The sequence below is a fragment of the Miscanthus floridulus genome, chromosome 15 (genome assembly GCF_019320115.1).
Source record: "Miscanthus floridulus cultivar M001 chromosome 15, ASM1932011v1, whole genome shotgun sequence".
NCBI lineage: Eukaryota > Viridiplantae > Streptophyta > Magnoliopsida > Poales > Poaceae > Miscanthus > Miscanthus floridulus.
Window position 1 is genome coordinate 40,199,205 of NC_089594.1, and position 71,125 is coordinate 40,270,329.

General features: G+C 47.7%; 3 protein-coding genes and 1 pseudogene across 7 annotated transcripts; 2 read left to right on the forward strand and 2 right to left on the reverse strand.

Moving 5' to 3' along the window:
* Positions 1-22,361: 22,361 nt before the first annotated feature.
* Positions 22,362-23,968, reverse strand: LOC136507390 (phospholipase D alpha 1-like; annotated as a pseudogene).
* Positions 23,969-25,234: 1,266 nt separating this feature from the next.
* On the forward strand, positions 25,235-26,862 carry LOC136509151 (uncharacterized). 2 transcript variants are annotated; one of them, XM_066503973.1, is made up of 2 exons: positions 25,235-26,120; positions 26,221-26,862. In XM_066503973.1, exon 1 carries the CDS (start codon positions 25,491-25,493, stop codon positions 26,034-26,036), a length of 546 nt encoding a protein of 181 aa, XP_066360070.1. In that variant the 5' UTR covers positions 25,235-25,490; the 3' UTR covers positions 26,037-26,120; positions 26,221-26,862. The 2 variants fall into 2 exon arrangements, with proteins under 2 accessions (XP_066360070.1, XP_066360072.1); XM_066503975.1 differs by having other exon boundaries at positions 25,235-26,098.
* A 274-nt stretch (positions 26,863-27,136) lies between these two features.
* LOC136508192 (uncharacterized) lies at positions 27,137-35,920 on the reverse strand. Of its 4 annotated transcripts, XM_066502817.1 has the most exons (13): positions 35,620-35,918; positions 32,361-32,465; positions 31,206-31,292; positions 30,893-30,946; positions 30,670-30,815; positions 30,404-30,557; positions 30,191-30,328; positions 29,888-29,959; positions 29,735-29,808; positions 29,504-29,645; positions 28,605-28,683; positions 27,695-27,800; positions 27,137-27,478 (listed from the first exon to the last, which is right to left on the reverse strand). In XM_066502817.1, the coding sequence occupies exons 1-12, from the start codon at positions 35,788-35,790 to the stop codon at positions 27,703-27,705; spliced, it is 1,320 nt and encodes a 439-aa protein (XP_066358914.1). In that variant the 5' UTR covers positions 35,791-35,918; the 3' UTR covers positions 27,137-27,478; positions 27,695-27,702. The 4 variants fall into 4 exon arrangements, with proteins under 4 accessions (XP_066358914.1, XP_066358917.1, XP_066358915.1 ...); XM_066502820.1 differs by having other exon boundaries at positions 27,137-27,800; positions 35,620-35,907; XM_066502819.1 differs by lacking the exon at positions 27,137-27,478 and having other exon boundaries at positions 27,763-27,900; positions 35,620-35,920.
* Positions 35,921-63,271: 27,351 nt separating this feature from the next.
* LOC136507939 (protein SUPPRESSOR OF GENE SILENCING 3 homolog) lies at positions 63,272-69,911 on the forward strand. Its single transcript, XM_066502530.1, is given in 8 exon segments — positions 63,272-63,414; positions 64,995-65,440; positions 65,442-65,636; positions 65,638-65,796; positions 66,239-66,536; positions 68,582-68,826; positions 69,057-69,214; positions 69,421-69,911. Coding segments are annotated over 8 exon segments (1,767 nt in total). The 5' UTR covers positions 63,272-63,368; the 3' UTR covers positions 69,641-69,911.
* Positions 69,912-71,125: the final 1,214 nt, after the last annotated feature.

A 71,125-nucleotide genomic window follows, 5' to 3' on the forward strand; every position in this document is an offset into this window, starting at 1 on the left:
CTCTACTTTATTTGTGTGCATCTAGGCCTGATATTATGCTTAGTGTGTGCATGTGTGCCAGATTTCAAGCTAATCCGAAAGAGTGTCACTTAGTGGCCATTAAGAGAATCTTGAGATATTTAGTACACACTCCTAAACTTGGCTTGTGGTACCCTAAGGGCTCTAAGTTCGATCTACTTGGGTATTCGGATTCTGATTACGCTGGTTGCAAAGTAGATCAAAAAAGCACCTCGAGGACATGTCAATTCCTTGGATGGTCCCTAGTGTCTTGGAGTTCTAAGAAGCAAAATTGTGTAGCCTTTTCCACCACCGAGGCTAGTGCATGTTGTGCTCAACTACTTTGGATGAGGCAAACCCTTTAAGATTTTGGATGTCGCTTCACCAAAATCCCACTCTTGTGTGACAATGAAAGTGCCATAAAGCTCGAAAATAATCCCGTAAGCCACTCAAGAACTAAGCACATAGACATCCGACATCATTTCTTGAGAGACCACGAAACCAAAGGAGATATCGAAATTTGCCATGTGAGCATCGAAAAGCAACTAGCCAATATCTTCACTAAGCCTCTCGATGAGTCAAGGTTTTGTGCTTTGCGTAGTGAGCTAAATATACGTGATTCTCATAACGTGGTTTGAACTATAGCACACCTTGATTGATGAACTAGCATGGATAGGAGAAATGAATTGCAAAGGTTTAAATATTGTACTTCAAAATGATTTATCAAAAGCTATAAGTACATTATGATCATTGTTTGTATTGTTTACCAGCTACGAATCATAATGTGCCTGAGATATGTGTCCATATCCTATATATATAGAGTTATTTAGTTAGTAGCTATTTCTCATTGTTCTGGGATGTGCGGCTGTGCCGCGCCTGCCAGGCGGCAATGTCGCGCTACGGCAGTGCCACGTGTGACAAGCGGTAGTGTCGTGCTTTGAATTCCAATCGGAATTCACCCCACAATGGCAGTTACTGATGGGCCCATCTCATTTACTCCTTTCCCCATCTGGCCCATGGTAACTCTTTCTCTCTCCCTCATTCTCGCCTAGACGCCGTCGCTCGCACGTGCTCTCTCTTCCTCGCGTCACTGCATCGTCATCCAGCCGCGTCGCTACTCTTCGGTAGTGCCACGCCGGCCGTCGGATTTCTCCCTCATCGCCGATGGCCGCTGAAGCTCTTGGGCAGAACCCTTTCGCCTCTTTCCTCCTTAATCCATGAGAACCAAGGTGAAACCTTAAATCCTTACCGATCTATGCAATGTGGCAATTCTAGTTGTTTTAGATGTTTGATTGGAAGGTGGATAGTAGGATGGATGGTGTTTTGGGGATTGATTGATGTAGAAACTGTGATTCAACTTTAGAGCCAAAGAAATTGCTACGGTAGTGGCGCACCCTCTGCCCGGCAGTGACGCACATGGGTGTTGTTTTAGGCAGTTTTCATTGCTTTGGTTCATTGGTTGACTCACTCTTTCTATTTCAATCAGCTCCCAAGATCAAGAATTCATATTTACTAAGCCTTCTTCTAATCATACCCAATTGAATCATTGACATAGATAGTTTGGTACTTGTCGAGATTGTATGATGGGCTAGGAGTTAGGTTATAGAATAAGTAAAGTAGACATGAAGATGCAGAGTGCAGTCCTAGTGAAACAGCTGGTGCAGCAGTGCCGCATGACTGGGGACAGTGCCATACCAGCTGCTTCCCTTGCTTGCACTTTGACTCTTCTTGATTACTTAACTTGTTTTATAGGTTAACCTCTACTCCCTATTTATATAGTTTCTGATCTTGCACTATGTTTTTGCATAGATGGCCTCCGGAGGTGAAGATGACCGGAGGGGGAAGAGGAAGCTAATAGAACCTCATGACAAGCCCATGCCTCATCGTGGTCATGGCAGGATAGCAGCTGGCAGCAGTAGTGTAGCAGCAAGAGGGGATGTCAGAGACAGGGGAAGGAGGGATCAGTTGATCTAGGAGGAGGAGAACTTGGAGAGGGTTGGCCACACCATTCCTCCTGGTGCTTGCCCAGACACTCCTCCTCACCTTGAGGAGTTTGACAGAGCCTATATCATCGAGTATCCTGAGGAAGTGATTGTGAGGCGTCCAGTTGACACACATGCTCATCCCGTGCTCAATTATGCGGGAAAGCAGAAGATGGTAGAAGAAGCATGTGAGAACAATCCCTATGAGCAGCCAAAGGATTTGGGGTGGACTATAGATTTTAGAATGAGTTTCATTCCAACTTTTTTGCCTCTGTGATCTTCAACTCCAAGAAGTCCAAGATTGTCAAGATGCAGTATGTTGACTGGGAGGAAATAAAGGAGAAGAATGAGCCTAAATTCAACAAAGTCAAGGCTTGTGAGAACTTTAGCCTCTCTGATCTCATGAGTTTCAGGTATAATTGGAATGAGGAAGTGCTAGCCTAGTTCCATGCTACCTTCTTCTATGCTGAAAGCATCTAGGCCCCTAGTTGGATTTCGGTGATTAATGTCAATACAAGATTACTATGACTAACGTGTGTTTTGCAGAGGCATTTAAGTTAGGTCATGGTAATGGAGATCGATTGGGCAATCGAGGTTGTCATGCCCCTACAATGGAAATCATTTCGGTTTTCAAAGGATGGATGACAAGGTTAAGGATAACTAGTTCTAAGTGTCGATTGGAGTTGGAGAGACACTTAGAGTAGTTTAGGACTTTGTTTTTTCCTTTGGCCGTACTATGAAGGGGGGTATGAATGGGTAGCTTGACCTAGTTGAGTCTAGTGAGTTAGGTGTGGTGCACACTTGTTAAAACTAGCTCTAGGTAGCTCCTATGAATGCCTAAGATCCTTTGGAGCAAACTTCATTCACATATGTTCGGAAGTTGGAAGTGAATGGAGGGTCAAATACTGACCGGACGCTGGCCGCAGGGTTCGGTCAGTTCATTTGACCAAGAAGATCAAGTCTGGTGTGACCGGACGCTGGGAGGTCATGTGACCGGACGCTGAGGGCCAGCGTCCGATCAACTCCAGTAAGGGTCCAGACTTGGAAAAGTGTGACCGGACACGTCCGGTCAGTGTGACTGGACCCTGTGTATCCAGCGTCCGGTCGTTTCCAGTAAGCATCCAAGAGCGACCGGACGCATCCGGTCGGTACTGACCGGACCCTGACAGCGTCCGGTCATCACTTGAATGCTGGTTCGCGGGTTGAACTAACCGGAGCGTCCGGTCATCACGACCGGAGCATCCGGTCATCCCGCAGAAGCTCATAACGGTTAGTTTTTCAGGCTGGCTTATAAATAGAAGCTCCACTCGTGAGTGGAGTATCCTTTGCTCATTCCAACAGCTGAGAAACACGTTTGTGAGTGCCAAGAAGAGCAAGATCCTAGTGAGGTGTTTGTGATTTGAGAATCCAAGAGAGTAGCCTCACTAGCAAATCAAGAGTAGCAAAGTGTGCATCCATCTTCTCATTAGGCTTCGCGTGGTCAAGTGAGAGTTCATGCTTGTTACTCTTGGTGATCGCCATCACCTAGACGGCTTGGTGGTGATTGGGAGTTTGGTGTTCACCCGGCGGAGCTTGTGGGTGACCCAACTCAAGTTGTGAGCGGCTTTGGGTGATTCGCCGCGACAGAGTGTCGAAGAATCAACCCGTAGAGAGCACTTGATCCTTGCGCGGATCAAGGGGGAGCTACACCCTTGCGCGGGTGCTCCAACGAGGACTAGTGGGGAGTGGCGACTCTCCGATACCTCGGCAAAACATCGCCGCGTTCCTTTCTCTCTCTACTTACTTTGAGCACTTACTTTGAGTATTTACTTTGAGCAATTCAATACTTATTTTACATCCATAGAATTGCTTGCTAGAGTAAGTTTGGAACATAGTTTGAGAGGTTGTTGTGCATTAGTTTGATATAAACACTTTTCTAGGCACAAGGGGTTAATTGGGCTATCCGTAGGATTTGATTATTGCAAGAGAATTTAGAATTAGCCCAATTCACCCCCCCTCTTGGGCATCTTGATCCTTTCAATTGGTATCAGAGCCTCATGCTCACGTTTTTAAGCTTAATCGCTTAGAGCAAGATGTCTCACAGGGATGGACCTCCTCCTATCTTTGAGGGAGATGATTTTCCATATTGGAAAATCCGCATGGAGGCATACTTAGAAGCTCTAGATGTTGGAATTCTTAGAGCCGCCTCTCAAGGGTTCCCCGCACCTAGGAATGCCGCACAACTTCAAGGCGATGAAGTGAATTATGAGAAATGGAATGCAAAGGCTCGCAACACCATTTTTAGAGGCCTTTGCAAAGAGGTGTTCAATCGTGTAAGGAACCACAAAGACGCCCATGCTCTATGGTCGGACGTTTGTGCGCTCCATGAGGGAACCAAGAGTGAGCGTGAGGAACGCTATCATCTTGTGATTAAAAAGCTAAATTCTTTTGAGATGTTTCCCAAAGAAAGTGCTAATGAGATGTATTCTCGATTAAATGTTCTTGTAGAGGAAGTCAATGGGCTTGGACTTACTCAAATGTCACCATCCGATGTTGTGAGAAAAATCTTGAGTGTCCTCCCCATTGATAAATATGGGCACATTGTGACCATGCTACATCAAGGTGATCTTTCCACCGCTACACCGACACAAATCTTGGGAAAGATCAATGCTCATGAGATGTACATGCACATCACACCACAAGATGGCTCATCCTCTACAAAGAAGAAAGAAGGACCTAGCATTCAAAGCTAGCCAAGACAAGGGCAAAGCAAGACTTGAGTATGAGAGCTCAAGTGATGAAGATGATGAAGAAAGCCTTGCCCTCATGGTGAAGAAGACCACAAAGATGCTAAAAAGGCTAAACAAGAGTGGCATCAAGTTCGACGGCAAGAAGAAGAAGTTCTTCACAAGCTCAAGAAGAAAGCCAATCTCCGAGATGGATTGCTACAATTGTGGTGAACTTGGCCACTTAGCTCATCAATGCACAAAGCCCAAGAAAGACAAGTTCAAGAACAAGGGCAAGAAAGATGATTCAAGTGATGAAGATGAAAAGAAAAAGAACAAGCCATACAAGAAGAGAGATGGCAAAAAGAGGGACTTCTACAAGAAGAAGAAGAGTGGCAAGGCCTACATTGTCGGTGATTGGCTCACGGACATTGATTCATCAAGTGGATCATCCGATGATGATAGTGACGATGAAAAGGTGGCCGCCATTGCTATTGATCTTGCATCTTCACCGCCACCATCGCCACCATCCTCTACACACCTATGCCTTATGGCCAAAGGTGAACGCAAGGTAACTAAGAGTGATGATAGTAGTGATGATGAACATGCTAGTGATGATGATAGTGATAGCGATGATGATGACTCACCTACCTATGATGATCTTGTCAAAATTCTAAGAAAATATACTAAGATCATTAGAAAGAGTAGAGCTACAAATGAAAAACTTGATGCTAAAAATGACTCACTCTTAGCTAAATGTGACACATTAGAAAAGGCTAATGATGAGCTCAAAGAAACAAATGGTTCTATATCATCCAAACTCAAGGAGCTCAAATCTTCTAAGAAAGAACTTAAAGATAAAAATGATAAACTTGAGTGGGTGCACAATGAGCTTATCACTAGTCACAATAAGCTAAAAGATGAATATGCAACTCTAAAGATCAATTATGATGCCCTTATTATTGCACAAGAATTCTTACCAAATGAGCCACATGATGCTACTAACCATGTTGTTAAGATTGATATAGCTACCTCATGTGATGATTTAATTGATGAAAGCATTGAGCATGGATCTAGTAGCAAGGGCAAGCAAGTGGTTGAGTGCAATGACTATGATGAGTATGTCAAGCTCAAGAGTAACAATGAGAAGCTCATGAAAGATCTTGAAGAAATGAAAAGTCACAACACCATTGTGCTAGAAACTCTTGATTATGACAAAGAGGTGATCCTTGAGAATGAGAAGCTAAAAGAAGAAATCAAGAAACTCAAGGAGGAGAAGAACAATGATATTCTCAAGGAAGAGAACAAGAAGCTCAAGATGGAGAAAGAGCATCTCAAAGTGGGATTGAGCAAGTTTGCTAGAGGCAAGCATCTCCAAAGTGAGCTACTCATGAATACCGTCATGAAGATGGATAGAAGTGGCATTGGATATATGGCAAGTGTAGAGAAGAAGAAGGCTCAAGCTCAACACCAACAATCAAAGCCAAAGCCAAAGCCAAAGAGATGTTTTGAGTGTGGACAAGAAGGTCACTTTGCTCATGAGTGTCAAACTCCACCACCACAACCCTTGCCCAAGCATGCTAGACCCTTTGCTTTCAATGCTCACTACATGCTTAGAAAAGATTCGAGTGGAAAGATGAAAGTCATGTTCTTAGGTCCCCCCAACAAGAGTAGGCCTAAGAAAGTTTGGGTGGCTAAGTCACTTGTTGAGAAGGTGAAGGGCCCTCAACAAGCTTGGATCCCTAAAGCTTGAATCTCTTGTGTGTAGGTGAACTACAAGACCGGTAGAAGTCATTGGGTTATTGATAGTGGTTGCACTCAACATATGACCGGTGATCCTCGTATGTTCACCTCACTAGATGAAGAGGTAGATGGACAAGAGAAAATAACATTTGGAGATAATTCAAAGGGCAAGGTTAAAGGATTGGGCAAAGTGGCAATATCAAATGATCATTCCATCTCCAATGTGCTCTATGTTGCTTCATTGAGCTTCAACTTGCTATCCGTTGGGCAATTGTGTGATCTTGGCTTTCAATGCTTATTCACCGAGAAGGAGGTGGTTGTATCCAAGGTAGATGACAAGCAAGTGATATTCAATGGATTTAGATACAACAACTTATATCTAGTAGACTTCACCTCCGAAGATGCAAACTTGAAGACTTGCCTATTCACCAAAACAACACTTGGGTGGCTATGGCATAGAAGACTTGCTCATGTTGGGATGAGCTCACTCAAGAAGCTTATGAAGAATGATTTGGTGAGAGGATTGAAGGATGTGAAGTTTGAGAAGGACAAGCTTTGTAGTGCATGTCAAGCCGGCAAGCAAGTTGCAAACACTCATCCAACCAAAGCTTTCATGTCAACCACAAGAGTGCTAGAACTCCTACACATGGATTTATTTGGACCAACAACATACAAGAGTTTGGGAGGAAATCTCTATTGTCTTGTGATTGTGGATGACTATTCAAGATATACATGGGTGTTCTTCCTTCATGACAAATCCGAAGTTGCATCTTGCTTCAAGAAGTTTGCCAAGAGAGCTCAAAATGAATTTGAAGTGAAGCTCAAGAAGATAAGAAGTGACAATGGCAAAGAGTTTGACAACACAAATATAGAAGCTTATTGTGATGAAGTTGGAATCAAACATGAAGTCTCCGCAACCTATACTCCTCAACAAAATGGTGTAGTTGAGAGGAAGAACCGGACTTTAATCACTCTTGCAAGGACAATGCTAGATGAGTACAACACCCCCGAAGCTCTATGGGCGGAAGCAATCAACACCGCATGTTATGCATCCAATCGCCTATTTCTTCAAAAGTTCCTTGTCAAGACTCCATATGAGTTGCTCAATGGGAAGAAGCCGGACGTCTCCTTCTTTAGGGTGTTTGGTTGCAAGTGCTACATCTACAAGAAGCGGCAACACCTAGGGAAGTTTCAAAGGCGTTGTGATATAGGTTTTCTTGTTGGTTACTCATTGAAGTCCAAAGCATATAGAGTATTTAATCATGCCACCGGCTTGGTTGAAGAAACATATGATGTGGAATTTGATGAATCTAACGGCTCTCAAGGAGCACATGAGAATCTTGATAATGTAGGTGATGAATCATTGAGGGAGGCTATGAAGAATATTCTGGTGGGAGACATCAAGCCAAAAGATGATGAAGATGATGTACAAGTCATTAATCAACCCTCTTCATCAAATGTACCACAAGATGGTGAAAAAGTTGGGAGAATAGAAAATGAAGATACTCATATCTCCCATGAGCAAATGGTGGTACAAGCACAAGATGTTGATGCTCCACAACCTCCTCCTCAAGTGGTCAATAGAAGAAATACACCTCTCCTACAAGATCATCCACAAGATCTCATCATAGGGAGTCCAACAAAGGGGGTGATGACTCGATCTCAAAAACTTACTTCATTTATTGCTCATCACTCTTTTGTCTCTTGCTATGAGCCTACCAAGGTAGAAGATGCTCTTAAAGATCCGGATTAGATCAATGCCATGCATGAAGAGTTGAACAACTTCACTCGCAATGAAGTCTGGAATCTTGAAGAGCGACCAAAAGATGCAAGAGTCATTGGAACAAAGTGGGTGTTCCGCAACAAACAAGATGATCAAGGTGTTGTTGTGAGGAACAAGGCAAGACTAGTGGCAAAGGGGTTCTCTCAAGTGGATGGTTTAGATTTTGGAGAAACCTTTGCACCGGTTGCAAGATTAGAAGCCATCCGTATCCTTCTTGCATATGCATCACATCATGAAATGAAACTATATCAAATGGATGTGAAAAGTGCATTCTTAAATGGCTTTATTAATGAACTAGTCTATGTTGATCAACCTCCCGGGTTTGAAGACCCTAGATATCCTAATCATGTTTATAGGTTGTCCAAGGCACTATATGGGCTTAAGCAAGCCCCAAGAGCTTGGTATGAGCGCCTTCGGGACTTCCTTATTGAGAAGGGCTTCACCATTGGGAAGGTTGATACCACACTATTCACCAAGAAGCTTGATGGGCATATCTTCATTTGTCAAGTATATGTTGATGATATCATCTTTGGATCATCAAATGAAGACTCATGCAAAGAATTTGGTGAATTGATGTCTAAGGAGTGCGAGATGTCAATGATTGGTGAGCTTACATTCTTTCTCGGTTTTCAAGTCAAGCAAATGAAAGAAGGCATATTCATCTCTCAAGAGAAATACACAAAAGATCTTCTCAAGAGATTCAAGATGGATGAATGTAAGCCAATCAAGACCCCAATGCCTACCAATGGACATCTCGACCTAGATGAGGGAGGTAACTCGGTTGATCAAACTCTCTACCGTTCCATGATTGGTAGCTTGTTATATTTAACCGCATCTAGGCCCGACATCATGTTTAGTGTGTGTATGTGTGCTAGATTTCAAGCTAGTCCTAAGGAAACACATTTAATTGCCGTAAAAAGAATCCTTAGGTATCTTAAGCACACACCAAGCATAGGCCTTTGGTATCCCAAAGGAGCTTTATTTGAATTAATTGGCTATTCCGATTCGGACTACGCCGGATGCAAAGTTGATAGAAAGAGCACATCCGGAGGGTGCCATTTGCTTGGTAGATCACTTGTGTCTTGGTCCTCCAAGAAACAAAATAGTGTGGCTTTGTCCACCGCCGAAGCGGAATACATTGCTGCGGGTGCTTGTTGTGCACAAATATTATACATGAAACAAACTTTACTAGACTATGGAGTAGCTCTAGAGAAAGTACCTCTTTTGTGCGACAATGAAAGTACGGTAAAACTTGCAAATAATCCGGTTCAACATTCTCGCACCAAGCATATAGATATCCGCCATCACTTTCTAAGAGATCATGTAGCCAAAAATGATATATCACTAGAGGGTGTAAGATCCGAAGATCAATTAGCGGATATCTTTACTAAACCGTTAGATGAAGCCACATTTTGTAGATTGCGGAATGAGCTCAATGTACTTGATTTTAGTAACTTCACTAAAAATTGAGCTTGTGTTGTCCCTTGCATTCATTGTAATATACAACATGTTTAATTTGTGGCAATGCATATAGGGCTTGTCTAACATGGTTAAGATAACCGCCAAAAAGCGTGTGAAGAAGCTTAACCTTGGATCAAACTTGACAAGCAACTAGATTTACTTACAAGTATTACATATGCATGAATGTTGTTTTGTCGTTTTGTTCCATTTGCCCTCTTGTTGCCTATTTTCTTAAAAAGAATTATAGCCTAAGGCAAAATATTTTGAAAAATATGAGGGTTTGAGAGAGGTCACTCACATCAGTCCCAATTGGTGTTTATTTGGATCTTATTCAAGTTGGGACTTGATTGGGAACAGGTAGCGCGAAGGGATGTTGAAGGATTGCTATAAAAGGAGCACCAGACGCTGCACCGGACGCTGCTGTCTAGGGTCCGGTCAGTTCACAGGAGGTGAACTGCTGTTGAAGGAGTGACCGGACGCTGCGTCTGTGCGTCCGGTCAGAAAGGACTCAGCGTCCGGTCGATCGGAGGGTGACAAAGTTAAACTGACCGGACCCTGCCTGCGTCCGGTCATGGACCACCGGACGCGTCCGGTCGCGATTTCAGAGGATTCGGACCTCTCTGGAATCGACCGGACGCTGGGTGGTAGCGTCTGGTCGCTACCACCGGAGCGTCCGGTCAGTGGATCTCGCGCGTCAAGGACTCCTTTCCCTGTTTCCTTTTCTATCACGTTCTTGGGGGTTACTTAACCGCGTCCTCTGTCACCCGCCGTGACCTAGCCCAAGCCACCGCCGTGCCCTAGCCCGAGCAGCCACGCCGCCGTAGCCTCGCCGAGTCACCGTCGTCCCTCGCCAAGCCGCGCTCGGTCCCCTCGCCAAGCCGCGCCGCCGTCCCGCGGGCCTCCGCGCCTGCTCAGTGCCGCGCCTCTACAGCGCCCCAGGGCCCGCTGCCGAGCTGCGCGCCCCGGCCTCGCGCGTCACCGAGCCCCGCGCCTGCTCGCCTCCACGCCGTGCTCCAGGCTTCTTGCGCCCTAGCTCATCGCTCCATCGTTGCCTCTTGCGCCGATCTGTTGATCATCAATTTGTGAGCCCTAGCCCTACTATCTCCTTTGTTTAGTACGAAATCTTTTTCTCAATCTTGATCCTTTCAATCTATACAATGGTAACCTAGATCAAATTCTAAATACATTGATTCACCATTGCATTCAGGGCGTTTGACCTAACCCTAACCGGTTCCGTGATCCCCCACGTGACGTCTTATCTATTCTCGGATCGCTGATCGTCAGGTAGAAAGCCACTCGATTCAATTTCGCATCTACATTGCTTTCTCTATTAGGGTTTCGTATCTATTAGCAATATGGTTTTTATTTGTATATCCATCTATTCTATCGTGCAGCGAGTCGGTTCCGTTGTGGTTCAATTGGCAGTTGGCAGTCAACTCGGAGCCAAGCTCGTGAGTAAGGATCGAGGCCAAGCCTCGAAAGCAGCAGTTTGACAGTTGATCTTCATCAGCGATAGTTCACCATCTTGTCAGTTCAGATGGCTCGCACCACGAATGTTGGTGGTGGTCCAGGTGATGATGATCGGAGGCCCCCGCCTCGTTAGCCAGCCGGATCCAAGGGCAAATCAACCAAGCAAGTAACATCCAAGAAGCGGAAGTATCCCGACGCAGAGACAGCCAGAGCAGCAGCTATTGTAGAGGCCGCAGAGCGTGCCAAGAGAGGTGGCACCCGTAGGGGAATTGTCATTGCAGATCAGCCAGTTTCACCCACAGTTAGAGCTGCGATTGAGGAGGTTGAGCGTCGTCATGGTAGTCCAGCTGGGACTGCCACGTTTGTAGGACGACGGGTTGCCATTGAGGAGGGTCCGTCAGCACAGCAGCAGCCTCCTCCAGCAGAGCCTCAACTAGCCTAGGAGACTCAGGAGAGTCAGGAGACCGAGCCGGCACCTCAGCTACGCCGCTCGAGTCGTACCAGTGCTGCAGTTCCACCGAGGCCAGCTACACGGCGCAGGGGTTCACGCCCTCCGCCCAGACCACAGGGTCCGCCTCCAGTGGTTCACCTCGACTTGAGGGCCGCTACAGCCAGGCAGGTTCAGCAGCTGCGGTTTGTTGAGTTTGAGGTTTGGTTCCCTCCGAGGAGGGATGAGAGAGCAGCTGAGGGGTTCTACACGCCACTGCAGGAGGATTTCTACAATGCATATCTAAACAGTGGGGCAGTGTTCAGATCACAAAGGGTATGTCCGATAGAGTCCATTGTGGCAGCAGCCGGAGAGGGCATTCGGCAATACTTGTCATATTTGCCAGGACTGTCAGATCTGATTGGACGGACAGGGATATATGTACCTTCTTGGGTTCGTCAATTTTATGCCTCGCTCTACATCGATCCTCATCACAGATTCATTCACTTTGCCTTCAACGGCAAAGACTATAGAGTGACGAGTAGCAGGGCCAGAGAGATACTGAGACTACAGGAGCAGCCTGTAAGGATGCATGAGGTTTGCTATGGACATCAGGAGCCTCCCAGGCATCCTCATGGAGGGTTGGTGCCCCCTACAGACTTAGTGCGCCATTGCTTCAAGGAGCCGTTTGGTGAGGGGTCGAGCAGGAACCCCAGTGACTTGACTCCTACAGCGAGGATACTAGAGGCCATCATCAGGAGGACATTGCTTCCCAGGTTGGGATACAGGGAGGGCCTGACTCGCTTATAGCTCTGGCTTCTCAATGCCATCATGCAGATGACAGTGTTTGACATCTGGGACCTCCTTCTTTCAGAGATGGAGGATACTATAGCTGAGGGATTCAAGGGTCGCAGGCAGCTTCCCTATGCTCACTGGATCACATTTCTCATCCATAGAGTTGTGATTGATAAGCCCCCTGGCATGATGGATGAGTATACAGGTGCCACTACGGAGTTCCCAGCTTACAACCTGTCATAGAGGATCAGACATGCCACTCCTCCGGCACCCAGACAGCCTAGCCGTCGTCCCGACATGCCAGAGTCCGCAGCTCAGCAGGACGAGATCATCAGAGGGATTGCAGCCACTGAGGAGGCGGAGCTAGAGGCACAGCAGGAGGTGAGTGAGTATAGTGACAGCTTCGACGACGACTACCAGCCTATACCTCAGATGCCTCCATGCAGACACGATGCAGAGGCCGGTAGCTCCAGTTCTGCTCCACCTGCTCCACAGACAGACCCCGCTCTCATTGCTATTCTTGAGCGGATGCAGCAGGATCAGACACGACAGGCACAGGAGACAGCTACAAACTTCACACAGTTTCAGGCTCGTCAGGACGAGTTTCAGCGGTAGCAGCAGCTCCTTCAGCACCAGTAGTTACTTATGCAGCAGCAGCTCATGGGATTCATGCAGCATGTAGTGACAGCCATTGGGATCCCACTGCCACAGACTTCGCCTCAGCTTGCACAGCCTCCTACCACTTCGACGACTCCAGCAGTACAGCCCATCGGGCTTCAGAGTCAGGGACAGCCTCCAGCTCAGTTTACTTCACCTCCTGTACAGGTGTCCCAGTGGTTAGCTTCACCTGGTGTAGCCTCGCAGTTCACTCCTTATCACATGGGTTTCTCACCAGAGCAGACTTCCTCGCTATTCGTGCCTAAGTCGTCAGTCTTTAGGAGTCTTGGAGCATCATTCAGCGAGTTGACCGGCATGCCTACTCCGCCTCACATGCATACTGCCGGTCCGTCTACAGCAGCTCCAGCTATCATGACTACTCAGAGGCTCCCCTCGTCTGTCGCCTCGTCAGATCCTACGACAGACATTCTTGCAGCTTCACAGGCAGCACCAGCTCAGACCCAGACCGCTTTAGCGACTCTTCCTGCTTCAGAGGGTCAGTCAGTTCAGAGCTCAGGGTCAGATGATGATGGCGCCCAATTCCACCTTGCTCCACATACTTCAGCGCCCAACTCGTCCGCTGCAGCCCCGCCGACCGACCCTTAGGTTTTGGTGTTTGACGCCAAAGGGGGAGAGGGTTTGAGTATGTAGACTTAGGGGGAGCGAGTTTTAGGGGGAGCTAGTTATCTAGTATTAGCTTATTATATACATTTGGAGTTTCATTTGTGTGATACACTATTTCTTATGCATTCGTGTGTTTTCTTTCATGCATACTATTATATATTCATGTGATAGTGCTATCTACATGATTATGATATTTGACATGTGTGATTTCTACTTTGCTTTATCTATATATCATATCACTTGTGGAATGCTCATTTGCTTTTGCTTCCGCGTTTTTACTTCGAAGCAAATGAGCTTTGTTATTTGTACTCATGCTTAATTCATATCCTTTGAGTACATTGTGTTGGCTTGGGTCATATAAGCTTGACTAACTCTTTTGTTCTTATTGACAAAAGCTTATATGAACCAAGCCCGTCAAAAACCTCACTCCATAACATACTCGAGGTGGTATTGTCATCAATCACCAAAAAGGGGGAGATTGAAAGCATCTAGGCCCCTAGTTGGATTTCGGTGATTAATGTCAATACAAGATTACTATGACTAACGTGTGTTTTGCAGAGGCATTTAAGTTAGGTCATGGTAATGGAGATCGATTGGGCAATCGAGGTTGTCATGCCCCTACAATGGAAATCGTTTCGGTTTTCAAAGGATGGATGACAAGGTTAAGGATAACTAGTTCTACGTGTCGATTGGAGTTGGAGAGACACTTAGAGTAGTTTAGGACTTTGTTTTTTCCTTTGGCCGTACTATGAAGGGGGGTATGAACGGGTAGCTTGACCTAGTTGAGTCTAGTGAGTTAGGTGTGGTGCACACTTGTTAAAACTAGCTCTAGGTAGCTCCTATGAATGCCTAAGATCCTTTGGAGCAAACTTCATTCACATATGTTCGGAAGTTGGAAGTGAATGGAGGGTCAAATACTGACCGGACACTGGCTCCGGTGCGACCGGACGCTGGCCGCAGGGTCCGGTCAGTTCATTTGACCAAGAAGATCAAGTCTGGTGTGATCGGACGCTGGGAGGTCATGTGACCGGACGCTGAGGGCCAGCATCCGGTCAACTCCAGTAAGGGTCCAGACTTGGAAAAGTGTGACCGGACGCGTCCGGTCAGTGTGACCGGACCCTATGTATCCAGCGTCCGGTCGTTTCCAGTAAGCATCCAAGAGCGACCGGACGCGTCCGGTCGGTACTGACCGGACCCTGACAGCGTCCGGTCATCACTTGAATGCTGGTTCGCGGGTTGAACTGACCGGAGCGTCCGGTCATCACGACCGGAGCGTCCGGTCATCCCGCAGAAGCTCATAACGGTTAGTTTTTCAGGCTGGCTTATAAATAGAAGCTCCACTCGTGAGTGGAGTATCCTTTGCTCATTCCAACAGCTGAGAAACACGTTTGTGAGTGCCAAGAAGAGCAAGATCCTAGTGAGGTGTTTGTGATTTGAGAATCCAAGAGAGTAGCCTCACTAGCAAATCAAGAGTAGCAAAGTGTGCATCCATCTTCTCATTAGGCTTCGCGTGGTCAAGTGAGAGTTCGTGCTTGTTACTCTTGGTGATCGCCATCACCTAGATGGCTTGGTGGTGATTGGGAGTTTGGTGTTCACCCAGCGGAGCTTGTGGGTGACCCAACTCAAGTTGTGAGCGGCTTTGGGTGATTCGCCGCGACGGAGTGTCGAAGAATCAACCCGTAGAGAGCACTTGATCCTTGCGCGGATCAAGGGGGAGCTACACCCTTGCGCGGGTGCTCCAACGAGGACTAGTGGGGAGTGGCGACTCTCCGATACCTCGGCAAAACATCGCCGCGTTCCTTTCTCTCTCTACTTACTTTGAGCACTTACTTTGAGTATTTACTTTGAGCAATTCAATACTTGTTTTACATCCATAGAATTGCTTGCTAGAGTAAGTTTGGAACATAGTTTGAGAGGTTGTTGTGCATTAGTTTGATATAAACACTTTTCTAGGCACAAGGGGTTAATTGGGCTATCCGTAGGATTTGATTATTGCAAGAGAATTTAGAATTAGCCCAATTCACCCCCCCTCTTGGGCATGTTGATCCTTTCATATGCCATCTATACCGATGAGATACACTGGATGACTGAGGAACGGCACTACCGTGTTGACTTTGTGACTTTTAGCTAGATCCTTGGCTTTGGTGAGGAGGAGCGAGGCTTCACTTATATCCATGATGAGCCTAGGGTAGAGATCAGAGACATTGCCTACATGTGGATTGACAGGAGAAGCGCAGATGGCAAAGTTAGTGGCTTGCAAAGCTACTACTACATTCTGAACAATCTAATCAGGCACACAATCAATCCCAAGGATGGAACAGCTTTAGATCTTAATGGCTATGTGAGGAATGTGCTTGCTAAGTTTGCTCCTGGAGGTGACAGGTTCAATGTCCCTTGCTTCATGTGGCATGAGCTGAGGAATGCCATGGATGATAGGAGAAAGGGGCTGCCCTATGCCCCCTATCTCATGTTCATGATTGAGAGGGTCACCAGTTACAAGTTTGACAAAGATGGTCTCCACATCGTCTACAAGATTGAGAAGACCCAGACCTCAGGTGCTAGCAAGGCAGTGAGACGCTCTCCATCAGTTGAGGACATGCTTGAGTCCTCTCGCTCTAGGCCTCGCAAGGACAAGAATATGGAGAAGTTTGGAAAATGGATCAAAGCCATTTTCACTACTTGCACCTATGCAGCGAGGACTGCATATGAGGACCGGTTGGAGAACCATGAGGCCAACCGAGAGGCTAGAGAGCATGCAGGGCTGCCACCCCTTCCTCTAGCTCAATCACCGCCGAGGTTTGATAACCTCCCTAGCCTCTCCGACACGAATTCAGAGGATGAGGAGGAGGAGGAGCAGTCGAGGCTTGACCCTCACATGATGTTGAGCACTACCTTACAGTCCATGAGAAGGAGCACCAGGCGTAAGCACCACACTTCGACCACCCATCGCCAAGGGAGGGTGGTGGTGTCCTCCTCCAATGACGATAATGATGATGGTGGTGAGGAGGCTGCTGCAGGTGCTGGTGGAGCTGCTGGTGGCGATGATGTTGATTGGGAGAACATCCAAGAAGATAAAGAGTGAGTTCGTTGGTCTTTCTTCTTTTTTCTCTTTTTGGTGCGTTATGCCAAAGGGGGAGAAAATTAGAGGGGTCAACAACTTTTTCGACGCCATGGAGAGTTTGCTATAGCTGGAATTTTATGTTCTATCCGTTGAGAGTAGTTTTCATTAGGTGAGAGTTTGAGAGTCGCTCAAAACTCTAGTTTGTGTAATATTACTACCTATGTACTCTATATGTGTGGGATATGGATATGTATTAATATGTGCTGTAGCTTGACATATCTGTGCTAGAATGTACTTCTTTATATGTGTCACATGCTGTGTGGTGCCTATTCTTACCTGTGCTGTTGCAGCAAGCGCGGCAGTGCCGCACCCAGGCCCGGCAGTGCCTCTCTACGACAGTGGTACGGCTAAGGAGCGGCAGTGCCGCACCCAGCTGTCATAGCAAACTTGTTGTGCATAAACTGTCATTTGCATCATGTTTATATATTTGACACAGTGTGTTGCACCCCACAGGAGCATGGATGTTGGGGAAGCCACATCATTTTCACTAAAATGTGAATCTTAGCCTCTTATGCCAATTTGAGAATTCAAATTCTTCATTCACATATTTAGGGGGGAGGCTCTAAACCCGTGGCTCAAAAATCTCAGTATTTATTTCTTATCTTTTATAAGCTCTAATTGGGTTGTCATCAATCACCAAAAAGGGAGAGATTGAAAGTGCAATCAAGCCCTAATTATGAGTTTTGGTGATAATGACCATGTAATTAGAGGACTAATGAGATTTATCGAGATAACAAGCAGGGAATCTATAATCGAGGATGTTATATGAAACGTAGGAGCCCCCAATTACAAATGTTGATGGCTTCAAATTCAAAGGAGGTTTAAATTCTTTTATATTTTGAATTTGAGTATAAGAAAAGACGTACTATAAAGGGGGACACAATGCTTAAACTAACATGTGCTACCAAGTGGTCAATCCTACACATAAATCCTCAGTTTCATGGGCAAGATAGCCAGCACTTCACTCTTACCCTTGCTGTCTTGCCTGGTATGGCAGTGCCGCACCTAGAGAGAGACACTGCCGCAAAGCGGCACTGCCGCGACTTAAGTAACCGTTGGGGGCTAGGGGTATTTATACCTTTCTCCTTCCTCCCCAACTTCTCTCTCTCCTTCCTCAACCATTCAGCTCGTGCAGACACAGAAAAGTTCTTCTCTCTCTCCTCCATTGGTGACCTTAAGCTCCCAAGCTTCTCCATTGATTTCCCCATCAATCCTTGAGAGAAAAATGTGTCAAACTCGATTAGAGAGCAGATCTACTGATTCCCAACCTCTAAAGAGCACTTGGTTCATGTTTTAGCCGGCGGTTGTGTTTGTTACTCTTGGAGCTTGGCTCCTAGCCGGATAGAGTGTCGCCCGTGGAGCTTGCCAACTTGTGTGGCAGCCCCAGGAGGTTTGTAACCAACTCTTGCAGCTAGTAAACTCACCCCTCATCTCAAGAGTTAAGTCTCTTGACTTGAGAACGAGAAAGGGTTGGAAAGATCTAAGCCTTAGTGGCTAACCTCAACAACGTGGACTTAGCCAAGCCTTAGTGGCGAGCTGAACCACGAGATAAATCATTGTGTCACCTTGTGCTTGCTTTACATTCTTGTAATTCATATTGTTGTTGAGGTAATTTCTAGGATTTGAGGTCGATCTACTTGTGTGTGGTCTTCCTACCACTTCTTGCTGTCGATCTGTGTTCAATATACCTGGAGGGACCTTAGTAACCTCTTGGATCCAAGTTTCCTTTTACAGATTTTGAATTACATCACGAAGTTATCTGCAGGTGCGGCAGTGCCACTGTTCTGGCTCGATAGTGCCGCGGGCATAGAGCGGCAGTGCCGCGGGTTGAATTTGACAAAAGTTCAAGTTTTGTTTTAACAAGCCTATTCACCCCCTCCCCCTCTAGGCTAACCAGAGATCCTACGAGTCTTCAAAACAAACTTTAGTGGCTACATCCACTAATCATTCTGAAAATCATTACATTATATGAGGCATCGCGTGAATGCGTGTGGCTACGCAGAATGATTAACCACATACAAGAATCATGTGGTATAGGTTCTATTGAAGCACCTACCATTATCTATGAAGATAATGCCCCTTGTATTGTACAGATGAAAACAGGATACATTAAGAGCAATATCACAAAAACATATTGCCCCTAAGTTATTTTATCCTCATGAGTTACAACAAAATGGGGAAATTAACATTTTGCGAATGAAGTCTAATGATAATTATGCTGATTTATTCACTAAATCTTTACCGGCAACCACATTCCAAAAATATATTCATGGAATTGGTATCCGTCGTCTCAGAGATTTGCAAGGTTCAGGGGGAGCCTCTTACTGAGTTAATCATGTTCACACATCATATTGCATTTCCTAATCTTACATGAATTATTAATTAATTTTCTCATGGGAGGTTTAACAATACAAGAATCTATGTATGTTTTTCCATTTTTCCCCACAGGATATTCAAGGAAATATCAAGGATCAATTTTCAATTTTCTTCAATATTCAGCCGATTCCTAAAAGACTAATGGACGTCATGACAAGGATATTCACGTAAAGATTCAAGGAGCAAATTAATCAAGGGGGAGTGTTAGAAATAGTCATTAGTGATCAATTAGCAGTTAATAATGTCATTAGATATGTGTTAAATGTAATCAGACATGTGCTAATTAAGATTAGCACCAACCGTTCAGGACCTTTCGGGGATAGCCCGAAAGGGCCAGTTTCCTGTACGAAGAGACATGTAACACACCCCTTTGGGGGTATAAATATGTAATCACTGTACAGTTTACTAATCAATCAAATCATTCTTTCCATTACACAAATCGCTTTCACTTTCCTTTCAATATTGTTTGTACCGGACTGGTGGGCAGTCCAGTCGCAGCGCGCGCGAAACGAACCGTGCGTGGCCAGGGGATTGGACTGAGCACCGGGATATGCATGGAGCGACGTAGCATGTAGGACCGGATAAGCCGGTAACTGCTGACCAAACTAACCGACGGTCGACGGTAAAAAGCGCCAGATGGCATAAAGTCGTTGGCGGAGGCCACGCAGATGCTCTGGCCGAAGAGCATTTTATTCAAGGTTGAAGATCATCTAATTAGGGTAGTACTCCAGTGCTGAGTCGGCTATCTGATGCCACAAGCTAGGTCTTTTTGGGTAAACGCTACTTAAGTAGCAGCAAAAGATTTGGATTCATTAGCCTTAGAGCATGTTTGGAAGACAAGTTTTCACGTCAAAACCCTTGTAAAATACAGGGTTGGAAATTTTTCACCCTACTCTTAAAAAAGCTGTTTGGGTGACCGGTGAAGGTATTAAATTTACCCTTGTTTTTTTGTCAAACCAACCGGAAAAAAATAATCTGCTGCGGAGGCGACACAAAAAAAAAAACGACAGATATCGGGCTCGCCCATGGCGATGGCGGCATCTCTACTCTCTCTCCCCCTCTATTCTCCCTCTCGACCACCAAATCCAGAGAGATGGAGACGGATTGGACACACTGTATGCTGCCCCTGGTCTCCGCCCTCTCCCTATCTTCATGCTCCCATGCTCCGCGATGGTGGATTCGAGACGGAACTGGCGGCACGGACCGATTGGAGAAGCAACAGCGGCGTGGTTGAAGGGCCATATGGATCCGAGGCAGAAGAATCGTCATTTTCGGTTGGCACGCTCGTCAACGGCGGATGAAGATATCTGGCCGGCAGTGCAGAGGTGCAGATGCGTACTGCCTGTCTGCCTTGTGCTCCATCTCCAAATCTGATTGCTTCATTTGATTTGGTTGGATAATTAGTCCTATTCCTGTGTACTATGGTTTTGTTTCAGTTGCAATTATTTGGCATACAAATTGGTGGTGGTTGACTGTGTATAATGTTTGCCATTTGGTAACCAAGTAGCCCGTTAATGCTTTGATATGGAATTTTGGCCTCAAATTTGAGTGTTGAGCTGAAATTTATTCAGCAGGTTGCTCCAATTCAGTGCCATGTTTTCAAATTTCACCATCTGTGCAATGCTCATGCTTATTGTGATGCAATGGTAATCAATTCGTTAGCTCAAAGCAAATAGTCAGTATACTGCTTACCCAAACAACAGCTTTCCTTAGGAAAATAATACCCAATATTCCAGAGGTTTTCTTGTGCACAAGAAAATACAGGTGTAATGCAGTTACATGTGAAAAGACTTGCAAGACTTCCAAACAGGGCCTTAGTGGTGCACAAACACAACCAGCCTAATATAAGAAGATAAAAAGGGCAAATAAAATGCATGTCACCCTCAATCGAGGATCTATGAATATTGAACATACAGGCAACCCAAACTAGACGGCTGCGCCCGACACCCTGTACCATTTTGCTTCACAAAAAGGAAGACGACACTCGACATGACGAGCATCACTGTCGTTATCATGCGGCACCACACGGAGGGCTACTTGGGAGCGTGCCGCAGACGGCCGCGCTGCGAAGCATCTCAGCGAATCCACTGCTCATCTGGGCCTACCAATCAGACTCAGCAGCCAAAGGGAAAAGAATATACTACTGGCTACTGCTACAGCATCTTGGATGGAGCCTGGAGGCGAGAGAATCTCCTCTGCGGGGCTTGGAATATCTCCTCCGTGCGAACGTGCCACATCCATTCCACCTAACGCCCGCCTTTTGCATTTTGAACTCCAACTAGTCGGCGGCGGCGGCGTGATAATTTTGGGCCACCAGCCATTCATCGATTTTAGTAATTTAATTAGCTTTATCGAATTCATTTTAGTAATTTAACTAGCTGATGGATGCCGTTCAAGGACGATGTTTGTTTGGTCCGATTCTCTTCGGTTGTACCTGCTGTAATAAATAAATTTGATGTCCTTCGGCCTGTTCGCTGGTTAGTTTTTGGGCTGGTTTGGTCTAGCTGGTGCTGGTTTATTGTGAGAGAAAAACACTGTTGGCTGGCTGGTTTGGGCTGGCTGAAACCAACAAGCGAACAGGACGCTTGTCTCAAATGTTCCAACTTGCAAATGGATGGATTTCCATCCATATATATCCACTTCCATACCTCTTGGCTCTGGCCCACTCAAACTTGGGTCCATGTCCAAAAAAAAAACTCTAAAACATTATCCATTGAGCATGAGCGATGCATTATTACGTGATTTGCTGGTAATAAACATATATAATGACAAAGTTAGAGCAAATTAGATAGAGGTGTGTTTACTTTGTGGGTGTATAGATACGTATCCTAGGGTGCATATATGGGCATATGGCAGAATTTTTAATCAAACTCATTGTATTTTTTGTGTGCCCTCTAAACGCAACATGCCTTCCCCCTGAACACATAATTAAGCAAGTGCATTCGAGATGAGGGGAGTGCACCATCATGTTAATTTTAAAATGAGTAAAATGCACCGGAGGTCCATTAACTTTCGGTGAAGTGTCATCTAGATCCATCAACTTTGAAACTGCATTTTTTGGTCCATTAACTTTCGTTTTGTGTCATCTAGGTCCATCAGCTTTGACTCTTGCATTTTTTGTCCTGCTCGAATCATGATAGGGGCGCATCGCCACGCGGCTGCCCGACGCGGCCGTCGACGACCTTCTCATCCCGAGCTACTCGTACCTCGTGGGGACGCTCTACGACATGGCGCGTGGCAGGTCCAGCAGCGGACGGTGGTGGCACAGACTCGCCGGCCACGCATTGAGCAGAGCCCCTGAGTTCTGGTCCTTGCCGCTAACGAGCCCGGCCCTGGTGGCGTCGTCTGGGGTGTCGGGGGACCCGAACGCGGCGCCGCCGTCGATGGAGCGGAATAGCTGCACGTTCCACGTCTCGGGGTCGTCCGAGAACGTGACAGGCGACGGCGGGATGAGCTCGTCGGCGAGGTCCCGGAGCTGGATGAGCAGGTCCTTGCCGCCCTGCTTGCGCCATCGCTACTCGAAGTTGTAGAGCACGTCCCATGCCACAGGGCCCTCGAGGCGGCAGTGGATGTCGTGCCACGGCTCCCTCGGCCCGCCCTTGGCGATGGCGGCCGTTGCGAAGTTTGGCTGGTGGAAGTCGTCGTGGTGCACGCCGTCCAGCGTCCGGAATAGCGAGTGGGACGGCGTGTCGTAGCGGCCGTCGCAGAGGTCCAGCCCGCCCACGAAGCTGAGGATCCTCTGCTGCCGCTGCGACGACCGCGACACCGGCATGTCGTGGTCGACGACGACGATCTTCTGGTGGTGCGTGAACATGGTGGATATCTGCAGGTCCTGCACGATGCTCCCTGAGTCGTCGGGGTTCCGCGGGCACAGCACGCATTGCACGTCGGTGCCCTGGAAGTAGTTCATCGTCTCCTCGTCGTGGGTGGCCATGAGCCCGTCCTTCTTGAGCACCCCTACGGAGGTGCGATCGTCCCAGACGAGCATGAGCACGCGGACACCCTCGCCAGCCTTCTTCTTGAGCAGCTCGCCGAGCGTGACGCCGCCGACGGGCCTGGGCGGGCGGGCGCCGTCCCTGAGCAGCGTGATCTCCGTGTACACCGACCACCCGGTGATGTAGATGAGGTGCTTGGCGCCGCTGATGGCATCGAAGATGTCCTCCCAACACTGGTGCGCCTCGTAGCACCTGCCGCCGTCGAGCGGGATCCGCGGGACGAAGCCGTCGGGGACGTGCGCGTCCTTGTACTGCGTGACCCTGCACCCCTGCCGCTGCGAGAAGAAGGTGTAGGGCACGCCGGGGTACTTGCCGCTGCGCACGCCCCTGCCCCAGCTCCGGTCCTTGGAGATGTCAAAGTACTGGAGCTTGACGTGGACCTTCCCGCCGCTCTCGAGCGGCTTGCGGTCCTTGCCGTCGCCGCCGCCGCAGAGCAGAGGCGCAGCCAGCGGTCCACCTCGTGGCCGTCGAAGATGTCGCGGACGGGGAGGTAGGCGACGCCGACGGTGGAGGCGCCGATGGGGTTCTTGGCCCGGATGGTGAAGACGACGTCGGAGGCGAGGTGCGCGCAGTAGACGTGGAAGGACTCGTACCACCGCGGGCTGGCCGTCTCGTCGGGGAGCGTGCGGGTGCGGCCAACGCGGGCCTTGCCGAGCTCGATGGTGGCGTAGATCTTGCTGGTGCCCTTGCCCACGCCCACCGTGTCCTCGACCGTCTCAACCAGCTTGCGGAGGAACCCGGGAGCCTAGCTGCTGGGCCTGCTGGAGTTGGACAGCTCCTCTGCCCCAAAGATGGTGACGTGAAGCGAGCCATGGAGCAGTATCCTCGCCATCCCTCGCGTCGATTTCAGATCACCTGCACATACATACGCAACCAGAGCCAATGTATGATGGCAAACGTACGTACAGATTCCAGCAGGAAAACACACATGCATACCCGGCAGACGAGCGACGGCGGCGAGTGCAGGCATGGCTCCACCGACGCAAAAAACCGACGTGCGTGCATGCATGCGTGGACCTGCAGTGAACCATTTAAAAAGTTCATGATAAAAAATGCAAGAGTCAAAGCTGATGGACCTAGATGACACAAAACGAAAGTTAATGGACCAAAAAATACAGTTACAAAATTGATGGACCTAGATGACACCTCACCAAAAATTAATGGACCTCTAGTGTATTTTACTCTTTTAAAATTATACTTCCTCCATGCTTTTGAAATATATAAAACTTGGGTTTGACTCGGCAAGGTCTTCAAAACCGGACAAGCTTGTAGTTTCTATTATATTGCAAAAAAAAAACGAAGCCACAAAATGTACTGTATAGAACTTTTTGAATTTTCTTAGAGCAAGGTTAATAAAAGAGTCAAGTGTTTGGGTATAAGTCAATATATAAGAGCCAAGTTACACAATAGTTAGGGCCTGTTTGGTCAGCCCCTCAAGTTTAGTCAGCTAAATCGAGTTCCAATTAGTCACTTTTCACCCAAATATTATGACTAAATAGGATTTAGCCAACTAGCCACCAAAATGTTGCTAAAAGTGACTAAACCTCACCTTTTAGTCACTTTGAAGCCAAACACATTGACTAAAAGATACTCAAACCAAACACCCAGTGATTAAAGTTTAGTCCTTGGTTTATGTGACTAAAGTTAAAGAGGAGAAACCAAACAGGACCTTAGCCTTCTATTTGTCTATAAGATTTCTTTATTATTATATGTTTTCATTCTCTTTCCTATTTCTCCTCGCATACATCCCTATTGAGACACACTATTGTCTATGCTTCGTGTCCAAATAATTGCTTACATGAGAGCCAAGCTCGCTTCAGCTTCTCTCTCCTTCCTTCTCTCTTTCACATGAGCAAAAATATTAATTAGCTTGGCTATAAGCCAACTATTGTACTTGCTTTTAATGAGCTTTCCAGTTTCACAATAATTCATTCATGTTGGGTACCTTGGGCGACAAAATGCATAGTCGAATCAAAGACAACCACCGTGCCGTGCGTTAATTAATCGGAAGAAGATAGCGACTCCCCAGTGGCCAAACTGCTATAGCGTACAGATCGAGTCTTACAATGTGACAAGTACAACTTCTTCTATGCTTGGTCAATTACATCAACCTCATCAGCTAATTAATTAGGCATTCTTGAGGGAAGACATTTTTATACGCCCCGTCAAATTATGCCCAAATTAAATAAAAACCATTTACAATAATAAGAATATATATAAAGCACACACATGGATCCAATAGCAACTTACAAAGCCATTGGAATTTCCAAAAGGACAAGTAAGCAAAGCACTAAAACTAGCAGCCAGCTCGGAATCGCCGTCGGAGCCACTCCACCCACCTGCTCTGCTCCTCCATGGCCAGCAGCACGAGCAGCTACCCTCTCGTGCTGCTCCTGCTGCTGGCGGCCACGGCCGCAGCGGCAGCCGCCACCGAGGCGTCCATCGGCGGCGGCAACACGACCGCGACGTCGTCGTCGTCGCCGACGGCGTACGAGATGCTGGAGCGGTACGACTTCCCGCGGGGGATCCTACCGGCGGGGGTGTCCGGGTACGAGCTCCGCGGGGACGGCAGCTTCGAGGTGTACTTCCCGCGGCCCTGCGAGTTCCTGCTGGCGGGGACGTGGCTGGTCCGGTACGAGGCGCGCGTGCGGGGCTCCGTCGCGGCCGGGTCGCTCACGGCGCTTGAGGGGATCAGCGTGAAGGTGCTCTTCCTGTGGCTCGGCGTCGGCGAGGTGGACCGCGCCGGGGACACGCTCAGCTTCTACATCGGCCCCGTCGCCACCTCGTTCCCGCTCGATGACTTTGCCGAGAGCCCGCGCTGCCGCGGCTATGACTATGATGGCGCCGGCGCCGACGACGGCTTCTTCCTCCCGGCGGCGGCGGCGGCGGCATCGTCGTGACCCGCGCGTCGTGCTGCCTGCGTGATGGTGATGGGCTAGTTCGCGCCGCGGCGCCGGCGATGGTTAGTGTCTGTACAATTGTATGTATGTACCTGCCGCCTTGATGATTTAGCTGGCTATTTACACGTGTGCATCGATTGAGACGAGCCGGCGATTCGCTATTTCTTCTTCATTTTTGTTTCAGGGATCGGAATTGGATCGAGTTATTTGGTCATCTCCTTGTCCTTGATGCAGCTTCATCATGTGTCGTGTCTTACAATTCTTTAAGCGTGCCTTCTCCTGGTTTATGATCGTGCGATCAATTAGCTAGCTATGCCGCGTCGCATGATGTGCCATGGCGCCATGGTGGCGAGAGGTAGCCTACGTCAACGCCGGCCTCTCACCGGTGCAACTCTTGGCAGAACAGTCTCCGAAAGACAGTTTCAATGTTCACGTCATCTTCAAGCCCGCCGCCTGGACAAAACCACGGTCAACGCTCAATACCGGCCATGAAATCGTAAGATTCAACGCGGAGCAGCTCAGCTTCTGTGAAAGGAGAATGCTCGCTATGGAACCAGAGAGAGATTTGTTTTCTGTCATGGATAAGCTCCAGTTATAATAAACAGAAGAAAAGAAAAAAAGTCATTATGGTTGTAGGTTCGCTTGCTGCAGCCTGCGGAAGGATCTTTGGTTCAGCACGGGTCGCCATCTAAAACCAGATGTGTCATCCCCACTTTCACTACCTAACAAACTTGTCCAATACGAGATGAACTATGAATCCATCGACCTGTGTCGTTTATTCTTTCTTTCTTTTTTGCCACCAATATCATCCCACCGAGTCATCGACATAGCATCTTCGTTCGAAAAGAAACGAAAGCACTGTCTATACGGAATTGAGCGTATAGAGTTTATTGATATTTTGTCTATAAAACCAACCTGCTTTGTGAGCTGTGACTCTTACAAAGATGCTATTCAAGCTGTGTTGGAGGGGAATGTAGATACTGCTATCATTATAACACAGGCAAGTTTGATGAGAAAGACTGACAACCTGATGTGGTTTAAACAGAAAACGGTAAATCAATTGTGGAAAAATCATCCAGAAACCACGCACCAGGCGAGGATGACTGACAATAATAAAACAGATTTGAAGCGTTGTTTAGGTTACACAGCAAATATGACTAGATCAAAACATGCATGTATTATTCGTTTCCATACAAATGAGCCTACAAAGTACAAGCTGATCTAAACATGCACCAACAATTAACACATGTGTTTATCTGACTGGCCGACTGCTCTAGCCACTCTTTTCAAGGGTATGCACTGTCATTACAAAGGGTGCCAGACTCTGCAAGTGAGAGAGGGTGCACGTAACATACCGACCGATCTTGAACACCCAGTTGTGGCCAGAGAACTACCCAGAACAGGCAAACTTCAAACTTTCGATGTCGATACAATCAGTCTATCTGACAATTGGAATTTTAAACAATCAGGACGTTTCTATCACATCATACTACCACAGCCCATAAAGTTCCAAAAATGGTTCCATGGAAAATTTCAATACAGCACATGATCGCATCCAATGCCCTTGAGGCATTTGACTGAACCATGACAATGAAGATGTACATACATAATTAGGAAAAAGATGCAGTATGGTACAGAGAAGGTAAGTAAAAACATACAAATTCTTTCACTCCAACGATTTGAGTAGCCGGAATAGACCAGCTGCTTCCCTTATCCGTGAAAATTCAATACAGAACGCTTGTACCTCAATGAAAAGATCTTGAACTGCACCCAAATAAAAATGCACAAAATTATCTGCGTTGTCCACTCGGAAAAGGGTGGGAAAACCCAAACTTGTGGACTAGCATTTCAACAATTTACAAGCCTACAAGAAAACAAGGAAACTTGAAACGAATACAATTAACTTCATGAGATTCAAATTGCACCAGGGCAGCTATCAATGGTATTGCACACAAGACACTGATTGTTTTATGAATAACAATGTCTACATGTAACTATATTAGCTGGAAACTACAAGATCAGTTATAAATAAATAAATACATAATGCGTTCATGGTTATTGTCAAACAGCACCTCCAGACCTGAGAGACTATATTGTCTCAGTTTTCAGACCATAGAAATAGACATTGCAATATATCCAAGCAAAAAGGGAGCAACAAGAACCAAACGAGAAAATGGCTAAAGTGTTACACATGTATATGCATAGGATATCAAATCAAAGTAGAGATCAGAATGTTTTAACCACATATGACAACAAGTAGCTTAAGAGCATTTGAATTTTACCTTAAAAATGCATCAGGGAATGAAATGCAAGATAAGTAATAAGCAACTAGCCTACAGAAGTGAGCAAACCATACAATTGAGATGGCAGAAATAAATAATATGAAAGGTGCACAGGGTGTAAAGTACTAAAGTCAAGGTGTACAGTTGGATATTACACTCGAGGCGGAAAGCAGGAATATGAAACTCTAATCTTTGAGAGCTGATTATTTTTTATTGAGATAGCAGAAGTTACGACATTTCAGCAACGGTATGCAAAGCAGACCTTTGTTAAGCATGAGCAACTCACCGTTTATAATCTTGTTTCGGATAAGACTCTGCAGGAAAACACAAACTAGTCTCACAAGTCTGTTTTGCATGTATTTATCCTGCACAAAAAATAAGTATCATTCAGATAAACATATATCAGTATACCGCACATTAACACGAGAAGTCCCAAATTAACCGATAAGCAAAACACAAAGTGCAGAAATTAAAGGAGTAAAGCACAACGTTCTATAAACCATAGGGCATTTCTTTTGGAATAATGCAAAACACGTAACAGCACCATAATCACCCACATCACTAGTGATCCCCAAGGCTAATGATAAAAGCACTTATCCCCAGATTCACCATGGGCCTTGTAATTTAAGCATATGCATTAGTGGTCTCACATTCCCATAGGGAATGCAGTCAAGATTAAGTTGCCCCTGCTAGAACATATCTGCTAATTACAAGATATTAAAACCCAAATTATTTAAGCATTAACTTCAACTAAGATGTGATAATACACAAAAATGGTGAAGAATACTTCTTGATCAACTTCAATCGAAATGAACTGAGCTAGTGCTCGGGTGGCTAGCGTTGCCGATGTGCACGCTGACGGTGCGAATTCGATTCCCAGGAATCGCACTCGCATCTCTCGCCGGGACTTGTTCCCAATAATGTCTGCAGCCTCTCTCGCGTGGAGACAAAAAGGGACTGCAACACACCCGTTGCCTATGGAACCATGGCTAGTCCCGGTGATCTCTGGAAGTACGCGGTCTACTGATCTGTGTGTAGTTGTAGGTCTAGTTGTGCACGTGTGGTGTGAGTGTGGTGTGTGTGGGTAGCGTGGGCGTGCGTTCGTGCATGAACAGATGCTACAGCTGTACCCAGATGAGAGGCTTAAAAAAACTTCAATCAAAATGAATAAAACAAAGAACAAACCTTTATGTTTTGACATGATTGGATACAATTTGTGATGTACTCATGGACAAACTCTGTTGGAAGGTCAACAGCAGTAGTAAGTCTGTTCACAACTTCCATAGAATGCAAGCTCATTTCCATGTGCACAAGAACATCAAAGTAACTACAAAAAAAGGATCATCGGTCAAATAAAGGGCAGGAAGAAGGCTGCCTATATGATAATAGAACATACAACAAAGAAAAGAGACACACCCAGGAATGTCAGGAGAGTGAATTAGCTTCGAAAGAACCTCAACAGCAATGAGCGGGTTGTGTTCAACAAGATCCTGAAACCATGCATAGATTCAGAACTCCAAGATCAAATGGCGTTAAATATGTGAGACTCAGTTCATAGAGTACACGTACAGGAAGCTTCTGTGGGGTCATCCCACAGTAATAAACCAGTTTAGGATCATTTGTCAGTTCTACTATGACTTCCTGCAAGAAACTGTGAACAAATTAGGCATGTACCATCGGAACCTCTTATGTACCAAAGAATGTCTGAGAAAAAAAGGGTGATAAAACCTAGGTGCCATAAATTTATCCAGCAATGAGGCTATAAAGTTATCATAAGGAAACAAGAGGAAAAGAAATCCTAGTCATAGAACAAGCAATTTGATAAAAACAGCCATCATTATCTTGACGAAATATTAGAATGTAGCAGTGAACCTCCTGTTGGGCAGGTGCAAGTGGACCTTTTAAGGCTCTTGCAATCAAATCTCGGATAGCAGCCCCTCGACTCGTGTCAGCACACATGCTATAATCCCATAATAGCTCGTGGTTATTGTCAGGGTTCAACCATTGTAGCTGTATGTTCATCACAATAGAAGTTATATTTACGGAACTGGTATTAAAATGCAACTTCTGACTGAGTAATTTTACCTCCCCATCAAGTACAGGAAGTCTTGGGGGTGTGGGCCGAATCCATTGCGGACCCAACCTTCCCCCCGATTTGTCTTGGAGTAAAACAGCAATAGTAGCATCTCTATCATCAGAAGCAGATTTCTGCTTGCTTCCAGGTGGTGATATCGAAGACCTTATAAGGTTATGAAAGCAATAAATAAAGGAGAAGAAATTGGACAAATGAAATTCAAGGACCTCACAAGAAATATCAATTTAGATACGGGGGTGTACATGAGCCTACATACTCTGGTGAATTTGCACAACTTTGAGGCACGTCTGGATCTGGTATAGCACTTCTAACCATAGCAGCTCTGAAACTACTAATCTGAGGCCGGGAGTGTACACTAGTACTGCAATATTGCTTCTCAAGTTGTTCCCGAGGCAAAAAATCCTAAACAAATAGACGAACATATGAATAATCATACTCGACCAAAACATAAAAAGTTGTTTACCTAATCAAAAGCCCACCTGAGATGCTGAAACAGATCCATTAATGTAATCTACCGCAGACTGATTCAGGACCTGAAAAACAAAAATCACCACAGAAATTAACTAAATACATATACTTTGCAGGTTCCTTTCTCAGCATCAATAAATGAAAAAACAATGTCCAAGCTGTTGATTGCATATTATATAAAATTTCATGGTAGCAATGTCTAATGACCCTTAATCAATAGATGCATGTCAGCATAGGAAAGGAGAACATAATCCCTATGATATTGTCATTCTATGCCACACTAAATGTTGACTCGTATTTAAAAGTCAAAGAAAGAGAAAAGACCTCATTATTATTGTTTCCACTAGATGAAGTCAATAATAATTGGACAAATGCCCGTTCTGATTTCTCTGACGTTTCATCACAGGCTGCCTGTAGATATCAACACATGAAACTAAGGCATCAAGCATGAAAAATATTTAGTCCATCCAAAAGACGTTGCAACAATTACATCTCAAGAACCATAGAAAAGTAGCAAAACATGTTGAATGTTCGATTTTTCAGCATGATGCTAAATGATTAAAGAAAGTAATCAGCTATGTTTCTGCGCCACTAAAACCACAATCGAAAGAGACAAGGACTCAGATGCTATAAATAAGTAGTAATCAAAGCTATAAACAGTAGCTCTCTAGCACAGAGCAGTAAATGAGGAATACATGATTGATTTGAACAGAAATGCATTCAAAATGTGAACTGACCTTAATTAATCTTTAAAAAATAATGGTGCTAAGAAATTGCTGTTACAATTCAAGAAATATAATAGAGGCAACACTGACAGATCCAATTGATTCAAAAATGGTTAGATATTAAGAAAACGGTTATTTATACTATTCATAAAGCTATAGAAACCTAATATACAAGGCTCCAAGGTTCAGCTATTTGATTCAGCTAAAGCACAAATCAAATAAGACCCTAAGTTTACAATAACAAAAACAGATTCCAGTAATAGAGCTTGGAGGTCAACATAAAATAAGAAACCCATTGTGTGGACCCTAGATTGTCAAGTGGGTAGCACAGAATGCAAAGATCCAGCTTATATATGCTAGAATATAAAGGCAAGTCTTGGCCAAATGGGAGCTGAAGGTTTTGTAGAAGAAAGACGATGTACAATAAAAGGCAGAATTTTTCAAGAGACCAATTCACCATCAGAATAATGTAGATGACTAAACTTTTGATCCACATAAGTATCTCCTGAAAGAAGAATGCCCTCACACGCGAACTTCGGTACTAGATCAGAATGTGTGTTTGGTACCAGTGCCATAGTCTAGATGTGGGAGTTGGGGAAATGTAAAATATAGTCCAGTCGAGTCCAGCATGAAACATATGGAAGAATATTGCAATTTTGCACATTGATTTGTTTAAGTATGCTGAATAGAAAAATGTGAATTCTTCTATCATAAACCAAATCACAGAATTGAAACAACAAGGTTTACCACTTACATTTAACAATATAGGAATATATGGATTTGCCGTCTGCGGCGAATAGCTCTGATGAAGAATTGCAAATGCAATTAAACGGCCAGTAGGATGAAGCATCTTCTTGTCCTAATCGAAGGGCAACATAATATATCAGATTTGTAGCACTATTCCAGTGAAAGCAAATATGAATCTAGAATCTCATAGTGAACATAACAGACCCAACTTACAAAATGAACTAAAGGTAGGTGAATAGTATCCCTAAAAATTTGTTGTGAGGTGCAAATATGAAGTTATTAAGGAGAATGCATGTGAAAACACCAACTACTATTGTCACAGCATAATTTGGTTCAGAAGTCACTAGTGCTGTGCATTGTCTCCTACAGGACAGCGTACCAGGCAGGGGGGAGTGTCAGTACATGAAAGGTTCTGCAGCACTAAACAGCCCAAAACTTTCAGCGCTGTTGTAACCCACTAAATCAGCTATAGCATGCCACCAATTAGTGGAACATCAATACAACTCTAACTGCAGTATTCTTCATTTCACCCCTAAATATTTTTTGTTGCAGTATGGTTAATGGAGAAATTTGACATGTCCTGTAAGGAAAATATGGTTCCTCTCAAAACTATTGAGCCTTCGAAGAGAAGAACAATCAAGTTACAAACCTATTTTTTGTTGCAAAGGGGCATAAAAGAACTGAAGATGATTGGTTAAATGTTTCTTCAAGGGTGAAAGGTCTTTTGAAATGGTACAATTAAAAAACAAAATCATAGCCTATGTGTAAACTTCAAATTTCTTTTCATGCACTACCGAGGTTGCACATCGTTCTTAAAAAAATTGACACATGAACCAAATATGCTAGCCTTTCCTTAATTCTATAACCAGACAGTGGTAGATCAAACTGAAATAGGCCATACTTGCACCAGCAGTTTGGCATTATTTACTCCAACAAGAAATAAGAAAATTATATAGATTCTGCTTTCAGATTGCATGAACCAATAGAAGCACGTTCAATAGGGTGATGATCCATTTAATCAAGGGAAAATTAGTTTCATAGCACCGAAAGAATGCGAGAATCAGAAAATACCACCAAAAGTTCGTCACGCCGTAAAATACCATTAAAAGTGAGCATTCATTCGGCAATCTAGCACTCTGTTACTTTCACTGTTAACGCCGTTGGTTGCGTCTGTCTGAGCACTCGGCTTCAGTGCTTCACTCAAAATTCAAAAACGAGCAAGAGCCATGGGAGGACGTCGAGAACAGCCTGTATACGTCGCATCAACCTGGGCAGGCCTGCGGTGGTACAGCCTCGCCCCAGGCAGCTTGGAGCTCAAGCCCAGCGCCTGTCCTTGCCTCGGACGCTGCCGCCTAGCACTCCAGCACCGACGCCCTACGCCACCGGAGACGCACTCGCCCCGGCTCGCCGAAGCTACCTCCGCCGGAGCTGCGCCGCACCAGCGTGCGACTCCACCCACAGCAGCCAGCCGCCGGAGCTCGCCACCACGACCCACGGGCAACAGGGCCTTCCCGCCGCTACCCCGCTGCCCGGAGCTCCCCGCACTGGAGCCGAGTGCGGTTAGCACAGAGCACCCGTGCGCATCGAAGCCGACGCCGCGCCGAAGGCCGGAGCTGAGCACCGCCGGCACCAAGACAGTCGCCACCACCGGTCTGCTCTCTCCTTTTCTCTCCGTCCGCTCGCTGCTCGGACAGGCGCCGCTAGTGGCACTATGCGCGACCGTGCTGTCGCGGTCGCGGTCCAGGAGCGACTGACGATTCTTGCACCGGGTACCAGCTCGCCGGACTCCGCCAAAACGAGCGCTTTCGGCTTTCTCGCATGGAAAAGGACGATGTGTGCATGCACCAGCCCAATCGATCCATGGATGTCCTGTGAGGACAGCCGGCTGCTCGGCGTCCACTGATGTGCGTGCTCTCCCAAGAGGACGGCGGAGACGCACGATCCGTTGCTGTCCACGGGTGTCCAATCAGGCATTTTCGCTCACGCTGAGGCCCGCGATCAACGCAGTTACCTGCCCCCGCAGCTTCCGGTTGGCGGCACCCATCTCGGACGCGTTCGCGGTCGGCCAGCCGTCGACCACAACGTCGAGGCCCACCGAGAACCCACATAGCTCGGGAGGTCGCGGGCGCCGCACGGCGCCACTAGCAGCATCGCCGCTGCTCTGCTCGCCATGTCACAGGCATTCGTCCTTTTTGGCTTCGGCAACGGCAAACAGTCCGGCCGGCGAGTAGTAGATGGATGTTGGAGAAGGAGCGTACGTCCCAGGCTCCCAGCGGGTGGAGACAGACGCCGTTAGCTCTGAAGGTGACAGAACGTATGGAATGCTACTTCCAGTTAACGTTTACATCTTTGAATGGTATTTTACGTGACAGAGCTCTTTCAATGGTATTTTTCGATTCTTGTGATCTTTCAATGTTATATAACCAATTTTCCCTTTAATCAATACTAACAAACAAGTGAATCCTCAAAGCCAGAACTGTTATGCGTCCTCTTGCTCACACTATTGATGTAACTAAAGCTAGGAATGCTCATTGTGCTATATGGGACTATGGAAAAAGAGTTTAGACCAAGTTCTATACGTTATTTTGATCTGATGATATTCTACAAGTGACAAATCCTGAAGTTTGGTTTGAGTTTACCATGAACTACAACCCTAAACCTCAGTGATAAAGAGCAGCTACAGCAAGAACTCAAGGTCAAGAATCCAATAGCTATTAAATTCTCACCAAGTGCAAATCCAAACAAACATGATCGAGCTAACCCCACGAAGCCACACACAAACACAAAGAACTTAGTCTCAAACTAAGAAAGACTGAAGAAATGGCCCTAAATCTACATGTCCAGCGATCCATCCATTCCAGGTCAAAATATTCAAAATTCAGAAAGCATCCCAGAAAAACCGAAAGATGGCGAGTCAATGGTCTCCAAAACCCCAGAAATGTCAGCTACATCGAACCATCCGACACTCCATCCGAAGCCTAAACCGCAATCAGAAAGTGAAATCGCAAAAATGCAGTAGCCTAACTCATCCCGATTCGCGCGTCGACCCCAGCTAAAGCAGTGCCCCAAACCGGCGCGAGAAAGCAAAACCCACCAAATCTGAGTAGCCAGCACAAACCCTAACCCAACCAACTCAGGCTAGCCCCCGATCCGTTTCCCGCCGCCAAAGCACCCCGCCCAATCTGACGAAAGGAAAGCAAGCAAGAGAAAAGCTGGAAGGCCGGAAGCGGGGGAGAGGCAAGGGCGCGGGCGCGGGCGTGGCTTGCCTCGAGGAGGAAGGAGAGGGCGCCGCCGACGCGGAGGCGGCGCTCGCGGGGGAACCGCGCGAGGAAGTCGGCGACGACGTCGGTGAGCGGGCGGGCGGCGGCGGCCAGCAGCGAGAGGAGGTCGGACCGCTCGTCGGGACGCAGCGTGGGGACGGGGGAGCACGCCGACATGGTGGGCGCCGTCGGCAACTTCGGGGCCGAGGTCGCGGTCGCCGTCGCCGTGGTGAGGGACGGCGGCGAGGATTTTTCTTTTTCGGCTTCGGGTTTGTTTTTTTTTTTTTTTTTTTTTTTGGAGAATCCGCGGGGTCAGTGGGAGGAGTAGGCGGCTGGCTCGGGATGTGGATCGGACGGGTGCGGCTGTGTGGGTTTGCGTTTGCGTTTCTTTCACTTTCCCTTTCCTTTTCTTCAGTGTTGGATGTTGCATAGGTCTACCTACCGACGAATTTCATTTTCATTTTCGTATATCCACAACCATTACCATCGTCCACAGGTAATAATTAGGATAATTTTAATCATTTATATAAGACTGCGTGATATCAACTGCGTGATATCAACGGATTTGTCTTTCTTTTCACTTTCTTTTTTCTTTTTCTTCGTTGAGCTCCACCGCACTGAGATTGTTGTTTAGGTCTACGATTTGTTTCACATTCACCACCATCATCGGTTGTCCGCAAGTAACAATAGTCTTCAGTTATTTGTATAAGATGACGTGATATTGACAGATATAGTTATGGATTTGTCTTTCTTTACACTTTTTCTTTCTTTTTTCTTGGACAGTTATCGTGGACATGCAACTCTATTAGGCCCACTTCGCTAGGGTTATCTTGATACTCACATTTACCTAGCTAGCTGACGGATCTTATTTCACATACACCACCATTATCATTGTCCACAAATAATAGTCGCGATGATTTCAATCGTTTGTATAAGATGACATGCCCTATGTAGTGCTTATAATGATCTCTTTGGTAGAGCTAAAACGGCTATAGTTCTGTCTTCTCAATAAGACTTAAGCACAATAACCTTGCCATTGCCATCAGGAAGATAATGTCATTTGAAATGTCAAGGAAGATGGGTAAAAAAAACATCTTCATCAAGCAAGCAAAACATCGCCCTCCCGTGCGATGAACATAAGAAGATTAAGAGGTTGAATCAAGCTCAAGTTCAAGTGAGGGAGAAGATGAGAAAGAGGAAGATAATCCTCCTCCAATGATGAAGAAGTGATGAGATTAATTAGAGGAGTGAAGAAGATGATTGGCAAGATCTAGTCCAAGGGCGTGCCCATCACAATTGAAGACATCACGTTCAACAACCAAAGAAAAACACAAATAGGTTGTGGTGAGATTTAGCACTTTTGTGGAGGATTGTCCAAACAAACCCAAGTTAAAGAACAATAAGAATGGAAGGAAAGGAAAATGTGGTCAATGCCTTACAAATGTGAATGCATGGGATGACTCTTCAAGTGAGGAAGAAGCCCATCACAGGAGGCTCCACCACAAGTTATCATCAAGCTCTTCACACATATGTCTCGTGGCAAGAAAAATATAGTTGAAAGCGAAAACAATGAAGTCATAATGACTCCCCTCCTTCCTATGAAGATCTTGCTAACTTGGTCGAACAGTTTCAAGAAGCTTGCACTAAGCACCAAGCAAAAATCAAAACTTGGAACAAAAGTTAGTTAGCTCAAATAAAAGTTATGATGAACATGCAAGAAAAATTGACACATTTGCAGATTATAATGTTGAGCTAGCTAACAAACTTTAAAAAACTAGAAGCTAGTACAAGTACCTAAAAAGGTTTCTCTTTGACATAATTCAAAAGAATGTGTCTACTTCTTGCATTGATTTAATTGATCTAAACTCACCATCTTGCACCAAGACTTATGCTGAGCATGCATGTTTTTGTAGATTTATGCACCGCTTATATTTTTCATATTTTTGTAGGTATATTATGATCCTTGAAGATATATGGACTATATCAGATGTGCACTACCTGACAATATGAAGGGTATTAGAGATGACAACGGGGAATTCCCTATATCGGGGGATGGTTTCCCATCCCCGTCTTCAAGGGAGGATTCCCTGTCCATGGCAATGTTTGTGGGGACACTTTTTCCCCATCCCGGTCCCTCGGTGAAGAATTAACCCCCACCAAGATCCCCGTCCCGTAATAAAATTATAGTTAGAAGAGGATACGACACAGGAGCAAAGATTTCAATGTCGATTTCTCAAAAACAATTGTTGTTCTCATATCACAAAATCCAAAGGACAAGGAACATTTAGTGGTTCTCATCTGTCGAAATCCAAATAACAGGAAACATTAGTTCTATTCTCACAAATCTAAAGAAAATATGCATCACAATGATGAAGAGCCCTATGACTATGAGATAGTGAATGGAATTGATGCGTAGTGTTTAGCATCTTAACCACATCATCTTCTGCCCATGGTTGCATGCCTTGCCTCTTTTTGGCTTTGGTGAATGGTGTGGAGCCGTGTGGGAGGTTCAAGAGTGGTAACCAGTGGATGGCGTTGCAGCTTGGGGATTAAGTCCGTGACTTCGCAAGAAGCAAGCTAGACGCCGGTGACACCACGCACACTCCGTGACAGACTCCTCATCTTAACCTCTAGTGACGCAGTAGTGGCGCTAGTGCTGCTCCAGAGCTCTGATGGGCGGCGGCTGGTGTGGACTAAAGACTTGGCCACCTAGGACTTAGGGTTAGTGGTGGTATATATAGTCGACAATAAATAATGGGCCTTTTAGATGGGCCTGGAGCTCTGCCCTCTGGTTCATCTCGCTCATGAGATGCTATAGCGGGGCATGAGAGTAGGGATTGAGGATGGGGATTAGGGAACCATCGTCATCCTTGGCATCCCTGACGGGGATCACATTATTACCAAATCGATCCTCGTGGGGGATAAATTGACCACATCCCTGTCCCTTAATGGGGGAATTCTCTATGAGGGATCGAGGATCAGGGCCCATTGCCATCTCTAGGTAGCATGTGTGGACGGCGAAAAGGCGACGAGTCGTCCTCCGCCATCAGGTGCAGCACACACGAAGCTAGCCGAGAGAAACCGCGTAGAGCAGATCTCGAACTCTCTTTGGGCTTAGGAGTGGACACTAGACCAGATGGTCGTGACTGAGGGTGTGCCAGTCAATTTGACCCTATAATTAACAAGGAGAGAAAGTTAATCAGTAAATTAAGGCGGAACATGCCGGTGTTTGTCCAGACAGTTCCAAATATACGGCCAAGTGACCAATAAGATAAGGCTATCGACTAGAGAGTCGATATCTAGCATGTTTCATGATATAATGTAAACAAAATAAGCATATCGGCAATTATTATTTACTTAGTTACATGGATCTAACTTAGCCGATGATCATGAAAACATGCAAGAGGTGTAAAGATAGCCATGTAAGCATTCAAGTGAGAGACATACTAGCTTTTTATCCAGGACAAAAAAACAAGTATAAGCATATAAACAGCCAGAACATCCTCGACAAATAGGGTTATCGACTAAAATAGCCGATTTCGATGATCTTATCATATAGCATGCGATCACTCATCCGTTGGATATAAATAAACCAACAAACGACTAGTCCCAATCTATTGTATCATCAACAGATCAAGTCGTCTGATACAACATTGATAGTAGGACCCTAGATTAGAGACTAGCAATCAATAGATCTATTTATATCGCAAGGAAATCATGAAGGCATGTTATACACGTGGAAGCTTAGGCCATCGGCTAAATAGCCGATGGAGACATAGTGGGTGGCTTGACGTCATGCTCTTCTTAATAGATAGATCTACTAACTGACAATATCTAATCTAACACACTATCAACAGGTCGAGTCGGCTGATGCAACATTGATAGCGGAGTCATACCGGGTACTAGCGATCAATGAATCTATCTCTTAATAGAACACGACTTCAAACACCCGCCATGTACGATCAAGATCGAGAAAAAATAGTCATCAAACAGGATCTAACGTCAAGGATTGAATTCAACCGTGATAATAATCGGTAGACGATAGATCAAAATAATAAGACCAATAAATCTCAATCTAAATCGGGCAATTTGTGATATTGTGTTAAACAGTAAACTATTTAGCACGATATCGATAACTTTGATTAATACCAACGTTTACAAGAGATCAATCGTTTGTTGTAGCCTTGTAAAGGTTGATACAAATCGATAACTAATCTATACCATGTTTTGTAAGAGATCAGTCGTTTGTTGCAGCCTTACAAATAACAATATAGATCGATAACTAACTTATACCGTGACTTGCAAGAGATCAGTCGTCTATTGTATCCTCACAAGTAACAATATAAGTCGTGATGGATACTCACAAACAAGCTAGAGGTTAGGTCATTCGATATAGCCCTGCTTGCCCAAAAGTTGAATTCTACTCTAGTCCTACTCCTAAGGGGTGGCGTGAGCTAAAAAGTAAAGGTACTTGTTTGGTTGATCGATGAGAGATGTCTATTACAATAGCCGGGGTTTACTATTTATACCTAAGGCTTGACTATGAGTCCTGGTCGAATAAAACCGATCACAAAACTTTGGAAAAGAAAACACAATTTCCTAATCTTAAGATAACTTGAACTCCAAGCTTTCCCTTCTGTGGAGTCCGCCATGTTTTTCCTGATCCTAAACAACCCGTCACTCTTGCTGCTGGAGTCTCCTTGAGATGACGTTGTTGCCAAAATCCAGCTGACTCTGTCCGATCGTCTTGGACTAGCCGATTCTGCTATCTCCACGGCTTCTCTTGGCGCATTTTGAATTATGGGGACTCATGCAACGAACCAAATTCTGATGTCAACAGCATGGTACACTAACGATCATAGAGATCTACTTTGGGACCTAATGGTATGTTAAGATCTGATTGGTCAATAATTACCACGAGGAATGAAGATGTGGCCAAAACTTCTCATCCCTAGGATTGGATTTTATATATCAAGCAACTTTTAGATTCTACATTAATATTTTTTTCCTCAAGATGATCTTTGGCTCTGCAGATAAATTGCCACATGATGCGTTGAAAGAAGTATCAAATTTCATTTTTGAAGAAATGTGGGGTTTGCTTTTAGCAAGATTTAGTATCAACAACCTTCTCGCAAACAAGGAAAATAGGACAACACAGGAATCATAGAAGTTTTGTAACAACTTTGGTTTTTGAACTTGAAAGTATTCCTAATCTAGAAATAGGTATGTGACCACTTAAGAGGGACTGGATAATGTTTGGGATGATCATGTGATGACATGTTCTTTGCTTTTGAGATCTAATTAGGGTCCCATTGCCTAGTGTCCAGTTTGCATGCTTAGCTCACAAGGCCTGGAGCAGCAACTTTGTTCTTGGGTAACAGAGAATCAATGTTTGTTGTGCGTCCATGGTAGTTTGCTTCTTGCCTTTTTCAAACATCAAAGTGAATGTTTTGCATGCAGAAGAAATCCATCTATAACAGATGTTATTGGTATCAATCTGGACACAACGAATTGTAGGAGCTAGATGAGATTGATGTTGGATTATGGCAATGAAGTTTGTTCCAATTGCTACACATGCATATAATCCTAGTAAAAAAAATAAAAGGAAAGTAGGAGCATGTTTGGATTCATTATCTGCTAATAGTTAGGTAGCTAATAGCTCATATCTAATATTAGCTAGCTAACTATTAGCTACGTATTAGCTGGAGGGTGTTTTGATGCACACCTAATAAAAAAGGCTACTAAAATAACTATTAGCTATTCCCTCCGTTCATTAATATAAGCCATATAGTTTTTAGCACCAATATTAACGCACGGCTTAGAGAAGGATATGAGACCAAGAAAAAAAGAAAATTAGGTCATCTTCTCTCTCCCAATCAGATTGCTTTCTAAATCTAAGGGATTGGTTGGGGCATGTGCTATGCACGGTGGGAATGTTTCCAAACTAATCGGCGTGGGAGCTGATACGTACCTATATGTCGGTGTTTCAGACCGGCGGGCCCTCAACCAACTAGTAAATTTGTACTGCTTATTCTCAGTCTCGGATGGTGATGCAAAGAGACACAAGGTTTATACTAGTTCGGGTAATGAACACCCTACGTCCAGTTTGGAAGGTCGATCTTGTATTCCTTGCACCGAAGTGCTTGTAGTAGGGGGTTACAAGCAAGGCGAGAGAGGGAACTAGTCCTAGGTCTCTACATGGAGTGGCGTGGATTGCTTGAGATGTTGATCTCAGATAGCGGGGAAGCTCGAGCGTTCGTCTGTGTGTTCATGCGTGAGTTCGTTGCGTGGGCATAGGCCTAATCGTTCATGTCCGATCCTAGAAACGGTCTAGGTCCTTCCCTTTTATAGTTGAAGGGGGGACAAGGGTAATACATGCGCTAGCTACACGACGTCGTGCGAACTGAGGCGGCATGTCTGAGCCCTGTAGCCTGTTACTGTGGCGGCATGTCCGACGGAGTGGTCTTGTCCTTGAAGTACTGGGCGACGCGCCGGTCACATCCGACCCTGTGCGTCGTGGGAGCTCTAGTGTTTTCTAGAAGCAGGCGTGGTGATCGGTGTGCTGGTCACTGTGTGTTGACTGCGCGCGAGAAGCCGAGGCTTAGTTGGTGCCGAGGCTGAGCTGTCGTGGGGGTCTCGGTAGACGTGAATCCCGAGATTGCTGAGACCCTGATGTAGATTACCGAGGCTTGGAGGGAACAGTTGATCTCGTACGCTGATTCTAAGGCTATGGTGACCCGAACTAGACTCCCCATGCCGCGTTGTCTCCGGGGCGGGGGTTACATGGCACAGTGTAGTGCAGGCGCTGATTGTGGCACAGCACCGGAACACAGTGGTCGGTAACCCCAGCCATGCCCGGTCCTGGTCAGTATGGCGTTGATGTGACTTCCCATCCCATCGGCCATTCTACGGTGTCAAGCCGTCGTCCGGCTGAGATTGCGGGAGTGGTTGACGCATTAATGGGACGCGACGCGCTGTTGGAGAGACTGGTCAAGGCAAAAGCGACGGATTATTGCCGAGCCAGCTTCGAGCGAGACAAAGAATCGACATCTCGTCCGAGGCTTTACGCGTGGGGCCTTGGGCAAGATGGAAAATCGGTTCCCCTATGAGGCCCTCTGTGTAAGGCCTCGCGCGAGACGGAGATTTAGCAGGCCATCGAGACCTCCCATGCGAGGCTAGGAGCGAGGCGGAGAGCTGGCGGGCTCGGACGAGGCCGGGGTTTAACAAATGGCTTACCCTTTGGTTCTGTTATTAATGGGGTTTAAGTGATTCTTTTGGTATACGCTCGAGGTACCCCATTTTATGGTACCCGACAGTAGCCCCCGAGCCTCAGGGAGAGTGTGAGCGCTCTTCTTGAGGTTTTGACGAGGCTTGACTTGCGGTAGCTCCTGGCAGAATAATGTTTCGTACTTCGAGATCTCGGTGGGTGCACGCAAGCGCACCCGCCGGGTGTAGCCCCTAAGGCCCTAGGGGAGTGGATTCATTCCTCCAGGGTCTTTTTCTCACATTGACTGAGGGATGTTATCATATTTGCTAAGCCCACAAGTGTGAGTTCGGGTCGCGGGGTCTCGGCAAGATTGCAGAAAGAACCCCCGAGCCTCTTCACGGAGCAAGAGGGCGATCTAGAGTCCTCCTGACTTTTTGTGCGACCCTCGCACTTCCTTTTCACTCAGAAGGAGGGGTGGAATATGCCAGGCTACCCTCGGTGGGTGCGAGCGGTGACATTTCTGGTGAGCTGTTATCGGGTGAGTCCGAGTAGAGGCCCATGCCCCATTCGCTAGGGGTCGGCTAGCGGTCCAGAGACGCACTCCAAGAGTACCAGAGGGTTTCTCTAGTGGGTGCTGGGGCCATTCGCTAGGCCCCGGTGACTCGGTGCCTCCCTACGGTGGGATCCCATTCGCAGACTTCCCTGCCGGTCTCGGACACGACTTAGGGCATCCCAAGCATTTTGCTTGCTTAGGCCTTGGCCCCATACGGGCTCACCCATAGTCGTCCCTGACTCTATTGCCCTAGGGCAGCTGTCGAAACCCTTAGGGGCCTAGCCTTCGAACCTCTAGACCATAACGGGCTCGATGCCCTTTACCGCGTTTTTCTCGAGTCTCAAGTGCGGGCTTAGGTCGCTTGTCTTTGTCTTGGGTGTAGGAGGAGCCCTCAGGCCTCCGCACGGAGTGAGAGGGCGGTCAGGGGTCCCCCCCGACTTTTTTGTTCGACCCTCACACATCATTTTTGTTTAGACGGAGGGGTTTTTTGCCGAGCCCACTCGTGTGCGAGCCTGGGTTGCTGGGTCTCGGCAAAATTGTAGGGAGAGCTCCTGAGCCTCTGCACGGAGCAAGAGGGCGATCAGGAGTTCCTCTGGCTTTTTGTACGCCCCTCGCGCATGAGGGTTTGTTTGTCGAGCCCCCCCTCGGGTGTGAGCCTGGGTCGCGGGGTCTTGGCATATCTGCAGGAAGAGCTCCCTAGCCTCTGCACGGAGCAAGAGGACCGTCAGGAGTTCCCCTAACTTTTTGAATGACCCTCGCGCGTCCTATTCACTCGGAAGGAGGGGTTATTTTGTCAAGCCCCCTCGAATGCGAGCCTGGGTCGCTAGGTCTCGGCAAGGTTGTAGAAAGAGCCCCTTAGCCTCTGCACAGAGCAAGAGGGCCATCAGGGGTTCATCTGGCTTTTCGTACGACCCTCACGCTTCCTTTTCATTCGAAAGGAGGGGTGGAATATGCCAGGCTACCCTCGATGGGCGCGAGCGGTGGCACTTTCGGTGAGCTGTTATCGGGTGAGTCCGAGTGGAGGCCCATGCCACATTCGCTAGGGGTCGGCTAGCTGTCCAGAGACACACTCCAAGAATACCAGAGGGTTTCTCTAGTGGGTGCTGGGGCCGTTCGCTGGGCCCCGATGGCTCGGTGCCTCCCTATAGTGGGATCCCATTCGGAGACCTCCCTACTGGTCTCGGACATGACCTAGGGCATCCCAAGCGTTTCGCTTGCTTGGGTCTCGGCCCCGTGTGGGCTTGCCCGCGGTCGTCCCTGACTCTGTTGCCCTAGGGCGGCTATCGAAACCCTTAGGGGCCTAGCCTTCGAACCCCTAGACCGTAATGGGCTCGGTGCCCGGTTCCTTCATATGAAAGGAATAGGGTGGGGGGATATCTCTCCTATCGGCTTGACAATGGCTGGCGCGCCCTTTGAGGCGATTATCTCAGGGAGGCAGAACGACGTCTGCCGCTGCAGCGGTCGGACACGACGTGGTGTCAGTGGATGGGACATAACTGTTCCCATGATTAATGAGGAAATGGTGGGCACGTGGGCGGTAAAATCGAATTGGGATTAACCACACCGGATCTGAGGGAAACTTCCCTAATTTCATCGCCCGTCCATTTCGTCTTCATCCTGCATAAATATGCAATGAGCCTTGCCCCTCCCCTCCTTACCTTGCCTGCATTAGCTTTGCTGCCTTTGAGCCATCGCTAGAGCAGAGAGCCTCGGGAGGAAGAAGGGAGAGAGGCGAGGCGGAGAGAGAGAGGGAGAGAGGGACTCACCGCTGTAGTCGAACCCTCCACTGCACTCATGGCCGGCGACATTGTCGTCGTCGAGGTGGACCCTTGGGGTCCATCCGACGTCACCGTGGAGATGCTTTAGTCACTCGTCGATGGTGGGCTTCTTCGTCCGATCACCGACCCCAACAGGCCGGAGTGGATCGCTCCGTCGGGTGAGCCGGAGCTGAGGCCCCACGACGGTTACATCGTGAGCTTTGTGTCTTTTCACGAGCGTGGCCTCGGCCTTCCGGCAGACCGGTTCATGCGGGCGCTCCCGTACTACTATGGTGTGGAGCTCCACAACTTCAACCCCAATTCCATCACGTAGGCGGCGATCTTCGTTGCTATCTGCGAGGGGTATCTAGGGATTGCTCCCTATTGGGAGCCATGGCTCCACCTCTTCTGGTCGGGGCACACCACCAAGCTGACGGGTACGTCGGGCACGAGGAAGGCGGTGAGGGCTATCGGCTGCACTCTCCAAGTGCGTCAGGACCGCCAGCACCTCTACATACCAGCCCAGCTCGCGTCAACCAATCGCCAATGGTACACGAGCTAGTTCTATCTTCGTAATGACGACGGTGGACTTCCCCCCTACACCGGGCGGATCGTGGGGTGCTGCTTAGAAAGGTGGAAGTATGGCATCCCGAGGGAGGATCAGCCCAAGCTGCAACCGCTTCTGGAGGGGCTGGAGAGGCTGTGAGACTGCGGCCTTACTACGGCTATGGTCATGGCCGCCTTCCACCACCGAAGAGTGCTGCCGCTGATGGCTTGGTGGCAGCACCTGTTTGAGATGAGGCCGGATGAGCCAATTGAGGGCATCCAGATGTCTACCTCTGCCCTTTCCGACAAGGAAATTCTTTGTCAGGTGAGGGAGATGGTGGAGGCAAAGCTGAGGGGAATTGGCCTGACCCCCTTCGTGATGTGCCCATCACGGGGGTTCCTCTCGCTGGTAAGTCATGTGCCTCTGTAGCCCCCGAGGCCTCCCCATTTCTCATTGTTTCTTGTTCCCTTACCCGTGCTCACCGTTCCTGCAGGGGATGAGGGATGTGCGAGCCTCCGCACCGCCCGTTCCTGAGGACACGAGGCGGTGGGCGGTCAACCGAGCGCACGCCGAGGCATAGAAAAGGTAGAAGGATGCCAAGGTGGCGAAGCGCATGAAGAAGATCCTCGCGCATGAGGAACTAGATAAGCGCCGTCGGTAGCAGAGGAAGGATGGTCTCCCGTTGGAGGAGTCCCCATCGCCGTCGCTATCGACGGATGCCTCAGACAGAGATGACGAGGGTGAGATTGGGCGGGGTCCCCTGGACCATCTCCCTAACATCGAGGAGACAGTGCCTGGGACGTCGGCAAGCAGCCCGGTGCTCCTAGGGGGAGAAGGAGGAGCAACCCCAAGGTCGGTAATCGCCCACCTCGGGGCCAAGGCCGATACGCCCGAGGCACGGGTGCTGGGAAAGTGTGCTGTCAGCCTAGTGGGCTCGATGGCAGCGGTGGAGCAGGTGGCGGCAGAGGTGACACAACTGCCCCCATAGAGGACCGAGGGGGCGCCAGGGTCCATCGAGGACCGTCCGACATCGATGGATATAGAGGTCGTGCCTCTACCGCCGCCGCCGCCTTTGCAGACGAGGGTCACCGTGCTGAAGCGGTTGCAGCCCCACTCGAGGTAAACGTATTTTTGGTGGAGCCACAGAGTTTTCCGTTCATTCCTTTGTCTCGTGCTGACCCTGTAAATGTTTTATCCTTAGCCGGAAGCGTCCTACGGAGGTGCCCACCTTGGCGCCCCTTAAGGTGCTCAAGGTGAACCCCAGCTCCACCGCCCACTAGGTGGCGGAGGCACAAACCACCCTACAACATGGCGCGGTGTCGGTGAGGGCCGACCCGAAGGAGCCAACCACCCAAGGAGGGGCTGCCGAGGCGGCCCTGACACAGACGGGGGAGGGAGTGCCTCCGCCGCGTGAGGGCGAGGCCCGTGAGTCGGATAGGGCCGAGGTGCCCTCAGTTACCGAGGCCACCGAGGTCAAGGTCCCCGATGTCTCGGAGGCCGAGGCGACGGAGGCCGGGGCGCCTAGGACCACCGAGGCTGCAGTGGCGGTGGCCGAAGCCCCCGCGACCACCGAGGCCACGATGGTGGAGGCCGAAGCCCCCAGGACCATCGAGGCCATGATGGCAGAGGCCGGAGCCCCTGGGACTACCGAGGCTAATGTGATTGTGGCGAGGCTATCGGCCTAAGAAGTGGAGATGAAGGCGGCGGAGGCCTCGGTGGCACCCTTGGTTCAAGGCCCGCCGTCGTCGTGGGAGGGCGCCTAGGAGGTGGAGGTCCATCTGATCTCCTCTGATGATACTTCCCGAGTGCAGGAGGTGGTCGACGCCAAGGTGGCTGGCACCGTGGAGCAGCCGGTTCTGACCCCGAGCAAGGGAAGCTCAGCCCTCGTGCGGGTTTGACCCGAGCCCCGCGGGTGGGATCACCCGCATGTCCTATGGCAGAGCCGGGATGACCCTGAGGGGGAGCCTATGTTCACCCTCAAAGACGCGGCCGAGGGCGGGCTGGGACACCTTTGAGCAATACCGCCAGCTGGCGGAGCGGTCACTAAGGATGGCGCTGTCCATGGTGGCCGACGATCTACCAGAAGTCGCCTAGGTTCACACTTTCTTTTCTCATGCAGTGTTGTCTTTTTCTGAGTTTTCTTGTAGTGAATGCCCCCGGTTCTACTTACCTAGGAGCTCAAGACCCGGTCCCTCAGAAGTCGGTCTTTCTCCGGTGAGAGAGGGACGTCTAGGACCAGCTCCAGCGGTAGAAGGGCCTACTTGCCGGCACCAATGAACTTCTGGCGGCATGGAGTGCGGAGGTGGAGGACCTCTACCTTCATTGTGCCGATGCAAAGGTGGAGGCAGCCACGGCCCAAGAGCAGGTCGCCCCTCTGGCGGCATGGGTCAAGGAGTTGGAGGAGGAGCTGACCCGCATGGCTGGTGAGCTGGACGCCTTTAGGTCCCGGGCTGGAGAAGCCATGGCCTCGGGCAAGGTCCTTGCTGGGCAACTAGGGGCGTAGCAGAGTGCGCACCAGCTGACGAAAGGCGCCTTGGATGAGGCCCTTATGGTGGCTGAGGCCTCCTGGACTAAGGCTGTGGTCTAGAGGGGAAAGGCCGAGGGTGAGTCCTATTCCCCTCGTTTTATTCGTTTTTCTTGTGTTTGCTCCCTAACTCTCTGGTGTAACGCAGAGCTAGGGAGAGAGGCTTCCAGGGTGGCCAAGGCTGCTCGGGTCGAGGCCCAGTGCCTGAAGGAGAAGGCTGAGGCGTCTCGGGTCGAGGCCCAGCGTTGGAAGGAGAAAGCCGAGGCCTCGTAGGTCGAGGCCCGACGCTAGGGGCAGAAGACCGAGGGTGAGTTCCATAGACTTCCGCCCTTGTTCTGGCTTGTACTCCTTTGCGCTCAACCTTGTTCCATTGCGTTTGGTGTAGAGCTAGAGAAGGAGGTCACCCAGGAAGCCGAGGCCTCCGCCGTAGTGCAGGCGGTGCTTGAAACTGAGATCGGGGAGCATGATGCACTGAAGAGCGATGCCTGTACCACCTACGAGGCCCTAGAAGTCGAGGGGGTCCAGTCAAGAAGCTCTCTCGGAAGCCACTTGATTGTGTTGGGTGGCCAAGTGGGCGAGCGACTCCGAGGGGTGCTACATACGGGCGTCAAGCACGCGCTGGCCGTCATCGCTTCACACTACATTGCGTTGACCTCCAAGCCATCAGCTGAAAGATCTAGTTTGGTTTTGGTTAATTGATGAAACCCTAAGTGCTAACCTAGTTTATCAAGATGATTATGAGATAGGTAGCACTACCCCAAGTGATGAAGCAATGGCGAAGATCATGACAATGGAGATGGCATGGTGATGGTCAAATGCTTAAACTTGGAAAAGAAGAAAGAGAAAAACAAAAGGCTCAAGGCAAAGGTATAAAATGTAGGTGCCATTTTGTTTTAGTGATCAAGACACTTAGTGAGTGTGATCACATTTAGGATAGATAGCCGTACTATTAAGAGGAGTGAAACTCGTATCGGAATGCGGTTATCAAAGTGCCACTAGATGCTCTAACTCATTGCATATGCATTTAGGATCTAGTGGAGTGCTAACACCCTTGAAAATATTTGTGAAAATATACTAACACTTGTGCACAAGGTGATACACTTGGTGGTGTTAGCACATCTACAAAGGAGGTGGTGTTTGTAGGGTTGAGATGGGTTTGGGGGATTCGACGCTTTCGGGAAAATGGAATGCCTATTTTCTATTGCGCCGGATGCAAATTCTTGGTGGTTGGCACATTTGAGCAAGGTTGAAGAAGTCAGAATTGAAATGGAGTTGGTCGAAATGATGCTGGCGTCGGTCTACTGACCGGACGCTGGGTCATGCAGTGACCGGACATTGAAAGGCTGCATCCGGTCAAACTAACGGGTCTGCACAGTACCGAGGGTATTGCACCAGACGCTGGTCTGTGTCCGGTCGAAAAAATATGCCTCGGGGAGCTTACTGGAAATGACCGGACGCTGGGGCTTCAGCGTCCGGTCAGTTTTACCAAAGCGTCCGGTCAGCTTCGTAGCCGTTGAAATCTAACGAACAGCGTTTGAAGCTGGTGACGCGTGGCGTCCACCGGGCGACCGGACGCTGAGGGCCAGTGTCCGGTCAGTATGACCGGAGCGTCCGGTCAGAGCGCATTTTGCCCAGTGAAGAGGTATAACGGCTCTATTTGATAGGGGCTCTATTTATAGCCCCATGGCCGGCTCAAGGGAGCTCTCTTGCACATTTTCATTGACATAACAACCTTGTGAGCTTAGCCAAAGTCCTCCCACTCATCTCCATCATTGATTCATCATCTTTGTGAGATTAGGAGAGAATCCAAGTGCATTGCTTGAGTGATTGCATCCAGAGACACTTGGTATTCATGTTGCGCTGTGGATTTCGCTTGTTACTCTTGGTGGTTGCCACCACCTAGACGGCTCGGTGCAGCGGTGGAGGATCGGCACGAGTTGGTGATTGTTCGTGGCCGTCTCCGATGATTGTGAGGGGAGTTGTACCTTCCTCGATGGAGCGCCGAAAGGTAACTCTAGTAAATTGCTCGTGTTATTGAGTTACCTCACTTGTGGGTCGGTTCTTGCAGTATCCAATCATGTGGACGAGGTTTGTGAAACACCTCTTAGCCACCGAACCACCAAGTGTTGGTCGACACAACGGGGACGTAGCGTGTTGGCAAGCACGTGAACCTCGGGAGAACATCGATTGTCTCTCTTCTTTGGCATTCTCCCGGTGATTGGCTATACATTCATCTTGTGATTGGTTCATCCCCTACACGTCGGTATAATCACTCTACTCACTCATTTACATCCTTGCAAACTAGTTGATACAAGCTCTTTAGTGTAATTAGAATTGAGAGCTTGCTTTATTATTTACATTCATCTAGTTGAGCTCTTTAGTGTAGCAAGGTTGAGAGCTCTTAGTGAGTAATTACATAGCAAGTTTGTGTGCCTAAGTAATCATTGCAACTAGAATTGTTGGATAGGTGGCTTGCAACCCTTGTAGAGCTAGAGCAAGTTTGCATTACACTATTTGTCATACTAATCAAATTGCTCTAGTTGATTTGTAGATTTTTAAACAGTGATGGCTATGTCCTGCCCGATGATGACGAGGAGGCCAACGAGGCAGTCGTGAAGCTGATGGAGGTGGTGGAGGCCCCCGGCATGATGCTGGCCAAGCTGTTCGAAGAGGAGGTGGTCCTTCCCCTGCCGTCCGCCGATGCTGGAGGCCCTAAGCCTTGACCTGGGCCCGAGAGGCCATGTAAATAAACTAGGGATAAACTTTGTATCATGACGCTTATGGCCATTGATGCCTTTTTTAAAGTAATCGTGTTTCTTAGTCGTTTTTCTTGTATTTTTGAGCCTCTGCCCTCTGTTGTCTCTGATCAGATGTCTTTTGCAAAAAAAACCTCTTTGGAACCTAAGCCGCCCCTTGGGCGAAAGGTGGTGAGGGAGTGCCATAGCCCGGAGGCATAGGCCATCTCACGACTCTACTGACCTTCTGGCCCTGAGACAGACTTTCGATCCTTGGGTTTTTCATAGTCGATTCGTCAGAGCATGCTAGAGAGTTTTGGCGTAGGATTTTTTTTTTGAAAAATGACTAAAAAATAGTGCGTGGGACTTAGGGGGGAATCCCCCATCTAGCCCCCGAGGGAGGCTCGGTTCTGCAGAAGCAGAGCCGTGTCTCCTTTGTGATGTTATCGTAATGTCGAGGCCTTTGATGGGCTCACGGGGTTTCTCGAAGAATTGGAACAACTAAAGAACGCTTCTTAATTGTATTTCGAGAAACAATGTATACAATGCTTAGAAATTTAAGGGTAAAAGCGACGTAGCTGTTCTATGTTCTAAGCGTTGTTGAGAATTTCGCCCTTCTCGTCGGCTAGCTTGTAGGTCCCAGGCTTCAGCACTTGGGCGATGATGTATGGTCCTTCCCACGATGGGGTCAGCTTATGGCGGCCCTTGTTGCTCTGCCTTAGCCTCAACACTAGGTCACCTACCTTCAGGTCTCGGCCTCGAATGCGCCAGGCCTGATAGCGTCGCAGGGCTTGCTGGTACTTGGCTGAATGTAGTAGCGCCACATCTCGGGCTTCCTCTAGTTGGTTGAGGGCGTCTTCACACGTGGTGCGGTTGCTTTGCTCGTTATAGGCCTGTAGCCTCGGGGAACCATATTCCAAGTCAGTGGTGAGGATAGCCTCGGCTCCATAGACTAGGAAGAAAGGTGTGAACCCCGTGGCTTGGCTTAGAGTGTTCCTCAGGCTCCAGATGACCGATGGGAGTTCAGCGAGCCATTTCTTGCCAAACTTCTTCAACCGGTTGTAAATTCTTGGCTTGAGGCCTTGTAGGATCATGCCGTTGGCGCGTTCTACTTGGCCATTTGTCCTTGGGTGTCCTATGGCCGACTAGGCCACACAGATGTGGTGGTCGTTGTAGAATGTTAGGAATTTTTGGCCGGTGAATTGTGTCCCGTTATCGGTGATGATGGTGTTTGGAACCCCAAACCTATGGATGATGTCAGGGAAGAATAGCATCGCTTGCTGGGATTTGATTTGATTGATCGGGTGAGCCTCGATCTATTTGAAGAACTTATCGATTGCTACTAGCAGATGGGTGTAGCCCCCGAGGGCCTTCTGCAGAGGCCCGACCATGTCGAGCCCCCATATGGCAAATGGCCATGTAATGGGGATGGTTTGGAGGGCCTAGGCCAGGAGGTGCGTCTGCCGCGTGTAGTACTGGCATCCCTCGCAGGAGCGTACTAACTTGGTGGCATCAACAACCGCCGTCGACCAGTAGAACCCTTGGCGGAAGGTGTTTTCGACGTGCGTCCGAGGCACCACATGGTGCCTGCAAGCCCCCGCGTGCAAGTCCCAAAGTAGGGCCTGGCCTACCTCGGTGGTGATGCATCGTTGGAGGACGCTAGATGGACTTTGTCGGTATAACTCGCTGTTGCAGAGGACGTAAGTTTTGGCTTGTCGCGCAAGCCGCTGGGCTTTGGTCCTGTCAGTTGGAAGCTCTCCATGAGCGAGCCAATCAAGGAACGGAACCCGCCAGTCCGTGTCCTGGTCGGTTTGGGGAGGCTCTATGTCGACTTCCATGACCTTGGGCTCAGCCGAGGGAGTCTCGGCGGTAGGAGGGGCATCGAGACCTGCGGTGGGTTTGGCCGGTGGGCTCTCCTCCGCTGCTGAGGCATAGTCGATGGAAGGCTTGTGGAGGTCTCTAGCGAAGATGTTTGGGGGGACCGAAGCCTGTGCCAACGCCATCTTTGCCAGTTCGTCCGCGGCCTCGTTGTATTTTCTGTGCGATGTGGTTGAGTTCAAGACCGTCGAACTTGTCTTCTAGGCGACGTACCAACTTGCAGTACGCCTCCATTTTGGGGTCAAGGTAGTTTGACTCCTTCATGACTTGATCGACGACGAGCTGCGAGTCGCCCCGGACGTCGAGACGCCGTACCCCAAGTTCGATGGCAATTTGCAAGCCATTGACGAGGGCTTCGTACTCGGCTACGTTGTTGGAGGCGGCGAAGTAGAGCCAAACCATGTAGCACATGTGTACTCCGAGGGGCAAGATGAAGAGCAGACCCACGCCTGCTCTGGTCTTTATCAGGGACCCATCGAAGTACATGGTCTAGCACTCTATTTGAATTTGAGCAGGTGGCAGTTGGGTCCACTCAGCCACAAAATCGGCCAAGGCCTGAGACTTAATCGCTTTCCGAGGCGCAAAAGTCAAGGCTTCCCCCATAAGCTCAACGGCCCACTTGGCTATCCTACCCGAGGCCTCTCGGTTATGGATTATCTCTCCCAAGGGGAAAGATGATACCACGGTCACTGGGTGGGACTCGAAGTAGTGACGCAGCTTGCACTGGGTTAGGACTATGGTGTAGACCGGCTTTTGGATGTGGAGGTAGCACGTTTTAGTCTTTGAGACCACCTCGCTGATGAAGTAAACAGGTCGTTGGATGGGTAGAGCATGCCCCTCTTCCTGCCTCGTCACTACCACGGCCGCGCTGACCACTTGGGTCGTTGCGGCAATGTAGAGTAAGAGGGGCTTGTCCCTAGCTGACGGTACCAGGACGGGAGGACTAGTGAGCAGTGCCTTGAGCTTGGCGAGGGCTTCTTCGGCCTTGGGGGTCCAAGAAAAGTGTTTGGATTTTCTCAAGAGGCAGTATAGAGGCAAGCCCTTTTCGCCAAGGCGCGAGATGAAGCGGCTCAGGGCCGCAAGGCATCCCATGACCCTCTATACTCCCTTGAGGTCTCAGATTGGTCCCATGCTGGTTACGGCTGAGACCTTCTCCGGGTTGGCCTCGATGCCGTGTTCCGAGACTATGAATCCCAAGAGCATGCCTCGGGGGACCCCGAACACACACTTCTCGGGGTTGAGCTTGATGCCCTTTTGAAAGCTCTAGTTTGGTTTTGGTTAATTGATGAAACCCTAAGTGCTAACCTAGTTTATCAAAGTGATTATGAGATAGGTAACACTACTCCAAGTGATGAAGCAATGACGAAGATCATGACAATGGTGATAGCATGGTGATGATCAAATGCTTGAACTTATAAAAGAAGAAAGAGAAAAACAAAAGGCTCAAGGCAAAGGTATAAAATGTAGGAGCCATTTTGTTTTAGTGATCAAGACACTTAGTGAGTGTGATCACATTTAGGATAGATAGCCGTACTATTAAGAGGAGTGAAACTCATATCGGAATGCGGTTATCAAAGTGCCACTAGATGCTCTAACTCATTGCATATGCATTTAGGATCTAGTGGAGTGCTAACACCCTTGATAATATTTGTAAAAATATGCTAACATATGTGCACAAGGTGTTTGCAGGGTTGAGATGGGTTTGGGTCCCTCTCTCCCTCCCGCCGAGCTTGCTCGGCGGGATTTGGCGCTTTCGGGAAAATGAAATGTCTATTTTCTTTTGCGCTGGATGCAAAATTCTTGGTGGTTGGCACATTTGAGCAAGGGTGAAGAAGTTAGAGTTGAAATGGAGTTGGTCGAAATGATGCTGGCGTCGGTCTACTGACCGGACGCTGGGTCACTCAGCGACCGGACACTGAAAGGCTGCGTCCGGTCGAGCTGACAGAGAGGTCGCCAATTTTGGTGTTGCACTGGACGCTAAACCTGAGATGCACCGGACGCTGGTTTCTGCATCCGGTCAAACTAATAGGTCTACATAGTGGCTAAGGGTTGAGCACCGGACGCTGGCTGCGTCCGGTCAAGGTGGACCGGACGTGGCCGATCGAAAAAACATGCCTCGGGGAGCTTACTGGAAACGACCGGATGCTGAGGCTTCAGCGTCCGGTCAGTTTTGACTGGAGCGTCCGGTCAGCTTCGTAACCATTGGAATCTGACGAATAGCGTTTGAAGCTGGTGACGCATGGCGTCCATCGGGCGACCGGACGCTGAGGGCCAGCGTCCGATCAGTATGACCGGAGCGTCCGGTCAGAGCGCATTTTGCCCAGTGAAGGGGTATAACGGCTCTATTTGATGGGGGCTCTAGTTATAGCCCCATGGCCGGCTCAAGGGACAACTCTTGCACATTTTCATTGACATAGCAACCTTGTGAGCTTAGCCAAAGCCCTCCCACTCATCTCCATCATTGATCCATCATCATTATGAGATTGGGAGAGAATCCAAGTGCATTGCTTGAGTGATTGCATCTAGAGGCACTTGGTATTCGTGTTGCGCTGCGGATTTCGCTTGTTTCTCTTGGTGGTTGCCACCACCTAGACAGTTGGAGCAGCAGTGGAGGATCGGCATGAGTTGGTGATTGTTCGTGGCCGTCTCCGGTGATTGTGAGGGGAGTTGTACCGTCCCCGGCGGAGCGCCGAAAGGTAACTCTAGTAAATTGCTCGTGTCATTGAGTTACCTCACTTGTGGGTCGGTTCTTGCGGTGTCCAATTGTGTGGACAAGGTTTGTGAAACACCTCTTAGCCGCCGAACCACCAAGTGTTGGTCGACACAACAGGGACGTAGCGTATTGGCAAGCACGTGAACCTCGGGAGAAAATCGATTGTCTCTCTTCTTTGACATTCTCCTGGTGATTGGCTATATATTCATCTTGTGATTGGTTCATCCCCTACACGTCGGTATAATCACTCTACTCACTCATTTATATTCTTGCAAACTAGTTGATACAAGCTCTTTAGTGTAATTAGAATTGAGAGCTTGCTTTATTATTTACATTCATCTAGTTGAGCTCTTTGGAGTAGCAAGGTTGAGAGCTCTTAGTGAGTAATTACATAGCAAGTTTGTGTGCCTAAGTATTCATTGCAACTAGAATTGTTGGATAGGTGGCTTGCAACCCTTGTAGAGCTAGAGCAAGTTTGCATTACGCTATTTGTCATACTAATCAAATTGCTCTAGTTGATTTGTAGATTTTTAAATTGGCTATTCACCCCCCCTCTAGCCATATTAGGACCTTTCACCTTCTCTCTAAGGCATTTGAAGGCTATCTCCAGGTCATCGACGAGATCCTCGGCCTTTCTGGACTTGACCACAATGTCGTCCACATAGGCCTCAACGGTTCACCCAATGTGTTCACCAAAGACCTGGGTCATGCACCGCCGGTATGTGGCCCCTGCATTTCTAAGGCCATAGCAGTACATGCTGAACGGTGTGATAAAAGAAGTCGCGAGCTGGTCAGACTCTTTCATCTTGATTTGATGGTAACCGGAATACGCATCAAGGAAAGACAGGGTCTCGCATCTCGCAGTGGAGTCAACGATTTGATCGATTCGAGGTAATGGGAAGGGGACTTTCGGACAGGCTTTATTCAAACCGGTGTAGTCTACACACATTCTCCACTTCCCATTTTTCTTTTTGACCAACACAGGGTTAGCCAACCACTCTGGATGGGATACTTCCTTGATGAATCTGGCCGCCAAGAGCTTCTGCACCTCCTCGCCGATGGTCCTGCATTTTCCTCGTCGAACCGACGTAGGCACTGCTTCATCGGCCTGGAGTCAGCCCGGATGTCCAAGGCATGCTCGACGACCTCCCTCGGTATGCCCGACATGTCCGAGGGACTCCATGCGAACATATCGGCATTCACGCGGAGAAAGTCAACGAGCACGGCTTCCTATTTGATGTCGAGAGTGGCGCTGATCCTCAGCGCCCGGTCATCGGGGCATGCGGGGTCGACTGGGATGAGTTTGACGGCCTCCGCAGGCTTGAAAGTCCTGGCTCAACGCTTGGGCTTGGGCAGCTGGCTGCTGAGTCGATCAAGGTCGACGATGAGGGTCTCAGCCTCCACGAGAGCCTCGGCGTACTCGATGCACTCGATGTCGCAGTCGTATGCATGTTCATACATGGACTCAATCGTGATGATGCCATTAGGACCTGACATCTTGAGCTTGAGGTAGGTGTAGTTGGGGACTACCATGAACTTGGCGTAGCATGGCCGCCCTAGGATGGTGTGGTAGGTTCCTTTGAACCCAACCACCTCGAAGGTAAGGACCTCCTTGCGGTAGTTGGAGGGGGTGTCGAAGCAAACGGGAAGGTCGATGAGCCCGAGGGGTCGCATGCGTTTCCCCGGCACAATGCCATGGAAAGGCACGGCGTCACCCTGGAGCCACGATCGATCGATCTCTAGGAGCTCTAGGGTGTTGGCGTAGAGGATGTTGAGGCCACTGCCTTCGTCCATCAACACCTTGGTGAGTCGGGTGTTGCCGATGATCGGGTCAACAACAAGTGGGTACTGCTTGGGATTCGGGACATGGTCGGGGTGGTCATCCCGATCAAAGGTGATTGCTTCCCGAGACCAGTCGAGGTATTGGGGAGTGGCCACCTTAACCAAGAAGACCTCTCGGCATTCCCTCTTTCGCTGGCGCGCCATAAGGCACACCGAGGGTCCACCAAAGATCATGAAGGTGTTGTGCACCTCGGGGAACCCTTCGTCCTTGTCATCGTCCCAGTCGCCGGCGCCCTTATTCTTAGCATCGTCGTCGAGGAGCCCGAGCTTGGCGTAATAACGCCGGAGCATGGTGCAATCCTCAAGGGCGTGCCTCACCGGGCCCTGGTGATAAGGGCAGAGCTTCTTCAGCATGTCGTCAAAGAGCCCAGGGCCCCTGGGGCCTCGGGGATTCTTGCGCTCCACGGCCGTGACTAGATCAGCCTCGAGGATCTCCTGCTTCCCCTAGCGACCCTTTTTTTTTCCTAGGGAGGCGAGGAGCCGAGGCCTCAATGGCCTCGTCCCTCTGCTTCCCCTTAGCATCGTTGTCGGGGAAGATGGCTCCAACTGCCTCTTTGCCCGAGGTGAAGTTGGTGGCCATGTTGAGGAGCGCGACGGCTAAGCATGGCACGTTTTGACCTAACTCTCGGACCAAGTCTCGGCAGGTGGTGCCGGAGAGGAAAGCCTAGACGATTTCTGAGTCGCCGACACTAGGCAACTCGGTGCATTGTTTGGAGAAGCGCCAGATGAAATCTCGAAGAGACTCGTTCGGTTTCTGGTGATAGCTCTTAAGGTCCTAGGAGTTTCTAGGGCACACGTACGTGCCCTAAAAATTCCCAACGAAGATCCTAACCAAGTCGCGCCAGTCGTGGATTTGCGAGGGAGGAAGGTGTTCGAGCCAGGCTCGTGCCGAGTTTGACAAGAGCAAGGGGAGATTACGGATGATGAGCAGGTCATCGTCCGCGCCGCCTAGCTGACAAGCCATGCGGTAATCAGCCAGCCAAAGCTCGGGGTTGGTTTCGCTGCTGTATTTCATGAGGTTGGCCAGTTGGCGAAACTAGGCTGGAAACTGAGCGCCGCGGATGGCCCTGCTAAAAACTCGAGGGCCAGGTAGTTTAGGAGAGGGGCTACGGTCCTCCCCACTATCATAGCAGCCTCCTCGGTGTGGATGGTAGCCACAGGCGAGCCCCTCATTGTCGTGGCGTTGTCGCCTGCTGACCACCTCGTGGTCGTCTCGTGCCTCGTGTCGGTTGTCGAGGTGGTCATGCAGCAAGGGGACCCTATTGATTGTCGGTGCCCAAGCGGTCTCGGGACGAACTAAGGCCTCCCTATCCTACTGATGCGGTGCCGAGGGGAGGTCCAAGGCGGCTCCACACCGCTGGGAGGCGGAACTCTCGGCTTGCTGCATCGCGGCGGGCTCGAGGAGATCCTGAAGCTTGCCGCGAACCCGTCGCCCCTCCATGGTAGAAGGCTCAAGCATCGCGTGGACTAGCATCGCTGCAGCCATGACATTTTGGCTAGCATGATTGAAGATTAGGGGATGTTCGCCCCTTCATCGTCGTTGATGCGGTGGTGGACGTCGCGGGCCCACCGCCGGGCTCCTCCGCCATCACCGCGACCCTGCTGCTCCTGCTCAAGAGTGTCTCTGAGCTGTTGCAGAAGGAGTCAATCTTGCTCGACCTTAGCCTAAAGCTCTCGGAGCTGCTCCAGGTCCGGGCGTCGAAGCTGTCCGAGGGCAAGGTTCTCATTCCGCGTTGTTGGTGGGACAATGTGTGAGGGCGTGGCGTCGCCTGTTCCCTGGCAAAGCGGAGTACGGTTGCCTACCCCCTCGTCCTCATCACCCATGCTTGGCGTCCTGAGTCCGACGTGGAAGCACTCACGAGTGGGATCGTAAGTACCTTCATCGTCAGAGTCAGAGTAGCCAAAGCAATAGTCACTCATGGCTAGGAAGCGGCGCATGGCTTTAGGGTCGTGAAGCCCGGAGAAATCTGCTCCGGCCCACGCCTCGTCCACTTCCGAGGAGTCGGCATGGGAGTGAGTCAAAGTCGCGGTACCAAAGTCGAGGGCGAAACATTGGTGGTGTCCCGAGGGCTCCGTGTGAGTGGAAGCATAGGCATAAGCATAGGAGGCGGCAACATTTCTCAACCCAAAGGGGTACCGAGATGGTGCCGTTGCCGGGTTTTGCTTCGCTGGAGCTGGCTCCTTAGGCGGTGGCAGGGCAGAGCTTGATGACAAGGCATTGCCGCATGCCACCAGTGTCTTTCCCTTGTCCAGGCTCAGGTTAGATAGGTTCCCAACTAGGGACCCTGTGCCAACAGCTAGGCATGGGATACCAGCGGGGCGCGGCATGTTGCCCTAGGTTCGCGTGGCGTTGGCATGGCCCTGCTCGCGTCGCGCCTAGCGAGCGCGATGAGAGCGGCCGCCCGGGCGCCGCCTATGCCTGGGCTGTGGGTGCGTGACGTCGTCATCGGTCGGTGGGGCTCGGGGTGTGAGAAGTACCATATCGTACTCACATCCTAGAGACATGAACTCTAAGCTCCTGAACCAGATCACCATGCTGAGACGTAGCGGTCGTATGGGGTTTGCCATCCAGAACTTGTTGGGACGACGAAGCTGACACGCAGAGGCCCCTACCTGGCGCGCCAACTATCGGTGTTTCAGACCGGCGGGCCCTCAACCAACTAGTAAATTTGTACTGCATGTTCCCAGTCCCGGATGGTGATACAAAGAGACACAAGGTTTATTCTCCTAGGTCTCTATGTGGAGTGGCGTGGATTGCTTGAGATGTTGATCTTAGACAGCGGGGAAGCTCGAGCGTTCGTCTGTGTGTTCATGCGTGAGTTCGTTGCGTGGGCATAGGCCTAATCGTTCGTGTCCGATCCTAGAAACGGCCTAGGTCCTTCCCTTTTATAGTTGAAGGGTGGACAAGGGTAATACATGCGCTAGCTACACGGCGTCGTGCGAACAGAGGCGACATGTCCGAGCCCTATAGCCTGTTACTGTGGCGGCGTGTCTGACGGAGTGGTCTCGTCCTTGAAGTACTAGGGTGACGCGCTAGTCACATCCGACCCTGTGTGTCGTGGGAGCTCTAGTGTTTTCTAGAAGCGGGCGTGGTGATCGACGTGCTGGTCACTGTGTGTTGACTGTGCGCGAGAAGCTGAGGCTTAGTTGGTGCCGAGGTCGAGCCGTCGTGGGGGTCTCGGCAGACGTGAATCCTGAGATTGCCGAGACCCTGATGTAGATTGCCGAGGCTTGGAGGGAACAATTGATCTCGTACGCTGATTCCGAGGCTATGGTGACCCGGACTAGACTCCCCATACCGCGTTGTCTCCGGGGCGGGGGTTACGTGGCATAGTGTAGTGCAGGCGCTGATCGTGGCACATCACCAGAACATAGTGGCCGGTAACCCCAGCCACGCCCGGTCCTGGTCAGTATGGTGTTGATGTGACTTCCCGTCCCGTCGGCCATTCTGTGGTGTCGAGCCGTCGTCCGGCTGAGATTGCGGGAGTGGTTGATGCATTAATGGGACGCGATGCGCTGTCGGAGAGACTGGTCGAGGCGGAAGCGACGGATTATTGCCGAGCCGGCTTCGAGCGAGATGGAGAATCGACATCTCGTCCGAGGCTTTACGCGCGGGGCCTCGGGCTAGACGGAAAATCGGTTCCCCCGTGAGGCCCTCTGTGCAAGGCCTCGCGTGAGGCGGAGATTTGGCAGGCCGTCGAGACCTCCCGTGCGAGGCCAGGAGCGAGGCGGAGAGCTGGCGGGCTCGGACGAGGCCAGGGTTTAACAAATGGCTTACCCTTTGGCTCTGTTATTGATGGGGTTTAAGTGATTCTTTTAGTATACGCTCGGGGTACCCCATTTTATGGTACCCGACACTATATTTTGGAATTTTCTTTAAAAATTTATATGGCTTATATTAAGGAATGGAGGGAGTACTATTATTTGATTTTGTCCAACTAGTGGGGTAGTTATTATCGAGAGGTCCAGTTAACAATTAGCTAGTTATTAGCTACACCTGTTTGGATCCAAAATAGATAACTATTAGCATATAGCTATCATCTATAGGGATCCAAACGGGACCTAGGTACAGGCATACAACTGATAACAATCTTAAGTAATATCATTAGCTGTATCACCAAGAAACCGCATCATATGGAAATGTTAATTGAAATAATAAAAGATGAAATCATAAAAGGAAGAAAGAGCTAGTTCATGAATCCACTTTTGTTCACAAAGAACGACGCTGCAACTCTCACAAAAGGGTTGTAAACCAAATCTAACTATTTGTTAAATCATAGTAAAAGAAGTCAATGAGCAATTACCATGATGTTTTTACTATCATGTACTTTCTTCAAGTAAATATTCCCCACACAATTCCAAGGAAATAGAAAAAGATAGAACAAAACCAGTACATTGATCCAATCTGATACAATAACATATAGCAACACAAAGACACGCACCCGGTCTTGATGTTAGATCGTTCTAGTTTGTAGCACAGTCATTTTTTACTCCCTCCGTCCCCGAATATAAGGCGCGATTTGACTTGGTGCAGTCTTCAAGAACATATATTACCTATAATTTCTCTTATAATATATAATTTGTAGGAACAGAAGTTTGATCATTAGAAAGTATTTCTAAATACAAATCTAATGTAACTACTTATGTAATACAAACTTTTGATATCATTAGGCTAATTGTTAGTCAAAGATAACAAAGTTTGAATTTTAAAATACGTGTATGTCTTATATTCAGGGACGGAGGGAGTGGCATTTTACCTAGTGATTCATTTGAATTACTTTATATACATACTTTGTGACTCATCAAACCCACACAATATCGAGAAATTCATTACCTACAATTGAGCAATTATTCAGAACCAAATTTCCGTATGTATAATGTGTAGGTCATCTTACATAGTTTTGGCACCATCAGTGAGGTATCATCTTATAAATTACATGTATAGTTTCTTAAGAAATAAACTATCATTTATATCTAAAATATCAGGAGCCAATAGTCTTAACATTGTGATATGAGGGGGTGCAATTTTGTAGATGAAAGATGCTCACTCTTCATCAATTATTGGTGAACACTCATCCTACAACCTATATTCCTCTCAACATTCACTGGGTTGAAGGAGAGGGGACCAAAACTTACGGCTTGTTTAGTTCCAAAAAATTTTCACCCTAAAGTGTCACATCGAATCTTACGGTACATGCATGGAGTACTAAATGTAGACGAAAAAAACTAATTGCACAGTTGGGTGAGAAATCGCGAGACGAAACTTTCGAACCTAATTAGTTCATAATTAGACACTAATTGTTAAATACAAATGAACATGCTACAGTAGCCAAAACAAAAAATTTTGATCATCTAAACGCGGCCTTAGCAAACATGGGGAGAAGTACATGTTCCACTAAAGAACAGAAACACTAATGGCATGGGATTCTCTTGGCGTCCCTGATCCTCATCAAATGTCACCGAATGAAGCCATATATATCAAACCCAATCCAAACCATGAATGATCCAAATCCACTCAACAAAAGCTTGAGCCAACTTAAACCACGCTGACATGCGGGCCCGTCCCCATTTTCCTCGGCGATCCTGCAGTTGACTCGTTGACCCTCTCGCGTTCAGGGCAGTCAGGGAGGAGGAGGGTCCACTGGCAGCGCCACTCATTATTGATCGCGCATGAATGCATGATATCCTCTCGCGAAGGTGGCCACGTGGACCTCATCATTCCTCACCTTCACCGGTAGCTACTCTACCAACTTCATCTCGGGACCCACTATCCTGGCCCATGCCGTCAGTGAGTTGTGTCGTATGGGGAGAGGCGGATCGGGCGGCGAGCGAAACGCGCACCTCTCGAGGGTGGTGCCGTCCCGTCCATATGACCCACCCCGGCGGCCCCCGTTCCGCACTTCCGCTCACTGTGCCAAGGCATCCTCTCCATTCTCCACTGCAAACGTAAAACCCCCACCACGCCGTAGGGGCGGAGAGAGAAGAGGAGCGCGCGATCGATGTCGGGCTCCGGCGATCGTCGCGGCGGCGGGCCTCCGGGTTCCGGTGAGCACCTCCCGCCTCTCCCCCCTCCTCCTCCCTGTGCTTCGTGGGTGGACGGATCGCGCAATGCCGGATCGTTTGAGGGGACCGGGTAGGGTTTAGGGTGGATCTGTTTCGTCTCGTGCGTGCGGGCTGGTCGCGTCTGTCGCTCGATCTTGGGCGGGTTGTTTCGGAGTGACGGGGGTTTTGGGGGACGAGGGGCGAATGCTGCTTCGCGTGGGTGCGGAAAGCGGAATCGGTGGATTTGTTTGGGCGTTCCCGTGGTTCATCCGCGCTTTGCGCGGATCCTTGGTGCTGGTTGTGTAGCTTTTTTTTTATCGTTTAATTTGGTTTCGTCTCCTTGGATGGATCTGGGGGTTGGCGGATTTCTCTTGAATTTTATTGCGTTTTTATTTTCGGTGGGATTTAGCCTTTTTTTTTTTGACGGAGGTAAGGATTTAGCCATTTACTTGGGGATCGTGTGCTCCGTGCGAAGCAGATTTGGTTAGCCTCGCCCTTTCATTTTTTTTTCCTTTTATTATAAGAAATAGGTGATCTACAAGTTAATAATTTGTTGCTTAATTGTTAGAAACTATTGTAATATTAAATTTAAGAAATCAACAATCTATGGGTTAATAGATCCTTGCATTTCTACAAAATTATATTATCCTAAAATAAATAAGGGATTAAAGTTCTCATCCTTGGTTGTTGGGTTTTTGGTAGTTGGTTTTTTTAATTAAAATGTTAGGTGATTTTAATTCTCTTAGTAATTGCATGATATTTTGACGGCTCTTTTAGTTCGCTGTCCTTTTGTAATCGGTATGTACTCTTAGTTTTCATTCTGTGTGGTTGGTTTGTGACATTTTTACAATCGTTCCGATTTCTATCCGCGAGTTTGGGTTACGTCTTGGATAGGGGTTCAAGTTATGTTGTGAATTTTATAAAGGGTTTTTCGTTGTTCTTAGTTAAGTCTGATAAGGTTACTTGCATGGTTGCTGGTAGTCACTTTTTTTTTTCATTGCTGCTGCTTATCTTTTTAGCTTGTGTTCCACTTTGTTTCATTCTTTCATGGATCCTGATAACATACTGAATAACTGAATGATTCTTGGGAAAGTTATGTTACTGCACATTGGTTTGACATTGTCGATCTGGTAAACTCTGGCTATGTTCATTTTAACAAGTGTATGTGATTTACTTATGTCATGGCAACATGTTATCCCTACTGCAGGATTGATTTTGTATGCATTTTTGTGATTGTTATGCATACTTTGTGCCTAGTGGAATTAGCACCAGTGCCCACCAATTGTTATCTTAACGCATATTGGTCCTATAATGACTTGCATGTATCTCTTGACAATTAGATCTGCAGCTAGCTTTTGGTCAGTATATTAGCTACTGATAGAACTTTGAAGTTGTGAAATTACTATGCTGAATAGGTAAAAGTATTTTATTTCTATTTTTTATAACCTAGTTCCTGCAACTCTCTGCACTGATTAATTAGCATCATTGTGTTTCGTAGTGGAGTATGTCATTCTTTGCCATTACTGACAGATACTTGTTGAGATTAATTTATCTGACACCGCATAACCCTACCCTGCATACAGATGGTGGCTGGGAAACCAAGTCAAAGAAACAAGGGCAAGTAGGTGGGAGACAGTGGGCACCATGGAGTTCCACAAATGCGACACCTAACACAGCAAGGCCAGCATGGGGTGGCAATGGTTCCTCGCACCCTTCTGGAACAAGTTGGGCTCAAGCTTCAGATCGTGGTGCTGCTAACCGATGCAATCCTAGACCGCCACCACAAACACTGCGCCCTGTTGTGACTCCACCTCTGGCAAATGGTTGGCAGTGGCAATCCAGGCCTCGCCCATCTGGTTCTGAAGTAGAGAAGGATGATGCTCCTCCATCTGGTTCTGACCCTGAGGTGGAGAATGTTGATGGCAACAATGCATCAGATGATGATGATGATTTGAGTGATGATATCAGTGATGACTATGATTCTGATGCAAGTGAGAAAAGTTTTGAGACTCGAAAAACTAACAAAGTGGTTCAAAGTGTTCTTTGAAGTCTTGAATACATTGAGTGTGGAACAGATTAATGAACAAACTAGGCAATGGCACTGCCCGGCATGCAAAAATGGACCTGGGGCAATTGACTGGTACAAAGGTCTGCAACCTTTAATGACTCATGCTAGAACAAAGGGTTCTACAAGGGTTAGGCTTCACAGAGAATTGGCTGCATTGCTTGGAAGAGGAGCTCTCTCACAGGGGAACTTCAGTGATACCAGCGGGCGAACAATTTGGGAAATGGAAAGGGCTGCGAGAAAGCACTGATCGGGAGATAGTGTGGCCACCAATGGTTATTGTTATGAACACCTTCTTGGAAAAAGATGACGATGATAAGGTGACTGATTTTTTTGTATATAATTTCATATTAGCAGTAGTTTTTCCCCCTGTGAAATGCTAAGTACATATTTTGCATTTGGATTCCCTCTATCCCTTTTACTCATAACTTGACACTTATGCATCTTCTTAGAGCATTTGATCTGACTGTACAAAGGTGCAATATGCTCCCTAAGTGGATCAGTTACCATGAATAATGTGTTATGTTTATTTACCTAGATATTATATTCTTGTCTTGTGCATTCTGAGTTGACCACATTGATCCTCTTTATTATTTATAGCTAATTGCGTTCAATACATTGTGTGCCCACAATTTTTTTGAGCTGAGTGTGGATCATAATGCTGCTTAGATCTTATAGAAGAAGTCCTTTATAGCTCTTCAAGGGCTATACAATTAAGTTGTGTTGTATTCTGATTCCTGTTTATTCTTTGACCTAATCTAGTGGAAGGGCATGGGGAACCAAGAGCTCCTTGATTATTTCGGAGAATATGCAGCAACTAAAGCACGTCATGCCTATGGTCCCTCTGGGCACCGTGGTATGAGTGTGTTAATATTTGAAAGCTCAGCTGTGGGCTACATGGAAGCTGAACGTCTGCATAGGCACTTTGTTAATCAAGGTAAAGATAGGAATGCATGGCAGCTCAACAACAAGGTTCGATTCGTACCTGGTGGGAAAAGGCTGCTATTTGGTTTCTTAGCGAGCAAAGAGGATATGGAGGCGTTTAATAAGCATTGCCATGGTACTGTTTCTTACAAAATTACTGCTTTCTATTCTGTGTATGCTTTTTTTTTATCTGGTAAACAACATGATTTAGTGGACTTCTCCCTGAATTCTTTATGCCTTGAATTATTACTGCTTTCTATTCTGTTGTTTTCCTTTCCTTTTTACATCCTGTTTAATCTATGAACGCTAAGCGGGATTTTTATGGTGGCCTGGAACATAACATCAGTTTATTTCATTTAAGTTTTAAGGTGCATTACTAGATGCTCTGTTTGGATTTGTTCCTTTTCAAGAGCAGTTCATATTTCTAAATCTGGATGCAGCACTTAGATTAAAGCATCTTGTTTGGAGAGCAATAACAGCAAAATCTTGCTAATATTTCACAACGCTTCCACCAACTAACTTAATCCACAGTGGAGCACAACTTAAAATGACGCTTATTTTTAGGAAGAACGATACTCGAGCTGTAGATTTCCTTTTTTATAGGCCAATCAATTCTGGTTTAGTGCAGCTCCCTTCTTCACGGGACTGCTTGTGAAGGCAGGATTTCTCTATGAACTTATGGAATGTGGCCTTTTGAACTAAATCATATGGCCATTAGACCGCTTCCTGATAACTTACGAATCATCGAAGCAAAAATGCTTCTTTGTGTGCCATTGTTGTCTTGTTTGTGAAAATGAAAATACATCACCTCTCTTGACTTATAAACCATTGCTCATTATGAATGGGTGAAGAAGTTGTGACCACAGGGCATAGTTATTAAGGCGTTGCCTAGGTGTCGAGGCGCTAAAAGAAACCTGGGCGTCCCCGACGCCACGACCAAAAATCAGCAATACAAGAGAGGAGGGGAGGCAGAAGAGAGAGGAAGAACTGGAGGAGGACTGGGAAGGCCAAGCACTTGTCTCTGCACCATCCCCATCGGCTCCAGACGCTATGGCTGTCGCAAACTTCTGCGACATCGGACATCTGGGAGGGGCAGCAGCAGTCAGCAACCCTGAATCTGCGATCTACAGGTGACTGGAGAGGATCTGGAAGGGGGCGGCACCAGCAGTGAGGACGGGGAGAGGAAGAGGTAGGGAGGAATGGTTGCAGTTGCAGGCAGCAGCGGCGCAAATGGAGAACGGGAGAGGGAAGGACGGAGAGAAGAGTCCCGCACAGAGAGGGGCAGTGACGGCGGAGACGGAATGCTTGTCGATGGGAAGGGCTGAGGGAACAGATAGGTCACCAGGAAGGATATATGGGCTGGCTGGTGGGCTGGGCCTTTCTTAGTGTCTTGTCCTTCTTTTCTTCTTTTCTTTTTCTTTTTCTTTTTCTTTTTCTCCTTCCTCTGTGCTGCTGCTTTGAAGTTTCTTATAATCATATGCCGTCGCCTTGCCTCGCCTTATGATCGCCTAGGCGATTGGAAGGGGGTGGCTCACCACGTCTCGCCTTAGCGCCTTAATAACTATGCCACAGGGACTATGACTTTTCAAACAGTACAACAGATAAATCAAAGAATTGAAATCTGTGTAAGATAATCTGCTGCTCCGCTTGATTGTTTTGCTGCAGCAGGGATTAGGCAATATGTCATCTATTGCTGTCCATCTACCTATCTAGTCTACTCTAGCGGTATGGCAATAGGCCATCCCTGTAATGGCTTACCTCAGCCATGTCTAAGTAGTTGGGGGCTGATCTCAGCCAGGTACTAGTGTACCTTGCAGTTGGTATGCATCTACCGCTACATGTATATATATTTCAATCGAAATCAATAGAGGAGCCAGTTCAGTTGCTGCACTTGTGCTTGTGCTGTGTCTGTGCTCAACCTCTTCTACCTCCAGCCGAGTGCGTGTTGTGAGTGTGTTTGAGCCTTTGAGGTGGTGCTCACCTGTGCAGGCTGACCCGATCCCAACAATCTGTAACCTGTTTATTGAAATATGAAGTCTCCAAGTTCAACAAGTAGTGGAGTGTTTTTGAAATACATACATCAAGCTGTACTAGTCATCTTGCATCTACCAAACAGGACATCTAGCATTTTACTTAACTGGAGAATTGCTAACTATATTTTTATCTTCACTGTAATTTCAGGTAAAACCCGTCTGAAGTATGAGATGAAGTCTTACAATGAGATGGTGGTGATGCAAATGAAACAGATGAGTGAAGACAACCAACAACTGAATTACCTGAAGAACAAGGTGGTTAAGACAGAGCAGCGCTCTAAAGCAGTAGAAGAAACATTGGGTGTTATTACCCAGAAGCTACGTGAGACTATGGAAGAGAATATATTTGTCAGGAGTAAAGCAAAAGAGAAGCACTTGGAGTATGAGCAAGAGGTAATAAGGTTACCCAAGTGGTTATATTTTCTACCAATGAACATGCGAGAATCAACAATTTTCTTTTCATCTAAGTCTGTGTCAATGGCTTTAGTAACAAATGATAAAGAGTTTGCTGTTGTTGTGAAGGTCACACTTATATCTTGCACTTCAATACTTTTGTGATAAGATTGATGCTGCCATCTTTTGATTTCACCACCTGTTGTTGACTTTGTTTCCATGGTTTGCAGATGAAGTACCAGGAGGAATTTTTTCATAGTCGAATTGAGGATATTCACAAGGCCACAGAGGATAAAGAAAAGCTGTTTGAGAAGTTGCTGCAGGAGGAGCGCTCAAAGGCTAGACGCTTTGATGTGGATTCTGGAACTACCGAAGATCGTAAGCTAAGGTGTGTCATTAATTCATAGTTGGATGTTACCATGCCTTACCTGCAACTGGAACTAAAAATAATGTAAATGCTCCATCTCAATGCATGAGTTGTCAAGAACTCAGGATTGCTTTTGTTTCCTGCTTCAATCATCTCATGCTGACATTGTAATTTCAAAGCACATGTCAGTTGCTGTTTCCCATTCTCAATCCATCTGTCTTGTGCAGGAAGGATCATGTACAGAAGTTCATTGATTGCCAGGTCAAGGATGTGGCAGAGTTTGAAGCTGAGCGGGATGAGCTGATCAAAGTCCACGAGGAGAAGAAGCTGAAGCTGAAGAAAGAGTACATGGAGAAGGAGCTGGAGCTGGAGAAGGAGCTCGATGCAGCCCTGACGGGCCTGATGGAGAAGCATAAGCCAGATACCTTTGAGGCCTCCAGCTCGTAAAGAGGCTTCAGCTGCTACCTTAGGTCCTGAGCAATCTCGTACATGCTCCTGCTTGTCCATAAAAGAATGCCTAGACATTCTGTAGATGTTGCTAAACATGGTGTCCCTGTGGTGGCAGCGCTCGTGATATGGAGACATGACCAGCACCGTGTTATTTGGTCGTAGTGTGTGGTTCGAACATCTGAACACTGTGCGTTTTGCCTGTGATGGCATATGGGTCAAACTACAACTGGAGTGTTATATCTAGTTTATATATCCTATATGGCCCTGCGCTTTGGTTTGAATGTGGGTGATGGTTTTGCCTTTCTTATGCCCCGGATGTTTACTGAAATTGTTTGCTCTGATCGTCGAAGTGTCTGATTCAGCTAGTTGTAGGATTGACCTGCATCCGAGGATGGTCGGTTCTACGAGTATGTTTTTTTCTTGTGTGCACTGAGTTATCTGTGTATTATGCATTCCTGGTCGGTTCTATACTTCTATGTTTTTTTTTTCTTTGCGCACTGAGTTATTTGTGTTTTGCACATTCCTTTTGCATGGATTTTTCATGTAGCTGTCGATTTACTTGTGAGCATTGTGGTCGAAAAGCGTCTGCCGAGTCACACTGAAGTTTGGTAACCAAGCTGCCAAATGTTTGCCTCGGGAAGCCTGGTTATAAGACCAAATTATTGTTCAAAAAGTTTTCACTGGATTTTTTTTGGCAAGAAAAAGTTTGAATTCGAGACGACACAAGTTATCAAAGTAAATAAGCTTCTGTGGTTCGGTCAGGTGACAATCACTACACCAACACATGGACTTCAAAGAATCAAAGGTCTTTATTTTTTTCCCTCATACGCGTGTTCTTCATTGTTTTCACATCTTGTAAGCAAACCAAGAATCAACTATACGATAGAGTGCCAAATTGTTTTCAAAAAGTTTTTTCACTGGATTTTTTTTTGCAAGAAGCGCAGTGCATGCATTGCATCGTTTCCCATGCAGAAAAAAAAATGTCTGGAGTTTGGTCATTTGGTTCGGTTGTAGCATCACTCGGACAAATACAAGTTCAACCTTTTCCCCTTGATCGCTGCAAATACAAGTTCAAGACAGAGTTTGCTCTAGTTGTTCTAATTAAGAGCAAGGCCGAAGTTTCACCCTTCTATTGATCAACGGCTAGCTAGACTTCCTTGTGTAGTTTTTATGGTTTTCTTCCTTTTGTTGTTTGTTTCTTGAACGTGTGCTTCGAAATTTTTCCTATTTTCTAATAAAATTTCCCATTAGGGGGCAATCCCTCTTGTTACCCTAAAAAAACACCTTTAGGCCTTGTTTGTATGCATGTGTATCCACTTCAACCTATATGTGTTGGAGTGGAATGGAATGGAATTTAGTTCATTTCCACTCCAATCCACTTCAACACATGTGGATTAAAATGAATACATGCGCATCCAAACAAGCCCTTAGGAGAGTGCCACGACGTCAGATGAGTCAGACCAATGCGGTAGCCACTGTAGC

What these genes read in the sequence shown, in the direction of transcription:
- LOC136508192 (XM_066502817.1), bottom strand. Translation starts at nt 35,790, where the DNA reads ATGTCGGCGTGCTCCCCCGTCCCCACGCTGCGTCCCGACGAGCGGTCC. An exon ending in AGTTGTGCAAATTCACCAGA is followed by an intron (nt 30,558 to 30,669) that starts GTATGTAGGCTC and finishes TAACCTTATAAG; the next exon opens with GTCTTCGATATCACCACCTG. An exon ending in AATCATGTCAAAACATAAAG is followed by an intron (nt 28,684 to 29,503) that starts GTTTGTTCTTTG and finishes TTTTTTGTGCAG; the next exon opens with GATAAATACATGCAAAACAG.
- LOC136509151 (XM_066503973.1), top strand. Translation starts at nt 25,491, where the DNA reads ATGGCCAGCAGCACGAGCAGCTACCCTCTCGTGCTGCTCCTGCTGCTG.